Raw genomic sequence first — 55678 nt, forward strand, 5'->3', positions numbered from 1 at the left:
GGATTGTTTTCTTGATAAGTCTTTTCATTGTAATTAGTCTCCACAGGCTGGCCTCTCCTCTGTGACCTTCTCAGTTCATTCTGTTCATTATTTCCATCCCTTTCCTCCATTTGTCCTTGTTCCTCCTGCAGCAAAGCTAGTTCATCCATTTGCTCCTCAGCAATCTGCTGTGCGGGCACAGAGTCCTGTCCTACTGGTGGGTAAATTCTCTTGCTGTGGCATTGAGTCTGTGCTGGGTTTGAGGATTTTGCACGTGTACGACAGGTACTGGTTGCTGAGTGTTTTGGTTTGATACATTTTGCTGAGGGTTTACGAGTCTGTATGCAGGAATGTGACTCCGGAGGTTGTAACGATAAGTGTGCTCTTCTTCATCCTCCGAGCTATCACCGTCAGTTTTGTTATTGTCTTCTAAAGGCAAATTATTTACTGGCAATAAAAGATTTCTGTGTAGCACTCGCACGGCCTTACTGCCTCTCTCTGCTTGTACTTTATAAACTGGTCCATCAGCTACTCTCGCGACTACGCAATGTACTTCAGACTCACTCCCAGTAGGCGCGCAATTTCCCTGGACCTCCTCTTTCCGAGAGGTTCCTGACCAGAACCCTGTGGCCTGGTTGCAGTGTGACACCTTTTATGCGTTTGTCGTAATGCTTTTTGCCTTTGCCTGAAGACTTTTGACTGTTCTCTGCAGCGATTTTGTAAGCTACACGCAGACATCCCTAAATTCAGACACCCCTGAGTTCAGACGCCCCTAATTTCAGACGCCCCTGAGTTCAGACGCCCCTGAGTTCAGACGCCCCTAATTTCAGACGCCCCTGAGTTCAGCCACCCCTGAGTTCAGACGCCCCTAATTTCAGACGCCCCTGAGTTCAGACGCCCCTGAGTTCAGACGCCCCTAAATTCAGACGCCTCTGAGTTCAGACGCCCCTGAGTTCAGACGCCCCTAATTTCAGACGCCCCTGAGTTCAGACGCCCCTAAATTCAGACGCCCCTGAGTTCAGCTGGCCTCTGCTGATCACACGACAACACTTGGTTTATTAAAATAGTTTTCAGAATTTTAATGAATATTTATTATTATATTCATTAATGATAAAATTATCTTCGTCTCCAAGACGGCGGCTTTCACACTTCCTGATAAATTGACCATGGATCTAAAGTGCTTTCCGAGGCTTTGGGGGACCGGGTGTTGGCCCGGATCGAGGGACTGTCCCGTGAGCTCATCCACCTCAGCTCACGGCCCGATGCGGGGAAGAACGGCAAAGACTGGATCCCATCTTGTGCCAGCAGGCAGGACTGTTCCACAGATCGCCGGACTTGGCAAAGACTTAGAAGGACGGGGGTCTCTCCTTAGCTCCCAAAATGTGGATTTACTGAGGACCAACTGCCTAAACTGGATCAAGACAAATTCATCGTTTTCGGCTAGATTTGGAATTAATCATCCTCTGGACCAGGGGTCGGGAACCTTTTTGACTAAAAGAGCCATGAAAGCAAAATATTTGGAAATTTATTTCAGTGAGAGCCATATAATATATTTTAAACGTGAATTCAACTAAAGGTTATTATGGTTGGTAAGCAGGTAATAAAACTAGTATAATAAGCCTCTGAACGTTACGGACTAACGTGAGCGGACCCCAGACAGCAGAGAACAGAAACGGTGCGATGGTTGAATTGATCATTTACACCTGGAGCTGCACACAGGACGAGGGGCGGCTGGAGCCCAACGTAATAATACACAGCCGAGAGAAAACCAAAACGCAAGTGAAGCCCTCTTGAAGCAAACGCAGGGCCCCGTCTTTTTCATACATTTATTCCAAAAGAAGGTCCCAGGTAAGAATACATTAAGATAGCCAGGAATCTGGAATTAAGGCGGAGCCAAACAAAGTCCACTCTTGCCACCGTGCACACAGCTGGCCACACCCACCCCTAATGGCGGGATGACGGCCTACTTTTAAAGTGGCAGCCCAGGCTCAGGGCGGAACCCTGACAGCGTGCTTCCGCTCTTTGATTTTTCACAATAAAATGTCAGCCGTACAAAATGCCCCTGCAACACAAGCTCTACTAACAGACGGCGACTGTCTGGTGCCGCAAAGAAAACGGAACATAAGATCCAGACACAAGTGAACAAGTTACTTACAAAAAACACCACACACGACCTGGGCGCGCAAACCTGCGGTCAGCACGGGCAAGGCGAGTAAAAAAAAAAACTGTTTTTAAAAATTTTTTTTTATCTGAGCGCGAGCCATATGCGATCATCAAAAGAGCCATATATGGCTCACGAGCCATAGGTTCCCGACCCCTGCTCTGGACTGTCCTGCTCCCCCTCCCTCCATGGTACCAGTTCCAATACGTGTGTTTAATTTGTGTACTAAATGTGCTTTGACTGCTTTCTGTAATTCCTGGTGGTGTTGGTGCACAGGGGCAGGAATTTCCCTTTGGGATCATTGAAGTACTCTGAAGTAATGCAGATTACAGAAAGCACCTGGGACACTGTTTTAAGGGGAACAGAGGGGTGTTCGGTTTCTCCTTTTCCCCTCGGTTCCTTAATTACATCTCGTGTTGGAGGTGTTTATTCAATAATGAGTCAGGATTATAAAACAAATCAAGTTTACTGAAGGTTTTCAGTAATTACATAGATGGAAACACAGCGCTGGACTCTGTAGGAAAGTCCCGGTCGATCTACGGCATTGATCTTTATATGTAAAATACCCTCCTCGTGGGAGGGGCCCCAACTTATTCCCACCATGCATCAGTTAACAATGTGTGATATATGATACCTATATGTTCACTCCCCGACAAGATCCGTGGAGCCCCCCCCCCCCCCCAAGGGCGTTAGCGTGAACCCCGAACCAGGCCAGTAGAGTGTGTGCAGACAAAAAGGAAATCACTAACAGCAATTTGTTCTTAGCGTAAAGGTGGGAGCTAACCCCCCCTACGGGCCCCAAAGGGGACCCCGCGAAGTTCACATAGCAAGGAGCTGTGGAAACTAATACAGATCACCAACTCTAATACCACCACAGTCCTTCATGTCAGCAAGGAGCACACAAATATCACCCCCCCCCCCCCCTCCCCCCCTTCTATCTGCAAGCAAACAACGTTAACGTATTAGCATTAACAATAGAAGCGTGAAATGTAGACCCAGAGCCAGGGGCCGTTAGGTAATAGTTTGTCACAAGGCACTCCATCGCACTCGTCAGTGCAGACTATCTGGCACAAAGTCTGCGCTGTATTTTCTTCACTGCCAAAAATACTGGTCTGTCCTACTTCAGCGTCTTGAAGAAAGCATAGTATCTTGCCTGAGAAATGTTCACTGATGTCTTCTTTGCTGGTGTAAAGTCAATCACACATAGAGGAACATCCTGAACACTTTTCTTGAAAGCAGGCAACATCCAGTAGGCAGGCTTTTGTGTGACTGTGCAGGCCTCTCATCCTGACTGTTGCCTCTACATTGAACAAAACCGAGGCCACGTGAGAATAACATTCTCCCAGTCCAGCCTTGCAATCACAGTGAGCTGATCGGACCTTCGACTGAATATCTGTGATAATCCATGGAGTTAAACTTGTGTCAGATCATTCCTGAAAATGCCTGACTCTCACCATGACAACACGATGTCCACTGAATTTATGCAGCATAACATCACGAACCCATCCAAAACAAAAAGATCATAGCCGCCAAGGCTCTAATGATTCTGAAAGTTCTTCAAAGTGTAAAATGGGCTGGGTTGAAAGATTAGTGCATCACTTGTTGACTTTATATTCCAAAAGTCTCCTCACCTGTATGGTTTTGCATGTGAATCCTGAGACTTTCGCCATTTGTAAATTCTTTACGACAGACTGAACAACTGAAAGGTTTCTCATCTGTATGGATTTGCATGTGCCGCCTGAGACTTCCACCATGTGTAAATTCTTGACAACAGACTGAACAACTGAAAGGTTTTTCACCTGTATGGATTCTCATGTGCTCTCTTACGTTTCCAACATTTCTAAATCCTTTACTACAGACTGAACAACTGAAAGGTTTCTCATCTGTATGGCATTGCATGTGCCGCCTGAGATTTCCACCGTGTATAAATCCTTTACCACAGACTGAACAAATGAAAGGTTTCTCACCTGTATGGATTTGCATGTGCATCTTGAGACTTTCACCATGTGTAAATTCTTTACGACAGACTGAGCAACTGAAGGGCTTCTCACCTGTATGGATTCTCATGTGCTGCACAAGACTTCCATTCTGTCTAAATCCTTTAGCACAGACTGAACAACTGAAAGGTTTCTCTCCCGTATGGATTCGCATGTGCTTCCTGAGACTTCCACCCTGTGTAAATTCTTTACTACAGACTGAGCAACTGAAGGGCTTCTCACCTGTATGGATTCTCATGTGCTGCGTGAGACCTCCATTCTGTGAAAATCCTTTACCACAGACTGAACAACTGAACGGTTTCTCCCCTGTGTGGGTTCTCATGTGCAGACTGAGATTTCCACCTTGTGTAAATCCATTACCACAGACTGAACAACTGAACGGTTTCTCCCCTGTGTGGGTTCTCATGTGCTCTCTTACATGTCCAACACGTCTAAATCCTTTAGCACAGACTGAACAACTGAAAGGTTTCTCCCCTGGGTGGGTTCTCATGTGCCTGAGAAGCACTGATTTAAATGGAAAACTCTTTGTACAAACTGAACAACTAACTGGTTTCACTGCTGTTTGGCCTCCACTCTGTTCCTGCAGATGTTTCTTGTCATCAGAGCTTGAAACACATTCAGAGGAGCCAACTGGTGTATTTTCAGTACTACACTCAGGTTCTTTGTGGTTTCTCAACTGCTCCAAGTCTGACTGAGGTTCACTGGTGTCCTCCAGGCCAGACCTGTCCACGTCCTCTGGTTCAGAGGAGTGAGACATCTCGTCTTCCTCTGGTTCTGCGCCTAAATATTCTTCTCCATCAGCCTCTGTTTTCATCTCTTCATCATGAATCTGTGAGGAGTCAGGTTTCCCTCCATCATCTTCTTCACTCTTCACAGGGACTGAAGAGAATGTTAACTCTGTGACATCATCATCCTCCTCCTCCTCCTCCTTCAGCCATTGCAGCTGCTCTTTCTCCTGATGGATCTGGACTTCCTCCTGTTCCTCTTTGATGTGGTGCAGCTCTGGGGGGTCGTCCTGGTCCAGATTGGGCAGAACATCCTGGTCCTCTGGGTCAACCTCTTCTTTTGTCACCAACAGCAGCTGAACATCTGAACAAGAAAGAAATACATGCATTCAGATTTGGTTTTAATTTATCTAATTGGCCTCATTTTTATTTAAGACTCAAAATGGTATTGGTATTGTTACATGTCGATTTATGTATGAAGGACTTTCAACGGAAACAAGACCGCAATGGCTTTTTAGAAATGCTCCTCTTAGACAGGATGTTTGACTGTACTTGTACTGTAATACATACTACTGTCGGACTGTACTTGTACTCTAACATTCTATCTAATGAATATACAGTAGTCCCTCGATATAATGCGGTTCATTTTCTACGACTTCGCGGAGTTTTTTAGTGCAATTTCAGATTTTATTTTTTGCACTTGAACGCGCCTTGAAACGGCGCAAGACGAAGGGGCGCGGTCGGAGGAACTGTGAAATACACGCGAGTTGCTATTAACTTCTTATGTGTTCAACCTCGTAGGTTGATCATTAAAATTAAATTCGTTATTTCTAAAATTCGTTATTTTATTTGTTAAGCGTTTGTTTTTAATAGCGCTCTTATTCTCTGTGTACAAAGAGGCTTTTATTTTGTAGGAGCATAAACGTCACGTCCCTTTTGGGTTTCGTTTCTTCCTGTTGATACATGTAGCCGCTGCCGTTCCGCTGTGCTAAGCTATCCAATAAAGCAGCATGAGAGGCTAAAGACAGCACGAGTAGAATATTTGTTCTTCTGCACTCCAAGCCGCTCTTTCCTCGACCTGCACGCCTTAACATTATTAACAGGAAAACGTTTACTGTACGTACTATATATTTTTATTTAATTCTGAAAAGGTTTTGATCTTTGGTTTCATTCTATAACACTGAAACAATCTATTTAGATTAATGCCTGACTGTTAAAAGGGTATAAAGTGTGTGGTGAGGGGTTTTACAGCCTTAAAACATTTATGTACATGTATAATTGAAAAAAAAAATACAAATTACTACATTGCGGATTTCACTTATTGCGGGTTGTTTTTGGAACGTAACCCCCGCGGAAAATGAGGGACTACTGTATTCATCATCATGTCAAATTTGTGTTCTACAATAATCTGAATTTTATATTTGATTTCTGTAAAGAGTTTCAGAAAGGAGACGATACATGGACGTAGTGAGGGAGGACATGAGTGGCTGGTGTTGGGGAGGACGATGCAAAGGACAGGGCTAGAGGACAACCCAGGAGAAGAGACATGGACGTAGTGAGGGAGGACATGAGTGGCTGGTGTTGGGGAGGACGATGCAAAGGACAGGGTGAAGTAGAAATGGTTGGGTTGCTGTGGCGACCCCTGATGGGACAAGAAGTAGTAGTAAAGAGTTTCAGAAAGATTTTCACAATTTTATTCTGCCAAAAGAAACAAAGTGAAACTTGGACGTTCCTAAATTATTGGGACTTTAATTACTTAATAGTGTCAGATTATGTCCTCTAAACATCTTCAGCCTTTTCACATCTTATGTCACTGGAAACGTAGGACGAGGACAGGGACAAGAACAGGACTGTCAAGATCCTCAATCACCGTATTTTCACGACCATATGGCACACCTGGTGATAAGGCGCTGTCTCATTACGGCTGCTTTTTCGGTATTTTAAACATACGAAGGGCGCAGGCTTGATTGGTGCGCCAAAGAGAGCGGAAGCAAAACTGAGTTTGGTACTCACATTTTTTTAATCGTCATTAATCAAACCCATCAAAGTCCTCATCCTGTTTCTGAATTTAACAGCTTCGCTAGATCTGCATCAAACATGCCAGGTTCCCTTTCTTCACTGTCAGTCACTTTCTGTGCCGTGCGGCGTCTCGGAAATGAGGCGCCGCACGGCATGAACAACAACGCCAGCAGACACGTTAGCCCAAGCATCTACAATCCATTCACAAATTGTGGCGTAACTCGCCCGGCGCTGCGCTGCCTTCCACTCTGAGTGAAACTGTGTTCTCCTCCTGTCGTCCAGCGCTCCCACGCAGCTCGCAGTTTAACGTTGAACGGTTGGAGTTCTTCGGTTAACCCACCCGGGATGATGATAAACTAGTTTGCTAGTTAGCTTGCTTCACTCCGGTTCAGACCGTATCGGTGAGATCGGTACACACGGAGTCGCAGGTCTCAGGAGCCGAGTTGCTGCAGGTCTCCTTCTTGCTTCCTCCTCTTCCTCCATTGATTCATTAATGCTGGATTCTCTCACCGCCGCTCTATTCCCGTGTTCTGCTGCGGGACCGACAGCCTCCAGTTGGAACTCTGCTTCGTCAGCACGCCATAATACTATGGTGAGGGACAGCACCGGTACGCATCACTCCGCTAGGCTCCTGACTATAATACTATGATGAAGGACAGCACCGGTACGTATCACTCCGCGAGACTCCTGACTATAATACTACGTTGAAGGACAGCACCGGTACGTATCACTCCGCGAGGCTCCTGACTATAATACTATGATGAAGGACAGCACCGGTACGCATCACTCCGCGAGGCTCCTGACTATAATACTATGATGAAGGACAGCACCGGTACGCATCACTCCGCGAGGCTCCTGACTATAATACTATGATGAAGGACAGCACCGGTACGCATCACTCCGCGAGGCTCCTGACTATAATACTATGATGAAGGACAGCACCGTTACGCATCACTCCGCGAGGCTCCTGACTACGGTAGTCCATCTAGCAGTTCGGCCTCGTCGCTTACCAAAGTCGTACTAAAACATTTGGACTGATTTCTGAGCCACGTTCCACATGAAAGGCGCACCGCGCTATTCGGCGAACGGTGAAGTTTTGAGAAAATTAAAGGATTTTAAGTGCGCCTTATGGTGCGAAAAATACGGTAAGTTTAACCAGTCAACATCATTCAACACAACTCTGCTATGACGACCACTTTGACATCCTTTAACACTTCGGCGCTAAACAGGGAAAAGAAACCAAGAAGTGGATTCAGCTCCGTCTCCTCACAAGAGCCGGTGCGAGTTCACCCCGAGTCCGGCTCATCTCCCTGCTGCCACACACTCTTGAACCTAAGTGCATACTTTCTTGCCGCCACACACTCTTGAACCTAAGTGCATACTTTCTTGCTGCCACACACTCTTGAACCTAAGTGCATACTTTCTTGCTGCCACACACTCTTGAACCCAAGTGCATACTTTCTTGCTGCCACACACTCTTGAACCTAAGTGCATACTTTCTTGCCGCCACACACTCTTGAACCTAAGTGCATACTTTCTTGCTGCCACACACTCTTGAACCCAAGTGCATACTTTCTTGCTGCCACACACTCTTGAACCTAAGTGCATACTTTCTTGCCGCCACACACTCTTGAACCTAAGCGCATACTTTCTTGCTGCTACACACTCTTGAACCTAAGTGCATACTTTCTTGCTGCCACACACTCTTGAACCTAAGTGCATACTTTCTTGCTGCCACACACTCTTGAACCCAAGTGCATACTTTCTTGCTGCCACACACTCTTGAACCTAAGTGCATACTTTCTTGCCGCCACACACTCTTGAACCTAAGCGCATACTTTCTTGCTGCTACACACTCTTGAACCTAAGTGCATACTTTCTTGCTGCCACACACTCTTGAACCTAAGTGCATACTTTCTTGCTGCCACACACTCTTGAACCTAAGTGCATACTTTCTTGCTGCCACACACTTGCAGCTATTTGGCTCGGGAGGCTCCGAAGAGCTCTGTACTTTCTGCCAGCTCGGTGTCTTTTATAGTTCGTCACGTGTTTTCTGAGAAAAAGTCTGTATTTCTCTTTTTTCTTCTTCTGAACGCCAGGTGTTGAGAGGGGACATCATCTGTTGGCCCCCCTTCGCTCTCCTCCACCCGCCGCTCTGTTCCTCAGGTGAACCCTCACCTAGTTCTGTCTGTGTCCTGGAGTCACATCTCCATTTTGTTCGTGCGTCCCAGGCGGCCATGTTAAGAGTCATACTAACCGGTCTATAATGATTCATATTACCAAGGGTGGAACTGTTTGACTCCTGCCCTCAAAACAAACATGCACCTCTTTGGCCTCCTTCAAAACAGCCCTAAAAATACACCTTTTAATTAAGGGGACAGAAATGGAGATAGTCATCACGACTCTCTCCGGATCAATAACCCCCCCCCCCCCCCCATTTTCAGAAATGCTCCTCCGAGACAGGATGTTTGACTGTACTTGTACAGTAATAGATACTACTGTTTACTGTATTGGGTAAATTCTAATAAAAATGCCTCCAAGCATTCTAATAGCGTCACCTTCCCCGTAAACTGTATCTGTCAGGTGTTTTAATCTATTTTATAAATGTGAGAAGCTGTTATCCTTTGAGTTGGCCTGGAGAGGGAGACATTTGACCTCAACCTAACTTGACAGGTGTCTGGGTTCACCCTTGGCAAGGAAGGAAGGTGCTCTTATCTAGCTTGAGAATGCATCAGGCTCCCCCCTGGGACAGACGGAAAACAGCTGGGAGAGCAGCATCTGGAAGAACTCGCTCATTTGACCCAGGATGGATGGCAAGGATCCATCTACCATATTATCATTTATCCATGTGAATGCATGAATCTGTGTGAATGTAGCGAGCGAGTGAATGTCGGTGGTGGTCAGGAGGGCCGATGGCGCAAATTGGCAGCCTCTCTCCTGTCAGTCTGCCCCAGGGCAGCTGTATCTGCCCCAGGGCAGCTGTGGTTACAGTAGTAGCGTCACCACCACCAAGTATGGAGTGAATGAATAACGCACAATGTAAAGCGTCTTTGTGTGTCTAGAAAAGTGCCACATAAAACCAACGCATTATTATTATTATTAGAATGGATAAACTACATTATGATCAATACTCTTTTGAGCCGTTGTCATGGTGCATGCACGATGCAAAATAACAATAAATTAGAAATAAATTACAGCACAGATGCAAAATGACAATGAATGACAAATTACAATAAATTACAAAGACACTTAACACGTGCACCGTGGGACTGGACCAACCTGCTCTCTGGAGGTGGACTCGAGGACCCAGAACCGCGTCCAGCAGCTTCTGTCCTCCCCGAAGCTGCTCCTCGTACTTCGCTAGCGTTCTTTCAAGCTGCTCGATGATGTCTTCAGCAGCAGCAGTTAGTCGCTGCCGGACGAAAGCTCTCAGCGTCCGGACGTCACTCATTCTGACTCCGCCCAGCAGCAACGACCCTTCAGCCTCTTTGTTCCCGGCTAGCAGGCTAAGCTAGCTCCACTAGCTCCAGCTGCTACCGTGTTCCGGTAACGAGAACAGAACAGAGTCTCTCCAGACAGCCGGTGAGACCGGAAGCCGCCAGAAAGCCTCTTTGCCGTTTACCGGAGCTTGAGCTGCTGCCGAGGCCGGAAACTTCTCCCGCCGCTGAGGCTGCTAGCAATAGCCTCGTGCTGCTTCTTCTTCTACGGTTTCCTTCTCCGTCTTCTTCTACGATGGCGGTAGTCAAAGGGCTCTCCAGCTCACTGCTGCCACCGTCTGGACAGGAGGGTGGATCAGAACGGCTTTGATCCTGATAAATCGTCCACATTTATAAATATCTCGTTTATCCCCCTTGAACTGGCGCTTTATCGCCGTGGGGCCGTTTAACCCCACGGTTACAGGAGCTTATGCTCTGGTAGGGTCCCCCATGGCAAGCAGGTCCTGGGTGACGGGTCAGACTCAGAGCAGTTCGAAAACCCCTATGAGAGAATCAAATACAAGGACCATAACATCGCCCAGTATGGCACAACGGAGGCCCCACCCTAGAACCAGGCCTGGGATCGGTGCTCTGCCCACGGGGCTCGGCTAGGCTCAGCCCAAAAGGTTGACGTGGGCCCGACCGCCGGTGGACTCACCACCGAGGGAACCATCGGGGACATGTGCATTGTGGATTGAGTGGCAGTGGGGAGCAGGCGCTTGTGATGGAGGCTGAGAAGTACCGTCTCGATCAGGGGCCGGCAACGGTTACAATAAACTCAAGCCCAGAGGGCCAGCACTTATTTCTTTAATGAAATCATCTGTAAATGATCTGTTTTTACAGTTTTTTGCAGTATTTAAACATGTCCACTAACTACCAAGTGCCTTAGTAGTTGATCGTTCTATGTAATAGTGCACATCTATGGATCAGTGTTGTGTAGGACACACTAAACTCGCCGCAGTCGACAGGAAAGACTCCATTTATTCTGCGTCAGCGAATGGTTAAGAGTTTTCCTAACTGTCCGCGGTTCTTTTATCCCATTCGCAGGTGTGTTATCAATGAAGAGAATGTTGGTAAAGTTTAGACATTTAATTAAACAACAATTCAGGTACAAGTTGGTGAGGAAAAATCAGCGCTCAGGTTCGTCCATGTTCCTTGCGTCTGTCACAGGGCACGAACCAAGGACATCCTTCATGTGTTCGCCTTTTCACATATTCGTTTCAGTCCCTCCCCTGAGGGAGGGGCTTCCCCCCAGCCTATCTGAAACCCCAGTGGATCAGTTTGCAATGTGTTGTGTCTTATGTGACTTACGTGATCAGTGTAGTCAAATTAACTAAATGTTGTGCAATCCTATTGTTCTGTCGGCGTGTAATTATGTTGTGGAATTCCATCTTTACTTGTAATCCCAATGCTGATTGGCCAGTGTCAATGCGTATCTGGATCATACACTTTAGAGCCCTTAACATATGCCTCGTCAGTTGGAGTAGAGAAACCAATAAGCAGCGTTGGTCCAGATTTGTGTCCGTTGCTGTATCTGGGTCTGTCCTGGGTTCCAGCGGTGATTCTTGCTTCTTGGAAGTGGATCTATGGACAGGGGATCAGGAAAGTTCCGTTTCCTCAGATGGATCTTGGCAGTGGTGCGTGGACGAGCAGCGGTGCCTCACATCATGTCAGTTCGCAGGTAAATGTCAGCAGCAGCAACACACAGGTTAATGAAAGGCAGCACCTGGATGCCGTGTCAATGGCTGCACACAGAGGACATACTGAACGTTACACCGTAAGATGAATGATCATGGTGCCAGAACTAGGACACGAAACCTACCCAGAAAACGCTGCTTCTCTTTCTTTAGTCTGGGGTTATCTGTGAAAACACATTCAAGAAAAACATGCACTGTAAGTAAAGATTAATGATTGCAATAATTCCCCTGACAAACGGCCTCACCAAAAACGATGAGGCGGGTGTGGGTGTCTTTGGAGCCCAGAGGATTCTGGGCTGTGCAACGGAACATGGACCCATTAAGCTCTGCTGGAACTCTCTCCAGGACCAGTTCCCTTCCTACGTGCTCCTCGCTGCCGTTCAGTAGAAGCCCACCAACCTTGGTCCAGGTGAATATGGGCTCAGGGAAGACCTCGCTCTGTGGACACACATGGTTTAACTGATAAGGCTGTCTGACTGCCTCATCATGATTCCCCAAGTAGACCTGGTCATCTTGACCTACCAGTCAACTTGATTTGAATAGTTTGTAGTGTGGATGCTTTTTGCATTTCCCTGTTGAAAGATCCAATGAGTGGGAAACTTACTGCTGAAGGTCCCAGCTGGAAGCCCTGGACCGTGATCCGCACCGTGTCGCCTACCTTGGCCTGACTCGGGCTCATGGACAGTTTGGGTCCTCTAGGAGAAGCTGACAGAAACACACAATAATTCCACGGAGTGCTGTTCAACAATGCAAACGATAGGACACAAAGGTGATCAGTAAAACTTGAGATACTTAGCACCTTTTAAACAGAGCTCTTAGGCATCAGGTCAGGTGAGTGCAAGGGCAAAATCATGGAGAGATAAAAACAGTATCTTCTACAGCAACCCCACAGACAATCAGATGAACATTATAGCCACCCTGGGATTTTTTGGGTTGAGTTAAAAACCTTTGGTTGACAGACAGTGCAGAAAAGCCAGGATGCTCCAGAGCAGAGAGCTGTAATCGTTCTCTGTCCGACAGAGATGATTTGCTCTGGGCAGAAAAGACTTCCTGTGTCTGTTGGAGAAAGAGCTCTGCTTCCTGTCCAGAAGGAGGTGGAGAGGGTTGTCGGGGTTATTCAAAATAGATACCAGCTTGTTCATAGTCCTACTCCCCACCCCTGCTTTGGTAGTGTCCAGCTTGCAGCCAATCACAGAGCCAGTCTCCCTGGTCATTCTGTTCAGTCTGTTGGTGGCGCCGGCTCCGATGCTGCCTCCCCAGCAGACTACAGCAGAGAACAGGGGCAACAACAGAGGTCTTGCAGCGAACTCCGAATGATCTCAGCTTCCCCAGGAACTAGAGTCTGCTCATCCCCTTCCTGTCTTGGTGTTGGTCTTTCAGAATCAGAATTGGTTTATTGATTCCAGTTCAGTCTGTTTGAGGCTGGTGTTGGGGAGAACGAGGCAAAGGACCGGGTGCAGTGGAGAACATTGATTTGCTGTGGCAACCCGTAAAAGACCATTCAAGGAACCTCATGAAGCATGGAGGTGTAGCACCTGATGGGATGACAACTCCTAAATTATGAGTGTGTTTTAACTTCAGGAGGTCTCCAGAGGAGCAAAGTCACAAGTACAAGTTCCTCATCGCTTCAGTGGCCTCAGCCAGGCTCTCAACGCTACCTGTGTTGGAGGCGGCGCAGCAAAACCTTCACTTCCTGCATGGACTTCCTCTCAAATGCCTCCAGAGGTTCTACCCAGTGGCCGTCCTGGCTGTATCACGGAGTGGCTTGGGAATGGTTTTGGGAATCCTTCCATCTCGTGTAGTGACACGTCTATCATCAAATATGACACAAGCCACTCTCGGATCTTCCAGGAGTTATCAACACAGCTGTTGGAGCTAAGGGATCTAAGTTAGACCAAGACCAGCGAGTCATCCATCGGACGACCAACACACTCACGCCCACACACACCGACACTCGACAGCACACACACCCCGACACTAAACACACACATACAGACGCGTAGCCCTCGCCGAGACCATTCCAAAAATGTATTTTGTGTAATAATTGCGTACTCATAAAAAAAGCTATATTGTTAATAGTTAATTCTTTATTTTTCTTTTTTAGGCCCGAGCGCCTATCCTAGGCGTAAGGGGCTATTGCAACACACACGCACACACACACACACACACAGACTCTCACATTCCCCATGTTAATCAAATGATGCGACACAAAGCAATCACAAAGGTTCTGAAAATGACATATTAGCATGGAAACGTCCCAAATTTGCCACATACATTCTCACACACACGCCGGTTGAAAAGGCAATGACACCCAGGCTGCACTTTTTACGCTGTTGCTATGGCGATGGCAACCACTCCTATGGGGAGGGGTCCGACGCCAACTTTGTCGGACAGCCACGAAATTCCGTACAGGCATGCGTCATGTCAGGGCAAAAATAAATTTTATTATGGCCACGCCCCCAGACACACAGGAAGGCGGCCATATTGGATTGAAACTTAAAGACTCCTGATGGCAGATGGCCATATAATCCAAATAACGATTTGACTAAACTGTGAGCTACTCATGCAGCTCAAATCTAAACACTTGTGAAGCACTCAGGACAAAAGCGGCGTGCGTCGGCGGGTCAGCTCAACGGCCTGTCGGCCGGCGAGGGCCTACAACGCCGCTTGCGGCTTTAATTCATCTTGTTTTTGACTGCTCCTGTTCTGTCTCGCTATCGCTTCCCTATACATCTCCTTGTTTTTGAGCTGTCCTGGAGTTAGATCCACAGAGATTGGACTGCTGCAGGGCGTTCTCATTGCGTTTAGTCATCAGATGAACAACCTACCAGGAAGCCCATATTTGCCTCCTTTCTATGAACAGACATAAAGAAGCATCCTCACAGCGCTGCTACGTGCTCACCTAGTGTGACCTCTGACTGCATGGGCATGGAGAGAGCTGGGTGGTTGACCTCACAGCTGAAGAGAGCCTCGTTGTCTACCTGGGGATTCAGGTTCCAGGTGAGCGTGGCCCTCACCTGTACGGTGCCATCTCCTGCAGCCTGCTGCTGGTGCTGGAAATAGTAGAGCGGCTCACTGCTTTGAACCCAGCGGGGGAATTCCCGGCTCACAACCGTCTCGGGGATCACCTCGATTGGCTCAGACTCTAACTTGGGCATCTGCTCCCTTTCCCCTGTGGGGTGATCTGGGCTGTCCTGGCCCAGCTGGGCCAGCCTTCCCTCGTCTTTCAGCAGGGTGAGGGACTTCTGGCGTTTGGTGTCATCAATGTCCTGACTGGTGAAAACCTGGGAGCTCCAGAGCCCTGCCTGGACCCTGGCCTGGGCCTTTTCTTGAACGAGACCCTTGCTTTGCTCTCCAACTGAGGAAGACTGGGTAGATGGTACCACATCAATAAGCTCTCCGTCCCGCTTGAAGTACACCTGAAATCCAGAGGAAAACGTAGATGAGCTCAGTGGGAAGAGTGGAATCATCTAAAGTCATGACCAGGCCACTGCCTGCCTATCTGAGTTCTCCATGTAACATGCTTTTATCCTGCTATCTATTCTTAGAGAACATCTGACCCACCTGTAGGCAAATGAGCGGTGACGTTCCCTCGAGAGCTCGCAGACAGAGAACCATACCTAATACCCCTGTGACCGTTACGAACGCGCCTGCTGTGTGTCCGGGGGCAGCTCAGGGATGATTGTACGCAGCACTGCTGCTTTTATCTCCTTCATACGTTTCTCTCGCAGGGAAATGATGCTTTTTGTTTCAGCACACACACACACACACACACACTGCTGTCCTCTAATCGCACAATCCCGAACACACTTTCCAAAGAGGTCACTGCAGAGCGTACACCGAGCAGCCTCAAACAGAGCCACTAAAATACTTCTCATTTATCATCTATGAGCATTTGAGCCCAGCATCCTCGACGTTTCAAACACTGATGTTACATGGACGGACGGGGAAGCTTTCCTTCCCAGGATTAATAGGAGTGATGCGTGCGTGACCATGGACACTGAGCAGCCTCACACAGGCTCCATCTCACCATGGGAGCTGGCTTTGCCCCTGTAACGATGCAAACCAGAGTGAAGTTCTGGATCTGGTAGCGGCTGAACGGAGCCGGGCCATCAGCCGACACCACAGAGATAGATTTGGGAGGTACTGCAGGGAAAATACAAAAGGAATGCTTTGAACTTGTTGGAGGAAAATAAAAGGGCAATCCAATGCATCTATCCAGTAATAATATATCTAAATACAGTAGTCCTTCGCTATAACACGGTTCATCTTTCGCGGCCTCGCTGTTTCGTGGATTTTTTTATGCAATTTTGCATGTTTTTTTTACAGTGTTTGAACGTGCATTGTGTTCTGCTGTAGCACAGCCACGTCAAATCAGGAGAGAATGGACCGTTCAGCAGTAAAGATGAACAGTTAACACAACTTAGTATTGATCCACACAAAACAGAACAGGCTGAATGAATAGAACAGCTACGTGTCTTTAGAGATTTGGGGCTCATTTCATGTTTTAACGCTGTTCGCTAACTTAACAAACATCTGTTCACTCACACAAACTTTGTGACGGAAGTCAGGTTGAGGGTTTTGACTGACAGCTCACGTGTCCAATAGCATTCAAGAAAGGGACCAGGAACGTTCCAAGCGATTATGAGAGAGCCAATTAGAGGGTGCAGGGGTGGAGTCCTTTTGGCTTTAACGTGTACAATATAACGTGTGTGCTAAAAGGTTAACTTTCCAGCCTTAAAACATATATAATAACTAAAAAATAAAGCTGACTACTTCACGGATTTCACCTATTGGGGGTTATTTTTAGAACGCAACCCCCGCGATAAATAAGGGACCACTGTATACAAATACAGGTACTCGGTCAGTCTGGTGGAGACGACTTTGACCAGCCACCAATGTGGGACCATCTTCAGCCATTCAAATGGCTTTCAAAAAACGGGATTCAAATCAGACAGCAGGGTTCTGGTCCCAGTGTAACAAAAAGCCATCCGAGAGCAGGGTTCTGGTCCCAGCATAACAAAAAGCCATCAGAGAGCAGGGTTCTGGTCCCAGTGTAACAAAAAGCCATCAGAGAGCAGGGTTCTGGTCCCAGCGTAACAAAAAGCAATCAGAGAGCAGGGTTCTGGTCCCAGTGTAACAAAAAGCCATCCGAGAGCAGGGTTCTGGTCCCAGCGTAACAAAAAGCAATCAGAGAGCAGGGTTCTGGTCCCAGCGTAACAAAAAGCAATCAGAGAGCAGGGTTCTGGTCCCAGCGTAACAAAAAGCAATCAGAGAGCAGGGTTCTGGTCCCAGCGTAACAAAAAGCAATCAGAGAGCAGGGTTCTGGTCCCAGCATAACAAAAAGCCATCAGAGAGCAGGGTTCTGGTCCCAGTGTAACAAAAAGCCATCCTGAGCAGGGTTCTGGTCCCAGTGTAACAAAAAGCAATCCGAGAGCAGGGTTCTAGTCCCAGTGTAACAAAAAGCCATCCTGAGCAGGGTTCTGGTCCGAGTATAATCACAATGGCACCAAACAGTCTGCTCCTCATTCGACCTCCAGCAGAATGTAAAGAACGGGTCGAGACCGGGTCAGAAATACAAGCAGCTTTCCGGAGACTGGCTGCTGACCCCTCGCTCTGATCGCCTCCTGGACACGTCCCTTCGGAGGTTGCCTGGGCATGTCCACTTCGGATGGACAGACATGTGTTTGTGCGCTTCAGAGGTTGAAGCTCTGCTAGAGCCCGTCCACCGAGGGTCTAGGGCAGGGGTGGGCAAACTTCTTGACTCGCGGGCCACAATGGGTTCTAAAATTTGACAGAGGGGCCGGGCCAGGCTGGAGTGTTTGTGTGAACTAATATAAATGACATGTAAAAGCCATTACATGAAAGGATTTGGCCTTTTACAGGCAGCATTTCAGGGGAAAAGGGAAACTGAATGAGGTTTTAAATAAAATGTTATTTAATGATATTATTTGGACTAGTTCGGCGGGCCGTATTATAAAGCCTAACGGGCCGTATATGGCCCCCGGGCCTTAGTTTGCCCATGTCTGGTCTAGGGAGAACCCCCTCAACAGATCATCATATGAAACACTGATTGTGTTCAGAGAAGCATCACAATGTAGAACGGACAGACACCTACGATGACCGCGGGATAAAGACGCACCTATGACGGCGAGGACGATGCTGCCGGAGGCCAGAACAACCTTGTCCCTGGTCCTCCTGTCGTAGATCCCCACATGGCACTCATACAGACCATCGTCATCCATCTGGACCTCAGGAAGTCTGCTCAACAAAGAGGACTGCTTAGAACCCTTCACGGTTCTGTCTGTGGCGGGTCCGACTACGGACAATCGTACCGCGCGGTGGAGTGGTAGAACAGGTCTTGCCGCCTGCGGCCATCCTCCATGTGGACGTAGCTGTTATTGTACATGGAATCATAGGTGAAAATCTTCTGCTTGCCTCCTTCAGTCACCTAAGGGAGGGGGGGGGGGGGTTGAATACTATAGATGTCGCATATAATATACATTAGATACAGGTTGGATTACATTACGGAAGATTTTGTCTGGACACAGACTATCTTGTGAACATTCAACAGCTTCTCGGCTGCTGACGCCGTTAACCCCGAGACGGGGGCTTTCATCAGTCGCATCCAGCGCGACGTTAGGAGCTGCCGAGTCACCTGCGGGTTCACCCGGAACCAGACGATCTCTCGGAGGTTGCCGTCTGTTTGGAAGTTGCATTTGAGAGTCACTGTGTCGCCGATGACAATGGGAGGAAGAGGTTCAATGGAGACGGATAAATAACCTGCCAGAGAGAGGAGAGAGGGAAACGGCATTAAAGCCCCTCTGGCGCTGGTGGTGACGGGCTAGGTGACGTCACCGGAGGCGCTCAGAGATCAAAGCGGTGCTGGACGGGACGATATCTCACGCAGCTTTAAAATTAATTACAGGTTAACCTGGAAACCCTTTTGCCTAATAAGTTGCTGGCTACCTTCTGCAGCGGCCTACCTCCTGCAGCGGCCTACCTCCTACAGCGGACTACCTTCTACAGCGGACTACCTTTTGCAGCGGCCTACCTCCTGCAGCGGCCTACCTCCTGCAGCGGCCTACCCCCCACAGAGGCCTACCTCCCGCAGCAGCCTTCAGATTATTCCCCATGTTTTTCCTCTTAATCCTCCCTCCAGCCTTTCATCCAGAGAGCCAGCCATTCGCCAAGCTCTGAACACATGAACAGAGAGATTAAGGCTAAAAATAAAAAAAAACGAAAACTCAGAATCACATATCATAAAGCACCGACAGGAATCAATCATTTCACTGAGGGGAAGCATATTCTCAACGAGATTAGGGTGAGTGAAATGAGAGCGAGCCCTCTCTGCCCACTCGGGTTCGATTTGGACGATGGCTGCTTGTGGCCTACTTTAATGTGGAGAAACAACCAACAGCTTTTCACTCTTAAGTGATTGATATCTTCTTTTATCTTTGCAGTGATTTATCCTGGTGCAGAGATCATCCTCTGTCCTGCTGTCAGATAACTGATTCCACATCTGCAGCAAGCACAGCTAAACTGGTGCAGCTCCTCTGTGCATTGGGAATGATGGATCCCGGGTCCAGCAACAGTGTGTTCCGAAGAGAAAACGCAGTGCTAGTACCTTCTATATTCAGAGAAACCAAAGCAACCATCGAGCAAAATGCCTCCTCAAAGAGAAACTCTTCAAACTTCAAACAGAAGGAAATCTTTTCAGAGCAAAGGAAACTCAAAGTGCTGTGATGAGGCTGGGCAAACGGAGCCGCCGTGTCGTTTATTGTTGAAGGGATGGAGAACATGTGACGTTGTCTTCAGAGGGCAGCTGAAAAATCGTTGCTTCTCCACCTCTGAAGAAACAAAGACGGGTCGGGCCCATCAAATGGAGCAGACCTGAAGCAAACAGTCGCCCTCTGAGGAGACGCTGCTGAGGCCGGTGACTCTAAACTCTAAACTCTAGTAGATTAAAGTTTATTCATGACTAAAAAGCCTCTTTTGAAAACCTGTTTTTTGGGTGCAGATGAATCAAACTTAATCTGGAGTTGGATTTGCTTGTGTCTGGAGCTATAAATAAATCCATCCAATAGTCGTTGAGGCATTTTAGTCGGGAGCGGCCGACCAGGCTTTCAGAGAGAAATGAAAAATGAACCAGGAGTAGGTTCATGCTACATGCTACATGCTACCTACTCAGCAACAATCAGTAGTGCTGATCCTGAGAGAAGTTAATGGTTCCATAGCAGAAAACAACCTTAATAATAATCATACTCATCTTCTCATGGTATGAAGACATGCAATGCATGATGGGAAGCTTCATAACACAGCGGATATGGATTCAACCACAGTACAGGCCTTTCGCGGGCTGCAGACTTCCTCAGCTCTGTGGTTGTCAGCAGAAAAACTAATTCATCCATCGCTCAAAATCAAGACAAATGTTCCAAACATCAGGAAATCCGAGCTGTTTGGGATTAACGTCCGTGCATCGAGGCGCTCCGAGAGCCTGGAGCATTTAATCATTTCTAAATACAGATTACCTTGAACAATATGGGTCACAGTCAAACAATGGACTTTTAATCCCAGAAAGGTAAAATCTCATAAAGACAGCAGACACAAACTTCAGAACTTCCTTTGGAACAAATGATGATTTCTTTTAGGGGTGTCAAACTATCCCGTTCATAGCGATTAATTGATTACAGTCCTGTTTAGCGTGTTGTGTTTTTTTAATCGCATTAATCTAATTTTTACCCTCGCCGAAGGGGAGGCGAGGGTATCGCAATTGGGTCCGTTTGTTTGTTTGCTTGCTTGTCTGTCTGTTAACTCTGTTTGTTTGTTTGTCTGTCCGTCCGCGCGCATAACTCAAAAACTAGTAACCCAATCGACTTGAAATTTTTACACAAGCAAGGGTCTGTCCGTGGCTCGGTCCTCCCCGAGAATGGCGTTGATCCGGATCTGGATCCAGATTCTAGAATTATTTTTACATCTGGAATTGCGCCTGTGCTGTAACATGGGAGTGTCACTTTAAGAGGGAGGGACACTAATGGCATGATGGGAGGATTCTTTAACATTGCGAGATAGGGCACTTGGAGGCGAGGGTCTACAATCTCTGATTGATCAGCTTGTTAAACTAACTTTACTGTTTCTGTATTGCCTTTTTATAAAATCCGTTTTCCTGCGCTGGTCTTTTGGTGCTTTTTTTTACAGTGCTATTGTATTTAAGTAGTGAACTGATCAAACGGAAAAATTCAGCAACATGTCAATAACAATAGCAACACGCTGCAGTCAGGAAATCAATAATCTGCTGGAGGTGACTATTGAAAGTTATTTGAACTCTTTTGTTTTTCCAGCATGTGCTGACATGTTGACCCCGGCGACATATGGATCAGGATCAGCACTGGACAGCTCCACAGGTAGCCGGCTACATCTGGAGCTGTCCAGTGCTGATCCTGAAAGTGACGTCTTTTCCGCAGCATTGACTCGGGGAATGTTTATCAATGACAAGACAAGGTGGTAGTTTTTTGGTTTTGCTTTGATTTAGTATCGATTATCTTTGTTCCTGCGTGATGATTGCATTTGAATGGAACTTTTCCACATTATTAGATGTGTTAATTTATTCCCATCACAAACTTTGGTTCATACTTATGATTTTTCTAATTTACAGTATGTCTTTATCTCTAACAATTTTTAAGTTACAACCTTTTAAAAAAGTAATATCAAAACAGAATATTTTATTGTACACATTTTTTTACTGTGTTATGGTTTACATTTGGCCTTTGTAGGGTGAACATAATGCGGCCCTTGGAGAAAATGAGTTTGACACCCCTGTCCTAGAGTCCCCAAAAGTATAATTACAATATATTAGATTATTAGATTATAATTCGCCTTTATGAGGCTCCTGTGAAACCATCAGTTTCAGTTTGGGAGGCGGACACCCTTTCTCCATTTAAAAGCAGTCCTGTAAAAGGCATAAACTGTTTCAGCAGTAAGGGGACAGAAAAATCAAAAAGATTTCACACGCCAGAAATCAGTCAATATAACAAAACAAAGGAATAATTCTATTTTTATATGAACTGCATTGACAAAGACTTGGTCGTGTTGGGTGCTTTCTAAAAAGCAGCACAAGGACATAATTGTAAACGTATTTAATATGACTGTGCTGCTAGTTATGTAATATTTGCATGTAAGTGAATATGGCCTTGAGCAAAACGTGAAGCGTCACTCTAATGTGTCAGAGTGGGCCCCCGGACCTTCGTGTGGAAAGGACGTCTCTTCTTTTATGAGGACACATAATTCATGTGTGTCCCCCCCCCCCCCCCCCCCCCCCGTCACGCTGTTGTAAACAGAACCGCAGACACTTCTCTCCCAAGATCTTTAGATTAGAACGGCACAGAACAAAATGAAAACAAGCCGAGCGCTTCAGTGCATCAGGTGCGTCTACTCACCAGCAGTGAGACGGAGAGAGGAGAGGAGGAGGCAGAGGAGGAGGAGAGGACCACCCATCCTGCCGGATGCCGCTCAGACTGAAGGATGCTCCATTTGTCATCAGCATCCGACACGCCATCCGTCGCACTGAGGCTGCCTCTCGCTGCTGCCCAGCTTTATAGTCCGAGGATTAAAGTGGCGCTCTCTCTCCCTCTGTTGCTCCACCTCTTCTCCCCTCATCTTATTCTAATTGGACCCGTGAGGTTTGATTTTGGGCGCAGTGGTAAGCACTGTTGCCTCACAGCAAGATGGTCGTGGGTTCGTCCCCGGCTTGTGGCCATTCTGTGAGGAGTTTGCATGTTCTCCCCGTGTCTGCGTGGGTTCTCTCCGGGTTCTCCGGCTTCCTCCCACCTCCAAAGACATGCAGCCTAGGCTGATTGGTGACACTAAATTGCCCGTAGGTGTGAGTGTGTGTGTGGCTGGTTGTCTGTCTCTGTGTTGCCCTGCGATGAACTGGCGGCTTGTCCAGGGTGTCCCCTGCCTCTCGCCCGTTGACTGCTGGGATTGGCTCCAGCTTGGCCCGTGACCCGATAGCGGAATAAGCGGTTAGAAAATGAAATGAAGGTTTGATTTTGAGTGCGTGTTTGTCAGAACTAACATTTGTCTGGGAGATTTCCAGATTATGCAGATCCACTACTAATAGAAAAAGAGATTCACATTTAACGTTATATTTTAATAACAAGAACAGAGAGGAAGTTCATTTGAGGAAACCTGAAGTTACAAATTTACAACAAAGTTGTGATTTTGAATTTTGATCATGTGAAATCTTACAACTGATTTTTCATAGTGTTCTAATTTTTATTTATCTTTCAAGAATAGATGAGAATTTTAGAAACTTGCCCTGTAACATGAACAACTATTCCTTTTGACCTTTGTCTCCCCTCATACAGATCCTGAAATGGTTTTCAGAGAGACAAAGCAGCAAACATTGATTTGCATCACATAGTGAACACATTTATAACTATTAATCGATATTACAAACAAAAGCAAAACCATGAGTATGTTAAGTTGCATGTTTTATCAATGCTATGTGCTTCTTCAGCCAATCAGACGCCTGATCTCGAACGAGCTGCCGTGAATTGGTCAAGTGAAATAATACAAGTATTCTCATTGATCGATTGATCGTTTCATATCCATCCAATCGCCAATCCATTGGAAAATACTGTCGCGAAATTGAGTTGACATTAATTCATTTTCAATGACAATAGTAAAAATAAGGTACCTAACCCCCCTAAAATTTGAACAGAATTGATCAATGTGAATTAAAATTGTTAAATATCCAAAATAGTTTATTGATCTAACAGAAATATTGGTTCATTATGCAAGAACACCTGAAAATTATACTGTACAGTAAGTAGTCAAATGACATGACAATCACAGACCCCACTTCAGACACTTAGCAGTAGCCTGAGCGAGGTGCGACGACATTCACCTTTCTGAATCGCTGTGGTCATGGGGTCATTGTCATTCTGCTTCTGATCCCACAGTGGAGGCAGTCCAGCGCCGGAGCTGCTGGGACAGGATGTGTGTGATGTAAGACCTGAAGATGTACACTTGCCCCCTACGTCGTACCAGAAAGAGAAGCCCCAACCAGGCTGAACGCTTGCCCCCTAATTGCCCCCTACATTGCAGCAGAAAGAGGAGCCCCAACCAGGCTGAACGCTTGCCCCCTAATTGCCCCCTACGTCGTAGCAGAAGCTCCAGACCATGGACTACTCAACCTCCAAACATAACACAGTTCTTCACAGAAATACTCGCAAAAACACTTATTGAGAAGATAGCGCTGACCACAGTTGCTACTTTTAGCCTAGCTTAGCATAAATAATGGATACAGAGGCGAAACAAGCTAGCTTTGTTTATGGAGAAAAATAGACCTTAGGACATTTTTAATGCTACCTAATTGACTTTTTGCTTTATGCAGTTTGAGAAGAAACGGGGAAACTGACTAGCTGCACATTCAACACACTAAAATTATCTTCTAATTTCATCAAGGGACACAACGACACCATGACATCCGTAAACACTGAGTGACTGACGTCACCTAAGTGGTATAAATGAAACCTTGGTTCTGTGTTTAATATACGATTCAGTTTCATATCCTAATAATGTTGATGTATAAGAATGAAGACTAATAGCTGCCACCTTCCGTACCGGAGGCTTGACAGGTAGCACTATCCGTGTCCCTTTGTAAAACATGTTGCTTGCTCACAGTGCTAGTGTCAAACCTAGCACGGTAAGCCTAGCCACCGAGCATAGTTATCATTGTCATTCCCAGCACGCGTGTTGCTTATTCCACTCAAGGGGATGTTGGTGGTAAAAGGAGATATCATCAGGTGTATTGTCTGGACGGAGCAGAATGGAACTGGACCATCAACCAATAAGTATCTGGTACAATTTCAAGGCTATTTTTCCTGTTACTTATTGGGCACATTGTTAATATAAGCAAATGGGTAGCTTTAAAATGTAAATTGACAAATGGCAAAGACATACCAACAAGTTTGAGTTCACCCCTTTGTTACGACCATGTTGCCGGCGCTATTGTTGTCTATGCCCGGTGTTACGGTAATAATGCACCACCATTACCGGAAACCGGCGCCGGTGCTTCGGTCGGAGTGACTGACTTTGGCCAGCAGGTGGTGCTGGTGCTACGGCCGTAATGGCACCTGGGTGCGCCCTCACCATCCGTAGTTAGAGGTTTAAAAGGTGTGCCTGAGGAAACCGAAAGGTCAACTGTCACAGAAGCCATCTGTCATTGGCTGACTGTCAGGGGGAGTTGCCACACAAGAAGTGTGTTTTCAGCTGAGTCCGATGGGTTGTCCACTGAGGACGTCTGGTCTATTCTGCGGTGTCCTCTGCCACTGGAGAAGATGGCTGTTGAGGTGACTTTGCTGCGCTTGCTCTCCCCCTCCTTACCCGGTTCCACCGGTCGCCCCCTCACCCACACATCCGGGTCCTCGTTCACTTCGTAGATAGAGCCATCCTCTGGACTATGTTCCAGGGAGTCTGAGGGGGCCCTCGTGTTCCCCAGTTCGGGCTGGCCCGTCAGGATCTTTCCAGGCAGCTGGCAGGTTGACTGGAGACGGTACTGCAGCAGGAGACTCTTGGGCTTCTCCTCCCTGTGTGGAGGAGGTTCAGAGTCCTGGGGGCAGTTACTTTGCTCCAGCCTTTGCCCTCCTTCATCTTCCTCCACATCACTTCTACCCTCGTTGATGCCATTGAGGATGGAGTCCCGTCTGAGCAAGTCAGAGGTCAGGCTACTGGTTATGGACAGCAGGAAGTCCACTGGACTGCAGTGAGCATTCAGAGACGTCTTCCCTTTACCTGAGGGGTGTGATAGTTCTGAGTGAGTTCTATGGCATTGCATGTCAAGAAGCAAATGGGGCATGTCATTATGTCAGGATAGATGATGAACTAGCAGGTCTTTAAGTTATCGGTACAGTAGTCAGATCAGACAAAACTATTTCTTTGTAGCACATTAACTTCCATTCAAGACATTTCCATGTGGCGTGGAAGCGGCGGTGGCGCTACAGCACAGAACAGCAACGTCAAAGAGGTAGCAACCAAGCATCGTTCCGATGACACATGGAAACCATTCCTTTCCATCAGATGAAAATGTCGGCTGATATCTGTCAGTTCTGGTAAATCACCATGGCAACATCCAATCTGAAACAGTGCACTGTTGAAATTCATGCAGTACTCCAGCATTCCCTTCTGTCACTTGGACGTCCACCACCTGCTAGCATGGTAATGTAACTGTGTCTCAGTCTGCATGACCTGTGACTGTCCAACGGATACCTTCACTGCTAGCATTAGCATCTGTAGTTTCAGTATTTCCTGTACAGCAGCTCTCTAGAATCAGTGGTTTTCTCCACTTCTCATGAACCTCTGGATAGATTGTAAATGTATTATGTTCTTTCTGCTCCTGTTTCTGTGCTGCTTTGCTGTCTCTCCCTCTCTGCTGTTGTCTCTCTGTCTTTCTACCACTGTCTCTCTCTCTCTCTCTCAACCCAGCCGGTCAGCCAGATGGCCGTCCACTACGAGCCTTAGGTTCAGTTCAAGGTTTCTGCCTGTTAAAGGGAAGTTTTTCCTTGCCTACGTTGCCAGAGTGCTTGCTCTTGTGGGTCAAGTTGGGTTCTGTCTTTCCCTGCTAATCCTGTAAAGTGCCTTGAGATAACTTTCTGTTATGATCTGGTGCTATATACATAAAACTGAACTCCAAAGATTTTCTGTCCTTCTAGGAACATTTTGGTTCTGATTAGTTTTTTGTTCTAGTAGTTTTGTTGACTGAGTTTTTTAGTTCTTGTTTTTTCATTTGAACGCCAGTCCGTTCTGTATTGTCCCTGCACGTTTGGAGATGTTTCTATAAGCTGTTCTTATTAAAGACTTTGCAGACTGTTTTCTGTGCCTATGGGCTCCGTATCTTCTGATCCACCTGCTAGCCTAGTCTCATCTCATCTCATTTTTGCTTGTCTTCTTTCTTTAATCTTACCTGTATTTTATAGTTTAGACGGCTTTACTGGTTAACCTGTGACAGTGTGTCTGTTCAAATTATGAAATCCCTGAACTAAACCAGCTCTGTCTTCTTCTGGGTCTCTATTGATCGTCTTCCCTGTTTGTGTTTCCAGGCTTCGGGGAGAAAACCGCAGGAGAAACACAGTCCTGACCTGTGATCTTGGGGATGCCCTCCAGGGTTGGTACAGGGAAGGTGAGGATGATGCCCTGGTTGGTCCCGACCCACAGCAGTCCTTGGCAGATCAGCAAACTGGAGACACAAACCTGGCCTGGATTACAAACAGACAACCATTAACAAGGCCACGTTACTGCTTTCACGAACCTACTACAGTCTGTTTACACGCTGGGGTCGCCCCGAGGAGCCTCATAAATGGCATGCCCACTGCATGGTAGTGGCTTTGCAAGAGGAACAGGTACCTGGCCTGGTTTCAGGGTCACCTTCCATGCGATTCAACAAAATGCTGAGCAGGTACTCAAAGCTCACGTGAAACCCAGCAGACATCGTTTGCCTGATGTCAGCGATTCACAAGCCCTTCAAACTGTATAATGAATGTGGACCTGGATCCACCAAAGCCAGGCCCAGGTACTCCAAAAAATGTCAATAATATAAGACAGACCCCCTTTTACTGTGACATCCCACACCACACACTCAGCACCCCCACATGCTACAACTGTCAGGTGGGTTTGAGCAAAAACCAGCCTTACCTGGCGTCAGGTGCACGCTGCGCGTGGAGACGTTGACTTCCTGCAGTGGTTCCATGGTCTCTGTGTGAAACAGGTATATGGAGGAGCCCTGAGTGAAGGCCATCCAGACCCCCCCACCTGAATGGACCATGCTGCTAACACTGCAGCCCAGATCAGAATGGGCTCGGAAACTCTGCAGGGAAGGAGAGCGATTCAGAGCCCAAAGGTTCACTGCTGTGGAATATCATGTAGACATCCTGAGCACCGGCTGGCAAAATGTTCACTAGGATACAAACTCAGCAAAAATACAAACAAGCGGGTTAGAAGAAGCAGTAAAAATGGCCCCGATATAAGAAACGCAGCGTCGGCACCAGGAAAGAGGGAATTCTCACTCCTTTGGATTTTCTTTCCTTCATTCAGGATCTAACAAGTGTCCAAGCCTGGAAATACTTTGTCCTGACGATGCAGGATGGGAGCAAGACAATAATGACTAGGCAGAGATATGGCTTTGGGTTTTGGGGGGGATGTTTTTGTTGTGTGGATGAAAAACCTGCATGTGGATTTGCTCCCTGGACCATCAGTGTGTGAAAGCAAAGTTCATGTGGTCCCAGCTTGCCCCCCGGGTGCCATTGGTTCCAAACACAACAATGTACCTTGGTGTGGAGAGTGGATCCTTGGACGACCGTCACCTGGTTGCCACAGCCGGCCCAAACAGCATCTTCAAGGGTCAGTAGAGTACGAACTGGCTCAGAACCCAGTGACACCAGTCTGCATGAGTTCACGTCCCACAGTCTCTCTGAGAAGAGAGAACACGGCCCACGGTCAGAGTCCGTTCTTCCTGACATGGCGTGATGTGGGTTCTCCAGTGAGTACTCACCTCCTGTTCTTCGGTGGTACACGGCTACTTTACCATTGACCATCCCAGCAAAAAGGAAAGACAGTGAGTGTTTGATGCAGAGGATTGGACAGCTGTCCGGGTTCTGGAAGCTCAGCAAGCACTGGACCGATGTGTCCACACTGCTGTACACATGGATGCTGAGGGGACAAATGAAAGCACTGCTTCGACCGTACCCTCTGCATTTACAAGATCAAGATCAACAATCAATATGTACACAGCGACTGTCCTGAATCAGCTAGAACTGACTAACCTGCCGTCCTGCAGGCCAGCACAGATGATGTTTCCCATTTTGGTGGTGATCGGGGCGTCGTCATTGTCCTCTGCGCCGGGACAAGGCTCTTTGACATACTCCAGACAGAGAACCGGACACCTCAGTGGAACCGTCTTGACCAGGCGAGGAGTGGCTCGGTTCAGGGAGTAGATCTCAACCTGTCCAGAGTTAGAGCTGCCTCCTCCGCCAGCCACCTGAATGTCGTGGGAACCAGACAAAGGTCCTGATGGGATAGGATCGGTGCAGCACTACAAGTCTCTGTCTTATGAGAATGAACTTAACAAATCAAGGAGGCTTCTGGAGGAAGCTGGAGCTGTTCTGCTCCCCTACACCACAGGTGGCGCTACTCACCCAGAGGTACCCCTGAGGCAACGATGTACTGGCAGCGCAGAAGCCCAGCAGACAAGACTGGGCTGGGCTGTGAAGAACGGCCTCCACCTGCACAGGACAGGACAGTGTCATTCAGTGCGGGACAGACGGATGACAGAAGACAGTGCAGCTGAACCCGCTGCACCGCCCTGCAGTAGGACTCGAACCCAGAACCCACTGCACCGCCCTGCTGTAGGACTCGAACCCAGACCCCACTGCACCGCCCTGCAGTAGGACTCGAACCCAGAACCCACTGCACCGCCCTGCTGTAGGACTCGAACCCAGAACCCACTGCACCGCCCTGCAGTAGGACTCTAACCCAGAACCCACTGCACCGCCCTGCAGTAGGACTCGAACCCAGACCCCACTGCACCGCCCTGCTGTAGGACTCGAACCCAGAACCCACTGCACCGCCCTGCTGTAGGACTCGAACCCAGAACCCACTGCACCGCCCTGCAGTAGGACTCGAACCCAGAACCCACTGCACCGCCCTGCAGTAGGACTCGAACCCAGACCCCACTGCACCGCCCTGCAGTAGGACTCAAACCCAGAACCCCCTGCACCGCCCTGCTGTAGGACTCGAACCCAGAACCCACTGCACCGCCCTGCAGTAGGACTCGAACCCAGAACCCACTGCACCGCCCTGCTGTAGGACTCGAACCCAGACCCCACTGCACCGCCCTGCTGTAGGACTCGAACCCAGAACCCACTGCACCGCCCTGCTGTAGGACTCGAACCCAGAACCCACCGTACCGCCCTGCTGTAGGACTCAAACCCAGAACCCACTGCACCGCCCTGCTGTAGGACTCGAACCCAGAACCCACTGCACCGCCCTGCTGTAGGACTCGAACCCAGAACCCACTGCACCGCCCTGCTGTAGCAATCAAACCCAGAACACCCTGCTGTAGGACTCGAACCCAGAACCCCCTGCTGTAGGACTCGAACAGACAGAATACATCAAGCAGCGGTAGCATTCACCTTCAGAGAGTCGGTTCTGGAGAAGACAGGAAGCTGACAGGTCAGCAGGGGACAGCCGAACGGAGCGGCCGCCATCCCATCATCCTCGCTGCGCTCCCATCCCATAATGTTTTCTGGTCCTGATCACACACACACACACACACACACACACACACACACGTATTATTCCGGTCTTCTTATCGGGGTCTTCCTTTTGTCTTCGTATTTACAGACAGAACAATAATGTTTGTTTGTTTTTGACATTTTTTTACTCCAGGGAGTTTTCAAATGTCTATTTTCCACCTTTTTCATCCTTTCCAAGTAATAATTTATTAGAAGCTCCCTCCTGTAACTATGAAACTAGAACGAGCAGTATCTCCCACTGTTAGACGCAGAAGTGTGTCTCTGGTTGTTTGTTCTGGACCGTTCTGAAGCGCCGTCCCGTAGCGGCGGTCAGGAACCGGTTCCCTTCACGTCGAGCTGCCTTCCATCACATACTCGTTCTTAATTACGTCGTTCATTGAGAAAACTATATTTGGGCAGATTTGGGACACGCCTCATTCCAAACTGTCCAGCCTGACCCGACAGAACGGAGCTCCAGAAGACCAGGACGCGGCAGAGAGCAGCGGTTCTGGCCAGACACAGAGGAAGCTTCAGCAGGGGGTCACCACAAGTCCAGACCTACTCTGGGCGATCTTCGCCAGATGGAGCCGGTTCACCCAGGACATCTTACTGAGGGGGCTGGGCGTGTTGAACACCACCATGACGCTCACTGGGCGGCCAGACCTGTGGGCCAAAAGCGTGGTGGACGTGAACCCAGCGCAGCAGCGGATGGCAGTCAACCTGTGCTCCGTCAACCTCCTGAAACGTACTTGTCCGGCCTGCCTGGTACCGACAGACGCAGGCGGCACTTATTGGCGCTCTGGATCTCCTCCTCCTTGAGACGGATGAGTCTCTGCAGGGCCAGACACCAGTCCTGGGACACCGTGGAGTTCAGGTTCTGATGCAGCGACGTAGGAGGGGAGGAGAAGAAGAGGCCGACTCAGAGAAGGACAGAAACCAGACAATGAGAGACGCGCCGCCGACCCACAGAACCACTCTATGATGCTCGACTGGTACCTGGTAGACTCCTTGCAGTGTGCCCACCAGCAGAGAGACCTCCTCCACCACTCCCAGGTCATGCTGTAGCGCCTCCAGCTCCTGGTACAGTCGGGGCGGACCCAGGAACACTGGACCTGCACCGCAGTGAAGACAAGGATCTCAGTCACATGCTCCGGAGAACATTCTGTAACGAGTTGCTCCGTCTCTAGACTCTGTTGGGCGTGCCTGTGGATGAGGCGCCGCGGCGTCTGGGTGTCGGGTCGCCGTCCTGACCCACCTCCACCACCTGGGTCTGCAGCACAGGGGCGCACCACTTCACTGTGTATTTAGGTCCGGCTGGAACCAGGCTGCCGATGTCGGGGGGGCCTCTGAAGGACAGACGTATTCAACATGGTCTACATGAATGTTAGCAACAGAGACGAGGACTCAGAGGACAGTCACGACCAAGAGTTACGTCGGCGCCGGCGAGACAGAAGGGCGGTGCAGAAAGTCAAAGACCAGGCGGCGTGGAGGACCGTTGGACGTCAATGTGAGCTAAAGCCGCCTGGCCCGCACCCGGCAGAACCTAGAAATAAATCCAGACGTCCATAAACGCCGGTCAAAAATCCACCGAGATATTGAGGAACACATTTCGAAGCTCCACTGATGGCAATGTTAATGAAAATATCAAAGTGATCTAGGATCCAGAATCTCTTCGGGATCATCCCCAACATCGAACCATCTGTTCCTGAAAACATTCCCAACATTTCCTGAACATTTCATCAAGATCCATCCAGAAAGTTTTGAGTTATCTCGCTAAAAGGTAGACAGACAGACAGACAGACAGACCAACGCCGGTGATTACATAACCCCGCCACCGTGATGAAACAGGAAGTGGTGAAACGAGAAGAACCCGTAAAGAACTGTAAATACTGTAAACATGAATAGAAGCGACACGTCTTGGAGAGACGGCGTCTTCAGAACGACTAAAGCAACGACTGAATATATTTTAAGAGGAACGACTTTTCATTGAACACGTTTCCTATTTTGAGTATTTTGGTTTTATCAATAATTTCACTCTGAATTATAAATGAAAAGCTTTGGTTCTGCTAAGCTCCTCCTCCCGCTGCCGTCCCCGCAGGACGGTGGGTTGCAGCCGTCTTCTTGGGATGTCCCCACCCTATTTAAACGCGGTGGTTCTGCTGCCGCCCAGGGTCGGCTGCTACTTACTTTAGGTTGACATTGGCACAGATCAGGGTGTCATTGAGGAGGAAGACCTTCCTCTCCTTGGACTTGAGAACTCGGCCTTTGTCCCCGTAGACAGTCTCAGTCAACACTTCACACTGAACCAGCTGCCTCTGCTCCGACTTCAGCAGCTGGAAAGACAAAGCAGCTCCATTATAGTCGTCAGCAAACGGGACAGAGAGGTGGTCTATGCTACGCCCCGGTGGGGGTCACCTTGCTGAGGGCCCGGGCCCCCATGCTGTGAGCCATCTGCTGGATCTCGGCCTCCTGGTCGGCCAGACGCTTCTGCTCGTTCAGCTTCTCGGCCAGCGTCTCCAGCTCGCTGAGAGCCAGCTGCAGGGGCAGCCGGTCGCGGTGGGACGGCGGCGTGTTCTTCAGCATGTCCTGATGAAGGTCATTGAATATCACTTGGAGTCGTTGACGGAGGCTTCAGACACCAGAGGGCAGCGATGGGCGTGTCTGACGTGGAGATTCTGCATCGATCTTTAATCTCTTCTATAAAACGCAGATTAAGAGAATAATCTCACAGAAACAGCTGCTTGTCTCCGACCTGCACTCGTACAGGACTGAGAGCTGCTAGCCTTACTCCCACAGGTCCCTGGTTACATCTCAGCGTGATCGTGTAAATGAGGGGGAAGATTTAGAGCTATTTTCATCCTAAAAGTCCCACAATGCACTGCAGCAGACGTGAGGGACTGCCTTTTACTTCCTCTTAGCAGAAAGTCAATACTCCGTTTGTATAAACGGGCTCTTCCTGTAAGAGTTCCAGTTCCTGTTAGAAACTGTGGGCGAGATTCTCAAACAGGAATCCACACAGATTCATCATGACGACGGGCAGACAGACTGGACCCTCCTGAGACCAGCCGGACCCACCTGAGACCAGCCAGACCCACCTGAGACCAGTCGGACCCACATGAGACCAGCCGGACCCTCCTGAGACCAGCCGGACCCACCTGAGACCAGCCAGACCCACCTGAGACCAGTCGGACCCACATGAGACCAGCCGGACCCACAATTAACAATACAAATAAAAATAAAAACCAATATTAAATTACGCAATTGATGCAACGTAACATTAGAAAAACAAAAATAAATGTTTTTACACCGCCAGTGCAAACTAACAATTAATCTAAAATAAATTACACCACTGATGCAAAATGACAATAAATAACTTACATAAATTACAATAAATTACTAAAGCAATTAATACGTGCAACGTAGGTGGACAAAAAAAAGGAGGGGGGGTTTGATCCGGAGAGAGTCGTGATGACTATCTCCGTTTCTGTCCCCCTGAAAGGTGTATTTTTAGGCCCTTTTTGAAGGAGGCCAAAGAGGTGCATGTTTTGAGGGCGGGAGTCAATCCGTTCCACCCTTAGGGGGCAGTATTGTAAAAAGATGATTTACCCATGTTAGTCCTATAGGAGGGGGTAATCAGGTTGTTGTTTGAGCTCCCTCTAGTGTTGTGGCTGTGGGTGTCACTAAATCTGTGGAGGTGTTTATTCAGGTATGCAGGGATTGAGGGGACTGAGGGCAGAGCTGCATTGACTATTTTAAATGCCAATCCCATTTTGAGTTGTTTAACCGTCTTCTACCCTGAGCCATTTTAGGCTAGCAAAATGTCCAGGAAGAAGGTGGGTCATGGGCCCCAGATTGAGGAGTAGCCGAATCAGTTTGTTTTGGGAGGTTTGGAGCCTGGTTTTCAGGGACATTTTGATGTTTGAATACCAGGAGGTGCTAGCATAGTCAAAAAGGGGCTGAACGAGGGCTCCAGCAAGCGTCCGGAGACAAAAGCAGACATTCTGCCCAAAACTCTTGTTCTCTGATTGACTTTTTTGATCACCTTAGTTGCCATACTATCACCAGACAGGTATTTGTCAAGAACACAGCCCAAATAGGTAATCTCTTCTTTGCTGGAGATGACTGTATTATCGACTGTGACCTTGAAATCATTAACATTTATCTCACGTAGAGAGTGTTTGAGACCAGTCGGACCCAGCTGAGACCACTCGGACCCACCTGAGACCAGTCAGACCCACCTGAGACCAGTCGGACCCACCTGAAACCACTGGGACCCACCTGAGACCAGTCAGACCCACCTGAGACCACTCGGACCCACCTGAGACCACTTGGACCCACCTGAGACAAGTCAGACCCAGCTGAGACCAGCCGGACCCACCTGAGACCAGCCGGACCCATCTGAGATCAGTCGGACCCACCTGGAACCACTGGGACCCACCTGAGACCAGTCAGACCCACCTGAGACCACTCGGACCCACCTGAGACCACTGGGACCCACCTGAGACCAGTCAGACCCACCTGAGACCACTCAAACCCACCTGAGACCACTCGGACCCACCTGAGACCACTCGGACCCACCTGAGACCACTGGGACCCACCTGAGATCAGTCAGACCCACCTGAGACCACTCAAACCCACCTGAGACCACTCGGACCCACCTGAGACCACTTGGACCCACCTGCAGCAGCAGAATGAACTGAGGAAAGCGCTGGATGGGTTTGACCATCAGGCCGTACAGGGTGATCCGGTCCGGGCTGGAGGCCTGCTTCTTCTGAAAGCCACAAGGATTAGTTTGGCACTGCCAAGAAGACAAACTGAGCGAGTGTAACACAGGGACGCTGCTGTCCACCTTCAGGAAGTCCAGGAACACGGGCTTGGACACGCAGGCCTTCTTGATCAGCGCCATGGCGTTGGTGAAGTTGTTGATGTAGTCGCTGTAAACGTTCAGAACCATGGACTTGGAGAACTGGAGAGAAGAGAGTGAGAGACGGCTGAAGGTCCGAGTGTCTTCACGTCCTCTCAGGAAGTCTCTGAGGCGCGTTGGACTAACCGAGGCCACAAACAGGTCTCCGATCTTCTCGCTGCGATCCCACTCCGCCACGCGTGATGCCAGGGCAATCTGGAACATCGAGTGGCACTGATGGATCTCCTGCAGCCGGTAGAAGATCCGCCGCACCTTCTTCTGGTTCAGGATCCAGGTCTGCGGCTCCAGCAGGGGCTTCCGGTACTCCTGAGGGACGCGAACCCGTGTGCTGTGGTTCGTCACATTTCATTGTCGAGGTGTATCTGAAGCATTCGGGCCTTAGCATCAGCGCTAACGTGCAGCGGCTGGTGGAGGGGAAGCTCTGCCGCGTCATCAGCCGTCGGTACCGGTTGGACATGCTAAAGGTCCCCTTGGTGTCTGAGGCGTGGCCTACCTGGAGGATTCTCTTGAGCGAGTCCAGGTAGCTGCTCTCACTCTGCACGATGGAGCTGAGGATGAGTCGCCGGACGACCTGAAGGAGGCAGCGAGAAAGTCCGTGTCTCCCCAGGAATACTGTCAAGAAGGCTTTCAATTTAAAGAGGCAGGTCGGATCAAAGGGGAAACGGAATCGTCCACGCCTGTTTAATATTCATGAGCGGCGACATCACGTTGTTTCCTTCCTGGTCCTAAACTGACTTTTCTCTGTTTCTGTCTTGTGGAAGTTCCTGCAGTGGCGCTCTGTAGCGGTGGGCGTGGCATCTGCACCACGGCCCACCTTTAGGGTTTGGACCCATCATCATTTAATACAGGGGTCCCCAACCACCGGGCCACGGCCCGGTACCGGTCCGTGAGGCTTTTGTTACCGGGCCGCAAAGAAAGAATAAATCATGTATACAATTTCCGTTGTATCGATTATTAGCGTCTAAAAGGTGTTTTATTTTGAAAAACGACCGGATTTTCTCCAACGTAACAATCGCGTCTTGATAGGGTGCTAAAAAAAACAGCCGTGAACTCGCGAAGATTAATTTAAAAAAACAGAAGTCTTTGGAGAGCTTCTTTGCTAACGTTAATGTTAACGAGTCAATGAAGGGTTCAAACCTGCTTCGGCACATAGAGACCAAGAACCCTGGATTAAAAGATGAGAACCCTGGATTAAAAGACAAGAACCCTGGATTAAAAGATGAGAACCCTGGATTAAAAAACAAGAACCCTGGATTAAAAGATGAGAACCCTGGATTAAAAAACAAGAACCCTGAATTAAAAGACAAGAACCCTGGAATAAAAGACAAGAACCCTGGGTTAAAAGACAAGAACACTGGATTAAAAGATGAGAACCCTGGATTAAAAAACAAGATCCCTGGATTAAAAGACAAGAACCCTGGATTAAAAGACAAGAACCCTGGAATAAAAGACAAGAACCCTGGATTAAAAGACAAGAACCCTGGATTAAAAAACAAGAGCCCTGGATTAAAAAACAAGAACCCTGGAATAAAAGACAAGAACCCTGGATTAAAAGACAAGAACCCTGGATTAAAAGATGAGAACCCTGGATTAAAAAACAAGATCCCTGGATTAAAAGACAAGAACCCTGGATTAAAAGACAAGAACCCTGGAATAAAACACAAGAACCCTGGATTAAAAAACAAGAACCCTGGATTAAAAGACAATAACCCTGGAATAAAAGACAAGAATGTGGAATTTATGAAAAAAAAACCCATGAAGGACAGAAGTAATTATTGGGACCACAATTTATGGTGAGTAAATATTGTGTAAGGATTAATTATTTATTTAATAGTTATTGCAAGTGCATAATATAAAGTTTATTGGTAAGATTATATTCCTCTTTTTAAATTTAATCCCTCCCCTCGGTCGGCGAAAACATTTCACGGCATGAAACCGGTCGGTGCAGGAAAAAGGTTGGAGACGCTGGTTTAATCTGATCAGACCAAACCCACGTTGAGCGCCGCGCTGAAGTCCGTCGGTTGACTTTGGTTCGGGTTCAAGCGACGGACCGATCGGGCCCGTGCAGGTGAGTCGGGCGTACCTGCTGGCTGCTCAGCCCCTCCGGCGCCGGGCAGAGCTGCGCTGGCGGGTGCTTGAGCTCGCACACGGACATGTCCACGTAGCCTGCATCGTCCCGCCCCTCCCCTGCAGGCACAGACACTCGGTGAGTGCCGACATCCGTCCGCTGAAGGGCAGGACGCGAGGACGTGTCGCCCCCTACCTGTGGCGTCTCTCCTCTGGAGGAAGGACAGCTTGCGCAGCATGGCTAACTTTTCTAAACCGTCCTTGGTGCCGGTCCTCGCCGCTTTCATCAACTGCTGCACCTGGAAAGGACAGTCAGAGGAGAAGCCCGTCCTCGTACGGAGGCCGGCAGAACCTCGCGTCTTACCTTGGTGTCGCGGCTCGGCCTGATGTCGGCGTTGTCATGGCGACCACGAGGCGTTCTGAGACCCGCGACCAGCTCCCGCCTGGTGACGGACCAGCGCTCCTTCAGCCTGACGGCGTCCGTCGGCAGCTGGGGGGCAACCCAAGAGCAGAAACGCCTCGTTCAGGACACACCCTGGACAAGCCGCCAGCACAGAGCGAACAGCATTCAGTCTCACGTTCCCGCCTCCGGACGTGTCCGATTCAACTGAGCTGAGAGAACGTGCGAACTCCTCACAGAGGAATCGAACCCAGAACCTTCCTGCTGTCAGGCGGCAGACAGATCCCTCGTGAAAGCGTGCGGCTCGTCGCCAGCGTTGAGAAACATCCTCGACGTTCAGCAGCTGGAGGGACGCATGGCGACGGAGGACGAGGACAAAAGTGCTGACGGGGGGACGGACTGCCAGAAATAACTCACTTCCTCTTCTCACCGAGGTTTCATTCACGCTGCCTTCATGACAGATGTGAATAAACTCGCTGTGGCGCCCTCTGCTGGAGGTCAAGCTGCATCAATCAGTGTTCTGCACCTGTCCCAGGTGTTCTATGAATGAGTTACCTCAGTGGGCGGAGCCTCGCCATCCGACAGCTCATCATAGCTCTCAAACTCCCCGGAGCTCCAGCTGCTGGATCCGTGGCGAGCCGGTCTCTGGATGTCCTCGTAGATGTCCTCTACAGAGACAGGAGACAGGAAACGGGAGAATCAAACCCGCTGTGGGTTCAAACAAGAAGTCCAGTCCTTCAAACCAGATCACCTTCCAGTGGGTGCCGCAGGATCTCAGCAGGCACGTCGTCGTAGATGACCTCGCCCCCTCCGACTTCGCCCCCTCCGACCTCGCTGTCTCCGACCTCGGCGCCTCCGATCTCGCCGTCCCCGACCTCGCCGTCTCCGACCTCGCCTCCTCCGACCTCGCTGTCCCCGACCTCGGCGCCTCCGACCTCGGCGCCTCCGACCTCGCCTCCTCCGACCTCGGCGCCTCCGACCTCGCCGTCTCCGACCTCGCCCCCTCCGACCTCGGCGTCTGGTGGACGGGACGCCTGACCAGGATCCTCAGCTACGACCCCACCGGTGGGACGCTCAGTCTGTGGAGCGGCTGAAGAGGACGCCTCGTCCTCCAGTTGATGGACACAAGCATCAACTGGAGAGCTGGACTCGACCTGAGAGCCGCCTGTCATCCCAGGTTTCCCTACGAAACAACAGACCCGGATCCCGACCTGCAGGTCGCTTATGCACGCATCACTTCCTGTTGTCACATGACAGCGATGCACCGGTACCACAGGTTCGGGGGGTGGGAGGGTTGGAGCTGATCTCACCTGTACCACGATGAATCTGAGCTGTGATTGGCCCACATGCTACTCATGGTCAGCCCAATGCAGCTTCTCTCTTAATGCTTTCAATTTAAAATCTCTTTGTTTTATTGTGTATTTCAGCACTCGTTTCAGTAGTTAGTCCTGGTCCGTCAGTCCCACTCACAAAACTCCGTTAGAGGGGTCGGGAGCTAACGGCAGCTAATGCTAACAGCTAGTCTTATGCCACTGGCAATGACTTCCTGTATAAACAGGAAAGAGTTTACTAATCCACCTTCAATCCAAAGATGGAACACAGAAGCTACCAGCTAGCTACCGCTGCATACCTGTGTTTAATCATAGCGTTAGCTCCGAAACCACACTGAGCCAATCGCTGGCTCGATGTGACGTGTGGTCTGTCCAGGTGTGAGTAAACACAAAGACTTCGTCACACAGGTGAGTTCATCACACAAACGGCTGACGCTCCGCCTTTTCCTTACCTTCACAGGTACAGCTGGTTGTCATGGAAACCTCAGACTCCCCAGTCACTCCCGAATCAGAGGAGGTGGACCGTCTGTGAAAGCATGTCAATCTGCATGTTATCAACTTCACGGCCTCAAACAGCTCGACAGCACACCTGCTGTGAGGCGAGTACATGGAGCTGGTAGGCGGAGCTTCAGTGAACACATGTACAGGTGAAGAAAGACAACCTTAAAGGATGAAGTGGAATATTGTTTCATGTAAGATTATTTCATATAATATTGTATACTATAATATTGTATAATATATCATATAATATAATATCGTATAATATAATACCGTATAATATATCATATAATATAATATCGTATAATATAATATCGTATAATATAATATTGTTTAATATAATATTGTATACTGTACTATAATATTGAATAATATAATATAATATTGTATACTGTACTATAATATTGAATAATATAATATAATATTGTATACTATAATATTGTATAATATATCATATAATATAATATCGTATAATATAATATTGTTTAATATAATATTGTATACTGTACTATAATATTGAATAATATAATATAATATTGTATACTATAATATTGTATAATATATTTATATTGTATAATATAATTGTATAATACATATTGTATCATATAAAATGGTTTGATATAATATTGCATGATATAATATTGTATAATATAATATAATGTATAATATCATATAATATTGTATAATATAATATTGAATAATACATATTGTGTAATATAATATTGTATAGTAGCAAATAATATAATGTATAATATACTATTGCATAATATATTGCATATTATAATATTGAATAATATAATATAATATATATATATTTTTTTTCATTGTCCCAACCGCTTAATCCGTTATCGGGTCGCGGGCCAAGCTGGAGCCAATCCCAGCAGTCAATGGGCGAGAGGCATAATATAATATAATGTATAATATAAAATTGTATAATATAACATTGTTTAATATAACATTGTTTAATATAATATGGAATACTATAATATTGTATAATATAACAGCGTTTAATATAATGTTGTTTGATATAATATCGTTTGATATAACATTGTTTGATATAGCCTACATTTTTTCACGGCCCACAATATCACAGACATTGGTTTTGTCTGTGATATTGTACCTGCATTTTCTGATATTATTATTATGTTGTACTACGCACCGGACGGAGCAGCGCTCCTAATCTCTTTGCAAAGCCGCTATGCAAAGACAATAAAGGCTTTCTATTCTATTCTATTCTATTTCAATTAAATGTATAAAACTGCCCATCCTGTGTTTTGTTTCAGTAAGTTATGACATCATAACTTGATATATAAATAATATGACATCATAACTTACCCTTCTGGAGATGCCCTGACGTCCATATCTGAAAAACCAGAACGTGATAAATAATACGGCCCTCATTTCAACGCATCCACATCACCTGCATGGTAGATCACCTGAGCTGGACTGGTGGCACACGGCTGACTCCTGGTCCTTCTGTCCCGCCCTGCCGGTCCCACTCATGTCCTGTCTCACTGGTTCTGTGGACCGGGGCTCTGCTTTGTTCGCCTTGGTGTAAAGGTTTGACTCTGCTGTGGACTCGCTCGTCTCTGGAGGTCTGACATCATCCCAGTCATCGAATTCAAACTGCTCCCCCTGCTCATCTTCGTCCTCATCTTCCTCTGTGGGACACCCCGTTAGATGTAGACGATGCTAACATTGAAAAGGTAATGGACTAAACATAACAACTCGAAATTACTGGAACCAATTTATACTCTAACATACTGTCGAAAAAGTATTTAAAGAAAAAAAAACACATGTTAGTGAATTAAAGTTCAATATTTCCTGAAGGATTTCAGGTCAGGATTAATTTAAGATACCTCCTGAGTTGATCCCAGTCAGGAATACTGCTTCAGGGATAAAACTATCCGCCTCTATAATAACTGCTATGTTTCGAGATCGGTCCACGCTTGAACCCGCTGCTGCCTCTAGTGTTCAGACGCAGGTACTGCACCACGATCGAACCCTGACCCTGTGCGTCGCCACGCTTTCAACTCAACTGAACAGCAGCGATTAAATCAGAGGCTCGGTCACTGAAGGGACCGCTGCGAGGACACAGAGATTACACTCTGGACACGTGTCTTTAAGCCTCCATCTGTCCTCACTGCTGAGACCCAGCTCGAAAAGCAAAAAGAGAATTACTGTTGTAGCAAGTTAAATCATTTGAATTCAACGTTTCCAGTTAGTGTGAATAATAAGACTCATGCAACAAGCATTTTGGGAACACAAACCCGAATAAAATAAAATAAATAGTAACCATCAATGGACATTGGACTTTAAAGGGCAGAATAAAGCTGATAAACTGGGTAGGACATCACTGAAGACAACGTCCAAGACTTCTGATCAGTCCACAACCCCCCCACTTCGTTGAAACATGTCCTTCTTATTGTAGCAGGCCTCGTCGCCATGAAAACAAGGGATTATCAAGTCTCACTGGTCGTTGTGCTCTTCACGCTGAGAGACTGTTTTTAACGGGCCCTTTCCCCTCAAACCTACTGTTAATCAAAAGACCAAACCGGTCCAGATCTTAGTTCCCATCACCAGAAGCTCTGCTGAAGCATAAATCTGAAGCACGGCTCAGTGACTCACCCACAGGACGACAGGGAGAGGACATGTTGGGTCACATCTGCTCCTGTGGACACACAAATGGAACATTAAATATTAACACCAACTAAATGAACCTGGGCGGCTCGGTGGCGCAGTGGTTAGCACTGTTGCCTCACAGCGAGATGGTTGTGGGTTCGTCCCCGACTTGTGGCCATTTAACATCTGTGAGGAGTTTGCATGTCCTCCCCGTGTCTGCGTGGGTTCTCTCCGGGTTCTCCGGCTTCCTCCCACCCAAAGACATGCAGCCTAGGCTGATCGGTGATGCCAAATTGTCCGTAGGTGTGAGTGTGTGTGTGGCTGGTTGTCTGTCTCTGTGTTGCCCTGTGATGAACTGGCGGCTTGTCCAGGGTGTAGCCCCGCCTCTCTCCCATTGACTGCTGAGATTGGCTCCAGCTTGGCCCGCGACCCGATGACGGAATAAGCGGTTGGGACAATGAATGGATGAATGAATAAATGAATCTGCTGTGTCTTGTGCATAAATGGCACAGGCATCAGAGACACACGTTCTTTCTGCCGCTCGGGGGACAACAGAGGAGGTGATATCATTCACAGTTACATTCCTCCGTGTATTCTTCCATCACTAGACCTGCTGCAGCCAAAGGTAGAGGCTGAAGGGACACAGCGCCGGAGGACAAGGCTGCAGCAGTACAATGCTAAGTAAGCTAAGTCCTCTATATAAACCAGGCATTCAAAACGCAGGACGAGTACCTGTACTCCCATATGTCAGAATTACTTTTGAATCTGAAAAAATAGCATTAGCAGGCAGTTACACGTACTGCAAAACAGAATACTCGCATGTTTCAGTGTGCGTACTCTATGCTGGCGTGCCGGCTGGCCGAGGACACGGGAACCACGTGTTGGACCACGTGGACCGCGGACTAGTCCGTACGTTGTTGTGTTTTCACAGAGGCATCTTGAACGTGCCACGTTCCTGCACAGCAAATCCAGACGTGTCCTTTTTCCCAGACCGTCAACCAGATGACGAGACGACTCTCTGTGAGCCTTGTCAGATCGGACCGGACACAGAACGATGACCTCTTCAGATGGACCTCGGACCTCAACATGGAACTACTCACAGCAGAGAGTAGTTCTCTGTGCCGAGAAATGAATGAATAATTCAGCGCCTGTATGGAAAAAGCCTCTTTCTGAAGAAGAACCCTGGGCCTGGAAGCTGAATGGACAATAGGAGCAAGGGGGGGGGGGGGGGGGGGGGCTGTCAGCTGTGAAGAGAAAACAGCCTCTGGATTGTCCAACGCAGCGAACGACTAACTTCCCCCGCGAAGACAGCATTCAGTTAAAGCCCGCAGACAAACAGGGAGACAAGACGGAGGAGCATTCCTGCATAATGTCCAACCAGAGGCGGCGGATCCTTCCGTCCCCCTGGAGACCCCCGCGTCGCCGAGGTCACACGAGTGTAACCACAACCAGGTAAAAACGTGTCCCCTTAGTGAGCGCACCGTGAGGACGTGTCCACAAAGGGGGTTCTGTTTATGACCGTGTTTGTTTGTTTGTCTGTTAGCAGGATGACGGAAAAACTGCTGGACGGATCCTGATGACTAAAATCTGAAGATGGTTCTGGTCTAACTTGGATCCATTAAATTCTGAGAGCAATCCGGATTCCCGTCTGGATACCGAAACATCTGGATTTTCCCATTTAGTTATAATGTAGGCTTTAAAAAAATCCCAGTCATATAGGGGTCCGATATGAACCATCATGAAACACGTCTTCTGGTTCTGATCCAGAATGAGGTCAGGAACAAATACTACATTTTAACATTAAACACATTTATGGATTCAAGAATCCGTTAAAAATATACCAAGAACAAGGTAGAACCTTCTGGTGCTGATCCAGATCACCGTGTGGACGGTGTCGATCCAGTTAGGAGCTGCTTGGGGGAGGTCTGTGCTCTGAGTTCTACTTCTCTACTTGTGCTGTTCTGGTTCTGGTTGAGTCATTATCCCTGTTCACGGTTTAATAGCAGCTTACCTGTCTGTATCTTGGCTGAATGAACGTCTGATATCAGGTGAGGGCTGCAGACATGACCGGGTCGTAGTCCTCCCTGGACGACACCACACCAGAACCCTTCAGAGACAGTGTGGACATTGACCTTTGACCTGAGCAGTGTTTTCAGCAGCTGGACACACCTCTGCTGATGGGTCACGCGTCTTCATAAACCTGGACCCGTCTCCAGTAACTAATCATTAACATGGACTGAACCGCTGTCCCGAGAACATGGACGCTCTCCGGTCTCATCATCGGTTGGATAGTTATTCAATCGGGGCATGGAAGTCAGTGAAGGATTAAGTTGTCCCTGTTTAAGGACAGGGTTAGGGTTAAACTAGCCTTAACCTTAACCTTAACCTAACCCTAAAAAAGTCACCTAAAGTTTATATTATATATTTCTCATTACTCTTTGAATTTCATTTAAAAATATATATATTTGTCATATTAAATGCAATTATTTCCCCTTGAATGAAGCACTTATGAATTAAGATGCAGTACATTCTATATATATATACATTTAGCTATAGATATACATTTAGCTTTAGATATATACATTTATATATATATATATATATGTGTGTAGAATGGTCTATTCTATTGCATGTTTTACTACTTTTGATGTGTACATATACTTTTTATGCATGTTTTAAATTAAATTAATTAGAATCATTCATGTGGGGTTTTAAATGCAATGTTTTTCCCTTCGTTAATATTTTATTTATTATTAACTTATTTAATTTCTTTTTTAAATTTTTTACTCAATTTACTAAAAGCCATTTTTATATATTTAGATTTTTATTTGTTATTTTTGTTTTTAATGTAATTTCGTTTTTAGGTCAAATTGTAGGCCTCTGAAACCTGCCCCCTTTCCTCTTGGGCAATAATAAAAGCCCCTGTGAGACAAGGGGCTTTTATTATTGCCCCTGCGAGACAAGGGGCTTCTATTATTGCCCCTGCGAGACAAGGGGCTTTTATTATTGCCCCTGTGAGACAAGGGGCTTCTATTATTGCCCCTGTGAGGCAAGCCGGTCGCTGTTTGATTGTCAGGTTTCAGCGGACCAGCTGGGATGTTTGTTGAAACGATATTCCTGTCGTCATCCTGTCCTCTGATCTAATTCATCTTTTACTGCATAGCCCCCGAGAGCCAGTACTTATTGGAGTACTCTTATTGAGTACTGCGTTTTTAACTTGACCTAAACTAACCTTAACTAACCTAACCAGCCATAAAACGAGCTTAACTTCGTATCCATGGAAAGAAAGAGAGAAAGAAAACTCGGCTGCTGAGCGGAGAAAGTTTTATAACAAATACTGCAGTATTATAGTAAAACGTAGTAAAATTTAAGAAGCTGTCCAATTTGTAACCATGGAAACTAAAACAATGAAAATGTCAAACAGTGGGACGAAGCAGCCCCCTCCCAACTCTGTTTAGTCCTCAATGACGAATCGATCAGCGCTCAGTTCGGTTTCTGATCAATATCCATTCACAGCTGTCCGGTGTCCGGGTCGGTCTCATAATGACGTCATCGTATGGGTGGTGACCTGCTGCCAGGTAGACTACGTCACTAACCGGTGATCAATCATCCAGCATGTTCTCACCTGTGCGGTCCGGGCCGAACGTCAGAACTACGGCGCTCCGGAGAGGACAATCCTCCCGCCGTCCCGCTGCTCCGTCCACCGGCGGAACTCTGTCTTCCGGGGTTTCCGCTGTCTTCTTCTCTCCTCCTCTTCCTCCTTCGCTCCCGCTCTCCACTGCGGAGAGGAGCAGAACTGCTCCCAGATCCGCGTTCGTGCATGTCCGCAGCGGAGGAACCGGCAGGTGTCGCTGTTGCTCCTTTCCCGTTCGTCTCCTCCTCCTCCTGCCGCCTCCACAGAACCTGCTCCCTGTTTCCTGATCCACACTCTGACGCCTTTTATTCTATTATCCTTTTTGTTAAGATGGAATTTAAACATTTTAAACCTTTTAATTTATTTTATTTAAATAGTCATGAATCAAAAATGGGGTCTCTGAACATGGAATGTTTTCTAAAACCCATACAGGCGGTCCTGATGATGTGACAGTGCCTCATCTTCCTCATACAGATGTTCATGTACTGATGCTGATGAGCCTTTTTATAGTGACCCTCATCCTGCCTCTCAATCAATCCAGTAATCAATGAATCAATCAATATAATTATTACAACATGTCTGGAGATGTTGATGTTTAAACCTCAATATCAGCACCAAAGAAATCCGCTCTATGACAAGAATGGACTCAAAGTCTAACTGTCGAACGAGAAACGACCGGATCGTGTTTTCAGGCAGAAGCGAACGCATGAGAGACGTGTTGCAAATGAACGTTTCAGGAATGAAGTAAAAATAAAAGCTAAAACTGTGAAAACACTTTTTGTAAATGTCTAATTTAAATTGCACCGAAGCGGGACATCGATCTGGATCAGACTTTATTCGCAGCTTCTGAGTGATTTCATTTTGTATTTCTCGACCGGATCAACAAGTCGGACTTCCACAGATAAACAGACAAACAAAGCCGCCATGGTGGAGCCTCTCCCAGCATGCTTTGGGTCAGTGCTGAACCGTGGACTGCAACCTCTCCCAGCATGCTTTGGGTCAGTGCTGAACCGTGGACTGCAACCTCTCCCAGCATGCTTTGGGTCAGTGCTGAACCGTGGACTGCAACCTCTCCCAGCATGCTTTGGGTCAGTGCTGAACCGTGGACTGCAACCTCTCCCAGCATGCTTTGGGTCAGTGCTGAACCGTGGACTGCAACCTCTCCCAGCATGCTTTGGGTCAGTCGTGCTTAAAGGAGGGCCTCCATCCTCTGGAACCACCGTATTTACCACATGTGTCCAGCAAACAGGAGATGACCGTATGGAAGCGATATCTCTTCTCCACCACACAACAGACCGTGATTTAGTCTTCCAGAAAAAGAGAGAAACCTTCCAGTACCGTCAGGAAATTCTGCACGATCCACAGCACTCAGCTGATGTACTTCAAATGTTTCCTCGCTTTTTGGACAATAAAGGACCGGTAGGTATTAAAAATTTAATTTGTAAAGGTTGTATTAAAAATTAGTTAACATTTGGTGGCTGAAATAGTTATATTTCCTTTTTCATTAGATTTTGCAGGACTTCTCCCTGATGTTTGGAGATGAGGTCGCATCAAGGTTCCTGCAAAAATGGAGCACCGCTTTTAAAGACAAAGTCATCCAGGAGGTCAAGAACCTAAAGGAGACCTCACTTCTTAAACGACATGTGAACTCTGCTCTGAACGGAGGGTCTGACGCCACTGATTATCCAGGTACAGCAGCAAAATCAAACCAGATCTCCAGGATGGAGATGATTTCATGGACTGCTTCCCAGAAGAACAAACTGTATTATTAAATAACTGAGATCTGTTTGCATAAAAGTTAATTGTTTAATGTTTAACATAAATAATGTCTCCCAAGAACATTTGTTCACGCTTTAACTATTTTGTTTTAAAAGATTATCATAAACAATACCTTGTGTTTGTTTATGATAATCACAAGGTATGATGGCATCTAGAGATGCACAAATAGACCATTTAAAAATAATTAACATTATTTCCTTTATTTCCAGAGTGGGACAGTGATATGTCATCTATTCTTGTCCTGCTGCATCTTCTCACACCACAACCGACTGGAAGAAAAGGCCCCAAGAAAATCAGCAGTGAAGAGGCAACAGATCACCTGGTTAAATTTCAAAAGGTTTGTGAAATGCACTATTTAATTCAAAATACTGCAGTTAATTAACTTTTTTAAGCAAATTATTTATACTGTGATGTGTTTATTGTGTTTCAGTCATGTCAAAGCCTTGAGGATCATCTGATGACCACTAAAGGGGCCTCTCAGCCGTATCTTCTTGCCACAGGAATTTCAAAAGCGCAGGTTTTCACCTTTTTCATTGTCTTGGACAAAAAACTTGTACCATGTCAGTCGTGTACATCCTTGGGGGCTTTTGATGAACTATTTAAATCTCATTTTGTCTTCAGTGTGAAGTATGAGATTCTCTATCCAGCCTGTACACATATTTGCAGACACCTGTGTACAATATTGACATAGGCAGAACTGAAGAAACTCCAAGAGTCAAAGAGCTGAGAGCAAGGCTGTTGAACAAGTTCTAACTGATATACATCCAAAAATGTTAAGGTGCTTCCTCTGCACTTCATCCTTTAGTACAGTTGTGCTTTTGTTCAGGCACCTAAAACGAATTCATGGAATGTATCCAGGGAAAAGTCTCAGACTGAAATGTGGTCAGACAGGTTGTTGTTTACAATTCTCTAGTTATTCTGGCTTTAGGAGGCATTTGATTAAGATACATGCATTAACTGATAATATTTGTGTTCCACATAACAATTCTCAGGTTATAAGTGAACTACCCTCAACTTGATCTCAGTGCCAAAATTCTGTATCAGTCATTCCAATGTCCCGTCACAAGAAAGATGTGTGTGCTTCCATTTCAAGTGTTTTGATGCCCAAATGTCATACGGATGTGATTCCCAATTTCATGTTGTGTCAGAAAAATGTATCATCTAATTAGAATGAAATCCATATGAACTTGTTTTATGTGTTTCAACAGGAGTAACTTCAGTGGTTTCTCATGTTACACAATGTTGCATAAACACTGCTGTAATGTATTTATTGATCTTATGACAAAATGTTATTTATTTTGTATGTTATTGACTACTTTTATACAACTTGAGCTGTACTGTTGTGACCTTGAACGTGGTCTAAATGTTAAATAAAAACTGTTGCAAATAGTACATTGCCAGCAGTATTTTTTCCATAATAGTAATAATAACAATAATAATAAGTAATGCAGAATTTTTAATTCTAAAAAACACATTTTAGGAGTTCATTTAAACACTGGTAGTGAGTAAATATTTTAACTCTGTTTTAGTGTTACATATACTCTATATCAGAGTAGAACTTTAACACCTGAGGAGCGCAAGTTTAACTCAGAAAAGGGGGTTCAAGATTAACTCAAAAAAATTAGTTACTTTTACTCAGCTCTGGAGTACATGCGTTGGTCATGCATGTACACTAAAATTTAGTTGTTTCTGACTCAGAGGGAGTTTATTCCATAAGTCAAAATTTGCTGTGATAACTAAAACTAAACTATAATAAACAATCCAAAGCTATTATAACATTGGTCCTGTGGGGGGTGCTCCGGGAGTATGGGGTGTCGGACCTCCTGATACGGGGTGTCCACCCTTTATGACCGGTGCCAGAGCTTGGTCCGCAATAAGTCGGACCTATTTACGGTGCGGGTTGAGGGTTGGACTCCGCCAGGGCTGCCCTTTGTCACCGATTCTGTTCATAACCTTTATGGACAGAATTTCTAGGTGCAGCCGGGGCGTTGAGGGGGTTCGGTTTGGTGACCTCAGGATTGGGTCGCTGCTTTTTGCAGACGACGCGATCCTGTTGGCTTCATCAGGCCACGCCCTCCAGCTCTCACTGGATCGGTTCATCAGCCGCATGTGAAGCGGCCGGGATGGGAATCAGCACCTCTAAATCCGAGGCCATGGTCCTCAGCCGGAAAAGGGTGGAGTGCACCCTCCAGGTCGGGGAGGAGATCCTGCCCCAAGTGGAGGAGTTCGGAGTTTTGTTCAGTGTGCCAAAATTCCTCTTTTTTTTGTTTGTCCTCACAAGTCAGCACCATTCGTAGAACTCCTTGGAAGTGATTTGCACCTCATCCAAGTTGGCCACAATCCAGTCACTGATTTGCTGGCTTCTTTCTTCTGCATGAGAATAGTCGAGCCCAGCAGCGCTTTATCCAGCTCTTTTTCTTCCGCTCCTGTTTCGGGAACTCCTCCTTTCGTTGTGCCTTCTCACACGTTTGAGCTAGCTCCTCAAACTTCTTCCTTGTCTCACTGAGCTCTCCCCTAAAGGCTTCTGTCTGGTCGGCGAGCATCTTTTTGAAATATTCCTCCTGCTTGGCGAGCAGCTCCCTGCTGACCTGCTCCGCCCGCTCAAAAGCCTCCACCCGTTGTTGCTCAGTGTCCTCCTTCAGCTGCCTGTGTTTAATCTGCAGCTCATCCACGGCCAACGTGACTTTCTCGTGTTTGTCTTTGACGTCATTGACCTCGTTTTGGAGCCTTGTGACGTCCACAATGTTGCCCTCTACTTGGTTTAACTCCTTCTTGTCACTGAGAAACTTGATGACATCTTGACCCTCAGGCAAGAATTCATCCCAGTTCAGGCCAGCCTTTGTCCATATAGCATGGACCTCCTTAGACTTCATTTCATTGCTAAGGACATAGAGGATGTGTACCAGCAGCGTTCCAGCCTGCCCCTGTGCTACGAGAGGCTTTGAAATCTCCCTGAAGAGCTGTCCCAGAGGGATACCCCCCTCATGTAGCATGGGGGCAATAAGCTCAGCAAGGTAACGCCAAAAGTCAGGAACATCCATGATGATGTCTTCTGCTGCCTCCAGGGTCTCTTCGAGTCCTTTGTAATACTGTTGCGGTGTCATTATCTTTTCCTTTAGAAGATGTTGCAGCAGCAGACCCATTTGCCTTCTGTCCACAGTGTGCCGGGAAAGTGTCAAATCTACAGCTTTCTGTACAAACAGGTAGAGCAATGAGGGAGTGTTGAGTTCTGCCACACATTCTGATGCCTCCTTCATGTCTTTGAGGTGGAGGTATTCTTCAATGATGCCCTTTGACTTCCTTTCTACCTGCTCTGCAGTCAAGGTAGATTTCTCTACTGTGTCTATTTTCAGCTCTTTCACCTCCTCTTTACGGTTGAGAGCAGATGCTTTCACAGAGGGTTTCCAAGCATTCTTAGCCTTGTGGAGCACCACGTCCTCGGTGGATATTTTATGGGGGCTTGTCCCGGGACTCCAGTTGGGATCATATGGCTTGGATTGTGGGTCCCGTGGCTCAAACTTTGATGTGCTCCTGTTCTTTTGCGGCGTCAAAGGAGTAACATCTTGATTGACGTTCTTATTCAGCTGAGATGGTTCAGCAGGTCGGAGACCTTTATCCATGTTCCTGTTTACTCGTTGAGTTTGCATTTCGCTTACTTATGTAAATATAATGCTGATTCATGCCTGATTCATTGCTCCTTATATAACCTTGTCCTTTAATGTCCATCTGCTTTGATGTCAATGCTTTGATGTCAATGCTCTCTTGTAGACCTTTCCCTTCATCCTCACTGACACCCTCTTATCACATAGTGTGATCAGGCTAAATTACATGGGATTTGTTTGTTTGTTTTTTAGTGTGTTTTGCTGTGCTTTTAATTTGAAGTGTTCCCATGCCTTGCCAATCACATGACTCTTGCCCCAACCCCTGCAATCAATGATTGACAACACCTGTCCTGTGGCAGAAGGACGCTTTGAAAAGGCGCTATGTGGAGAAGCAGGGACGGGCCATTGAGATTAGAGCGCCAGGCCCTGCCAGTGGAGCACTACAGCGTCTACACCTATAGCGTAGCGCTGTAGCTAGCATCTATTATTGCCATTACTGTTACATGTAGCACGACTTCACAGAGAAACATTCATAGTCTGTGAACCCTCACTGACAATAAACTGATTCTGATTCTGATTCTGAAAAGATGAAAACACTGGTTGTATCGTCACTTCTAAGAAGTCAGGATTACTGTCTGTGTGAGTTTTCAGGACTCGATGGCATGAAAGAGAGACGACTGAGTCGGTCTAATGAAAAGCACTTTATTGATCAACCACATGCACTAACGCAGCCGGTCCTGCTAGAGGAGGAGACGCTACAGAAACAGAAAAGGAAGCCGACATTCAGCTGAGTCGTCACTTCAAACAGAGAAATCCATACAAGAGACACAAACTGTCCCCAACGTGTCCAATCGCTGGCCGTGTCTTCCTTGGGACGTGAACCTACAATCCGCCGTGTCCCGGGGAACCTTCAGACTAACCTGACCGGAAAAACAAAGCAGCGTTTGTTAAAGTTAGGAGTCCCATGATGCAATGCAACGTCTGGCCCAGAGTACCTGAGTGTCCTGCAACTGACTTAGTATGGATTATTGATCATGATTATTGAGGATGATTTCACATCAATACTCCCGTCACTCTCATCATTTCCACTCTTACCTCGTCCATTGTTGCATCCCAGACCGCTGGCGTTCCCTATCCGGTCCATCCGGGCTCCGAAGCAGCTTGAGGCCCGTTTCCTGGTGGTCATCGGCAGGTCCTGCAGTCGGTCTCTTTGGCTTGCCGGCCTGCATGTTTTAACTTAAATTAATTAGAATCATTCATGTGGGGTTTTAAATGCAATGTTTTTCCCTTCATTAATATTTTATTTATTATTAACTTATTTAATTTCTTTTTTTTACTTTTTTACTAAATTTACTAAAATACATTTTTATATATTTAGATTTTTATTTGTTATTTTTGTTTTTAATGTGATTTCGTTTTTAGGTCAAATTGTAGGCCTCTGAAACCTGCCCCCTTTCCTCTTGGGCAATAATAAAAGCCCCTGTGAGACAAGGGGCTATTATTATTGCCCCTGTGAGACAAGGGGCTTTTATTATTGCCCCTGTGAGATAAGGGGCTTTTATTATTGCCCCTGCGAGACAAGGGGCTTTTATTATTGCCCCTGTGAGACAAGGGGCTTTTATTATTGCCTCTGTGAGACAAGGGGCTTTTATTATTGCCCCTGTGAGACAAGGGGCTTTTATTATTGCCTCTGTGAGACAAGGGGCTATTATTATTGCCCCTGTGAGACAAGGGGCTTTTATTATTGCCCCTGTGAGATAAGGGGCTTTTATTATTGCCCCTGCGAGACAAGGGGCTTTTATTATTGCCCCTGTGAGACAAGGGGCTTTTATTATTGCCCCTGCGAGACAAGGGGCTTTTATTATTGCCCCTACGAGGCAAGGGGCTTTTATTATTGCCCCTGTGAGACAAGGGGCTTCTATTATTGCCCCTGTGAGGCAAGCCGGTCGCTGTTTGATTGTCAGGTTTCAGCGGACCAGCTGGGATGTTTGTTGAAACGATATTCCTGTCGTCATCCTGTCCTCTGATCTAATTCATCTTTTACTGCATAGCCCCCCGAGAGCCAGTACTTATTGGAGTACTCTTATTGAGTACTGCGTTTTTAACTTGACCTAAACTAACCTTAACTAACCTAACCAGCCATAAAACGAGCTTAACTTCGTATCCATGGAAAGAAAGAGAGAAAGAAAACTCGGCTGCTGAGCGGAGAAAGTTTTATAACAAATACTGCAGTATTATAGTAAAACGTAGTAAAATTTAAGAAGCTGTCCAATTTGTAACCATGGAAACTAAAACAATGAAAATGTCAAACAGTGGGACGAAGCAGCCCCCTCCCAACTCTGTTTAGTCCTCAATGACGAATCGATCAGCGCTCAGTTCGGTTTCTGATCAATATCCATTCACAGCTGTCCGGTGTCCGGGTCGGTCTCATAATGACGTCATCGTATGGGTGGTGACCTGCTGCCAGGTAGACTACGTCACTAACCGGTGATCAATCATCCAGCATGTTCTCACCTGTGCGGTCCGGGCCGAACGTCAGAACTACGGCGCTCCGGAGAGGACAATCCTCCCGCCGTCCCGCTGCTCCGTCCACCGGCGGAACTCTGTCTTCCGGGGTTTCCGCTGTCTTCTTCTCTCCTCCTCTTCCTCCTTCGCTCCCGCTCTCCACTGCGGAGAGGAGCAGAACTGCTCCCAGATCCGCGTTCGTGCATGTCCGCAGCGGAGGAACCGGCAGGTGTCGCTGTTGCTCCTTTCCCGTTCGTCTCCTCCTCCTCCTGCCGCCTCCACAGAACCTGCTCCCTGTTTCCTGATCCACACTCTGACGCCTTTTATTCTATTATCCTTTTTGTTAAGATGGAATTTAAACATTTTAAACCTTTTAATTTATTTTATTTAAATAGTCATGAATCAAAAATGGGGTCTCTGAACATGGAATGTTTTCTAAAACCCATACAGGCGGTTCTGATGATGTGACAGTGCCTCATCTTCCTCATACAGATGTTCATGTACTGATGCTGATGAGCCTTTTTATAGTGACCCTCATCCTGCCTCTCAATCAATCCAGTAATCAATGAATCAATCAATATAATTATTACAACATGTCTGGAGATGTTGATGTTTAAACCTCAATATCAGCACCAAAGAAATCCGCTCTATGACAAGAATGGACTCAAAGTCTAACTGTCGAACGAGAAACGACCGGATCGTGTTTTCAGGCAGAAGCGAACGCATGAGAGACGTGTTGCAAATGAACGTTTCAGGAATGGAGTAAAAATAAAAGCTAAAACTGTGAAAACACTTTTTGTAAATGTCTAATTTAAATTGCACCGAAGCGGGACATCGATCTGGATCAGACTTTATTCGCAGCTTCTGAGTGATTTCATTTTGTATTTCTCGACCGGATCAACAAGTCGGACTTCCACAGATAAACAGACAAACAAAGCCGCCATGGTGGAGCCTCTCCCAGCATGCTTTGGGTCAGTGCTGAACCGTGGACTGCAACCTCTCCCAGCATGCTTTGGGTCAGTGCTGAACCGTGGACTGCAACCTCTCCCAGCATGCTTTGGGTCAGTCGTGCTTAAAGGAGGGCCTCCATCCTCTAGAACCACCGTATTTACCACATGTGTCCAGCAAACAGGAGATGACCGTATGGAAGCGATATCTCTTCTCCACCACACAACAGACCGTGATTTAGTCTTCCAGAAAAAGAGAGAAACCTTCCAGTACCGTCAGGAAATTCTGCACGATCCACAGCACTCAGCTGATGTACTTCAAATGTTTCCTCGCTTTTTGGACAATAAAGGACCGGTAGGTATTAAAAATTTAATTTGTAAAAGTTGTATTAAAATATTAGTTAACATTTGGTGGCTGAAATAGTTCTATTTCCTTTTTCATTAGATTTTGCAGGACTTCTCCCTGATGTTTGGAGAAGAGGTCGCATCAAGGTTCCTGCAAAAATGGAGCACCGCTTTCAAAGACAAAGTCATCCAGGAGGTCAAGAACCTAAAGGAGACCTCACTTCTTAAACGACATGTGAACTCTGCTCTGAACGGAGGGTCTGACGCCACTGATTATCCAGGTACAGCAGCAAAATCAAACCAGATCTCCAGGATGGAGATGATTTCATGGACTGCTTCCCAGAAGAACAAACTGTATTATTAAATCACTGAGATCTGTTTGCATAAAAGTTAATTATTTAATGTTTAACATAAATAATGTCTCCCAAGAACATCTGTTAGAACTATCACGCTTTAACTATTTTGTTTTAAAAGATTATCATAAACAATACCTTGTGTTTGTTTATGATAATCACAAGGTATGATGGCATCTAGAGATGCACAAATAGACCATTTAAAAATAATTAACATTATTTCCTTTATTTCCAGAGTGGGACAGTGATATGTCATCTATTCTTGTCCTGCTGCATCTTCTCACACCACAACCGACTGGAAGAAAAGGCCCCAAGAAAATCAGCAGT

General features: G+C 47.0%; 3 protein-coding genes across 3 annotated transcripts; all 3 read right to left on the reverse strand.

Moving 5' to 3' along the window:
• Positions 1 to 539: 539 nt before the first annotated feature.
• On the reverse strand, positions 540 to 10332 carry LOC137905199 (zinc finger protein 79-like). The gene is made up of 5 exons (XM_068749412.1): positions 10161 to 10332; positions 4694 to 5226; positions 4192 to 4522; positions 3826 to 4107; positions 540 to 703 (listed from the first exon to the last, which is right to left on the reverse strand). The coding sequence occupies exons 1-5, from the start codon at positions 10330 to 10332 to the stop codon at positions 540 to 542; spliced, it is 1482 nt and encodes a 493-aa protein (XP_068605513.1).
• A 391-nt stretch (positions 10333 to 10723) lies between these two features.
• On the reverse strand, positions 10724 to 22548 carry igsf21b (immunoglobin superfamily, member 21b). Its single transcript, XM_068749454.1, has 10 exons — positions 22491 to 22548; positions 18713 to 18837; positions 18390 to 18505; positions 18197 to 18315; positions 16085 to 16200; positions 14957 to 15473; positions 12659 to 12759; positions 12300 to 12492; positions 12180 to 12218; positions 10724 to 10821 (listed from the first exon to the last, which is right to left on the reverse strand). The coding sequence occupies exons 1-10, from the start codon at positions 22546 to 22548 to the stop codon at positions 10724 to 10726; spliced, it is 1482 nt and encodes a 493-aa protein (XP_068605555.1).
• Positions 22549 to 25279: 2731 nt separating this feature from the next.
• Positions 25280 to 37821, reverse strand: LOC137902535 (rho guanine nucleotide exchange factor 10-like protein). Its single transcript, XM_068746626.1, is given in 22 exon segments — positions 25280 to 25851; positions 27195 to 27311; positions 27748 to 27919; positions 28380 to 28522; positions 28604 to 28761; positions 28875 to 29089; positions 29247 to 29333; positions 30243 to 30361; positions 30907 to 31007; positions 31094 to 31221; positions 31341 to 31450; positions 31490 to 31536; positions 31538 to 31690; positions 32532 to 32677; positions 32760 to 32930; positions 35023 to 35115; positions 35194 to 35310; positions 35395 to 35574; positions 35762 to 35839; positions 37352 to 37455; positions 37532 to 37634; positions 37700 to 37821. Coding segments are annotated over 21 exon segments (3102 nt in total). The 5' UTR covers positions 37623 to 37634; positions 37700 to 37821.
• Positions 37822 to 55678: the final 17857 nt, after the last annotated feature.

The sequence above is a fragment of the Brachionichthys hirsutus genome, chromosome 2 (assembly GCF_040956055.1).
Source record: "Brachionichthys hirsutus isolate HB-005 chromosome 2, CSIRO-AGI_Bhir_v1, whole genome shotgun sequence".
Classification (NCBI taxonomy): Eukaryota; Metazoa; Chordata; class Actinopteri; order Lophiiformes; family Brachionichthyidae; genus Brachionichthys; species Brachionichthys hirsutus.

Coding starts and splice junctions, on each gene's coding strand:
- LOC137905199 (XM_068749412.1), bottom strand. CDS start 10,332: ATGAGTGACGTCCGGACGCTGAGAGCTTTCGTCCGGCAGCGACTAACT. Junction 4,523..4,693: donor AGAGTGGAGGCCAAACAGCA/GTGAAACCAGTT, acceptor CACACAGGGGAG/AAACCGTTCAGTTGTTCAGT. Junction 704..3,825: donor TTTCAGTTGTTCAGTCTGTC/GTAAAGAATTTA, acceptor GTCTGCGTGTAG/CTTACAAAATCGCTGCAGAG.
- igsf21b (XM_068749454.1), bottom strand. CDS start 22,548: ATGGGTGGTCCTCTCCTCCTCCTCTGCCTCCTCCTCTCCTCTCTCCGT. Junction 18,506..18,712: donor GGTTCCGGGTGAACCCGCAG/GTGACTCGGCAG, acceptor CCCCTCCCTTAG/GTGACTGAAGGAGGCAAGCA. Junction 18,316..18,389: donor TTCTACCACTCCACCGCGCG/GTACGATTGTCC, acceptor TTTGTTGAGCAG/ACTTCCTGAGGTCCAGATGG.